This window comes from Tinamus guttatus, unplaced genomic scaffold, assembly GCF_059628265.1.
Source record: "Tinamus guttatus ecotype Peru unplaced genomic scaffold, ASM5962826v1 Tinamus_guttatus_pri_ptg000601l, whole genome shotgun sequence".
In the NCBI taxonomy this organism is placed as follows: domain Eukaryota; kingdom Metazoa; phylum Chordata; class Aves; order Tinamiformes; family Tinamidae; genus Tinamus; species Tinamus guttatus.
The window spans coordinates 3801560-3873648 of NW_028289135.1; the positions used below are offsets into that span (position 1 = coordinate 3801560).

The window sequence follows — 72089 nt, forward strand, 5'->3', positions numbered from 1 at the left end:
AAATAAAGAAAGAGGCACTTGGGCACCTGGGACAAGCAGTAATCTCTGAGACTGACTGTCCATTCAGGAGAGGAGACTTGGTGGACTTAACTTTAGCTTTTCTGGTTTATTAAAATAATAATAATTAAAAAGCATGTTCGCTTTGCTTTACCTCATTTCCCCTTCATTGTCTTGCACAAATCAGCTGCAGCTTTATCCAGCCAAGTGTGAATTAGCTCACAGTTAGCCAGAAGCACTGGGAAAAAAATAAAAATAAAAAATAAAATAAAACTTGCTGTGGCCAGCAACTTTAAAAATACTCGGTACCTTCTACATTACGAAGGTTATTTCTCCAGTAACTCCCACTTTACCCCTCTTTATCCTCTCCTAAATAAATAAAAAACATAGCTATTAACAGTTATTTCAGGGAAGGTAGTATAGTCCTTTCTAGACCAATAATGGATGTCATGTTACTTGCCTATGAAAAATTAATAATGAATCTCCTGAAACCAAAAGAAAACTCATTAGTGCAGCAAAAGCAATATTCAAATGTTCATTCAACAAACTAAAAATTAATTCATACTTTGGGATAGATTCCCACATCACTGTTTTCTTCAGTGCTATTCTAAAATAGCAGAATGCTATGTCTTTGTTATTCTAAAAGCAAATTAATGTGCATTTTATCTTAAAGCCATTGTAGTAACATTCCTGTTCTGTAATCAGGTCATCTTTCAAAGCATATTTTTAGGAAATCTATATCCTGATGTATAATTGCTGGTGGCTTTTTTTAGATACCTACAGATTTTAGAAGATTGATATGGGGGCAACATTTATATGCTAGAGTAATCTTATTCACTGGCAGCCTGGTGCAGTTTCTGGAGGGGAAGAAGCCGGACGTGGCTGAATAGGGAACTATCTCTGAGACTCTGGAAAAAAAAAAGAAAAAAGAGAGTTTACCACCCCTGGAAGAAGGCGCAGGCAACTCGGGAAGAGTACAAGGAAGTCACTAGGGTATGCAGGGAGGAAATTAGAAAGGCAAAAGCTTGGATGGAATTCAATCTGGCCTCCGCTGTAAAAGACAAGAAAAAATGTTTCTACAGATACATTAACAAGAATAGGAGGGCCAAGGAGAATCTTCATCTTTTATTGGAAGTGAGGGGAAATATTGTCACCAAGGATGAGGATAAGGCTGAGGTACTTAGTGCCTTCTTTGCCTCAGTCTTTAACATCCAGATCAATGCCCCTCAAGGCACTTGTCTCCCTGAGCAGGAAGATATACAGTGCAGAATAAATCCCCCATAATCCAGGAGGAAACAGCCAGTGACCTGCTACTCCACTTGGACATTCACAAGTCACACTTCACAACTCGAGGGTTCTGAAGGAGCTGCTGGAAGTACTTGCCAAGCTGCCCTCCACATCTATCAGTGGTCCTGGCCAACAGGGGAGGTCCCAGACAACTGGAGACTTGCCAGCCCATCTACAAGAAAGATTGGATAGAAGATCCGGAGAACCACAGGCCTGTGAGCCTGACCTCCATATTGGGGAAAGTTAGAGAGCAGATCATCTTGAGGGTGATCACACAGCATGTACCCAACAACCAGGCGATCAGACCCAGCCAACATGTGTTCATGAAAGGCAGATCCTGCCTCACCAACCTGATCTCCTTCTATGAGCAGGTGACTGACCCAGTGGATGAGGGAAAGGCTGTGGATGTGGCCTACTTTGGCTTCAGTAAGGCCTTAGACACCATCTCCCACTGCTGTCTCTTGGAGAAGCTGGCAGCTCATGGCTTAGGCAGATGTACTCTTCACTGGGTGAAGAACTGTCTGGATGCCCAGGCCCGGAGAGTGGTGGTAAATGGAGTTAAATACATTCTAACTGATCACGAGCAGTGTTCCCCATGGGTCAGTGGTAGGGCCCATCCTCTTTAATATCTTTATCAATAATCTGGATGAGGGGATTGAGTGAATCCGCAACAAATTTGCAGGTGACACCAAGATGGGAGGAAGAGTTGATCTGCTTGAGGGTAGCAAGGCTCTGCAGAGGGATCTGGACAGACTGGATCGATGGGCTGAGACCAACTGTATGAGGGTCAACAAGGCTAAGTGCCAGGTCCTGCACTTTGGTCACAACTACTCCATGCAGCACTACAGGCTTGGGGCAGAGTGGCTGGAGAGACACATGGCAGAAAAGGATCTGGGAGTGTTGATTGACAGCCAACTGAACATGAGCCAGCAGCGTGCCCAGGTGGCCAAGAAGGCCAAGGGCCGCCTGGCTTGTGTCAGGAACAGTGTAGCCAGCAGGACCAGGGAAGTGACCGTCCTGTACTTGGCGCTGGTGAGGCCGCACCTCAAATACTGTGTTCAGTTCTGGAGCCCTCACTACAAGACAGACCTGGAAGTGCTGGAGCATGTCCAAAGAAGGGCAGCGAAGCTGGCGAAGGGACTGGAGCACAGACCTTGTGAGGAGCGGCTGAGGGAGCTTGGGTTGTTTAGTCTGGAGAAGAGGAAGCTCAGGGGAGAGCTTATTGCTCTCTACAGCTACCTGAAAGGAGGTTGTAGTGAGGCAGGGGTCGATCCCTTCCCCAAAATATCTACAAATAGGACAAGAGGAAATGGCCTCGAGTTGCACCAGGGGAGGTTCGGGTTAGACAATAGGAAGAATTTCTACACAATGAGCGTGGTGAAGCATTGGTACAGGCTGCCCAGGGAAATGGCGGAGTCACCATCCCTGACAGTGGCAGTGTTTAAGAAACGTGTAGATGAGGCACTTGGGGACATGATTTAATAGGTAGGGTGTCAAAGGGTTTACGGTTGGACTCAATGATCTTAAAGGTCTTTTCCAACCATTGCGTTTCTATGATTCTAATACAAAAGCTACCTCTTGCAGGTAGCAGAAAACTCCTGAAGTTTCCTAACCGTGGGGCTACTGATGAATGCTGCATAAATGCATGAAGAAATATGTTGGTTTCACTCTTTCATCCACTTTTCCTTTATGTGTTAATTGAACCCATGCAAATTGGATTTGTAACACAGCCGTGTTTTACATTCACAGTGCATGAGTGTAAGTGATCGCTAAGGTAGGATAGTAACAAGAAACAGATATGGACTGATACTAATTTAGGAATGCCTCCCTTCCTTTATGCTAACCTGGGTACCAGAAGAAAAAAAATATATAAATCCATGCTCCCTTTCTTGTCCCTGGCACAAGGAAATGACTTCCAGTGTGTTCCTGCAATGCTGCATTATGAAGGTGGTGATCTACTCCCCACATCTCTGCATATGCTATTTTACTTTGTTTTATGCATCACTGATGCGTTGCACAGCACACGAACAAATGAAAGCCAAAGGATAGAAGGAAAAATGCCTTTGTCCAGGTGTGCTTGTTCTCCAGCAGGCTGCAATTGCTTTGACACTGGTCAGTGCTAAATGTATCTGCATCTTACCGGCATCTGTGTGAATCCTGGTTGTTTTCTTCATGTATGTGTGGAAAGACATTGCTTTTCATGCAGAAGTGTGTCCTCTGCAGGCATGTTCATCTTGCAAAGTGCAGAAGGCTGTGGTTTTGTGCCGATATTACAGCAGATGCAGGGGGAATCATGTTGTCAGCAACTACTTATAAAGCAGCAGAACTGCTCTGTGCAGCACCTCCCGAGTGTCAGGCTCTGAGAAAGCCGTTTCTAACAAAACAGAAGCAAGCAGCAATATTTATTTTGATCACTCTATGCTGTTGTAATTACAGATGATTATATAATTTGAGCAAAGAGCATCTTTTTATTAAAAAAAATAGCTGCAACTATTCACCAAGTACACATGAAGGAGTAAAAATGGTTACATGGAGCACAGAGCCTTGGAACATCTGGCCTTTGGGTCCTATTTGGTGTTCCGTGCTCCTAGGTAGTGTTATCATCATTGGGAACGTCAGTGTGCTGAGAGGAAGGCTTTCCTTGTTGCGCCTAGTACAGAATAACACAAAGAGAAAAAATAACATCTGTGTCTCTGTTCTGACTTAATAGCTGCACATGTGTTGGTAGTTCAAAATTCAAGCTTTAACAAATTGTCTTTACACTATTTCTCCAATAATTCCATTACTCATTAATTAGACCTTGCTTTAAAATATAATTAAAATTTTGGGGACCTGTATGAATCAAAAAATAAAACAGTTTTCGCTTTTTGTTTACATTATTTTTAACAAGTATTACAGGATAACTTAGTCACTGAATATGACAGTTGCTTTGGTTGCTTTGATTGCACGAACCTGCTGCTTATGCTCGGGATGTAAAAGCTGTGGCAGAGCATTTATCTGCAGCAAACTTTGGCTGACAATTTACCTTCTTGCTTTGCAGATCCCCCCGGATCTACTCCATTTCCTCCTGCTCATCGTGCAATTAAAAAGTGAAATGGGAATGTGATAGTTCATCCCAACAGTGAGGCCTCTGCGGACGAGCACTTCATTTCTCTCATATCTGCTGTAATAGCAGGTCTCCGCATCTATTCCCCTGGTGCCATGACACACAGCGCGGGTGCGAAAGTCATTACCCTTCTCAGGGAATAGCTATGTGACGAGCAGTTGACAAAGGATTGAAAAGACAAAAAAAAGCTGTTACTTTTGAAACAAGAAAAAAGAAATGGGAAAGTAAATTTGGAAGCTGCAGCAGTTTTCTCAAGGACAGCTGTAAACAGCACTTATTGCATACAAATAGAAACCAGAAATGATGACAAGAAAGCAACAAATAAACAAGTCAACAACAATGCCAACAAAAAGCATTTCACTGCCAAGAAAATGCTTTATTTCTCATTAGCATAATTATTGCTTAGAGTTTCAACTGCAAATGCCATAAACAATTAAAAAGTTATGTCATGTTAAAATATTTCCCTTGTTCTGGCTAGGACAGAGGCTTAGGGAGAGCAGAGTGCAAATGCCATCTCGTCTGTGTTCAATAGAGCTATCCATCTCCCTCATTTGAGGAATTACTGTCTTGCATTTACAGACCAGTGGCAGCTCCAGACCTGATAGAAACCAACACGAACCCCCTGAAGTAGAGAGCTGGACCACGTTAGCACAGCAGCAGAAGCATGCAGATTTTAAGCCATCAGCTGCCAATGGAGCCAAGGATTCTCTCTCTTCAAAGGGAATTTCATACTAGATCTTTTCACTCTCAGGGTGGAAGTTGAGAAAGGCATAGAGCTAAGTCACAGCCAAGCAAAAATCCTTAGAATTATTCTTTATGGATATTGGCTTCACATTTTCTTTCCCCAAAACTTAAAGCATTCATGCACCCAACCTAGGGACTTGTTCAACTGAAAAGTTGAAGTCTGGTGCCAGGCAGGCAGGAAGCGAGAAAGAGAAAGTGGGATTTCGTCAAGTCAGAGAGAAGATTTCTGCATTTCCCAGTCTCTAATAGATGCAGTCCTCTAGTAGATGCTGTTTTCAAGTGTGTATAAACTTATCACACAGACCTCAGAAAGTAACTTTGGATCTATGCAGACAAAAATCTACACGATAATGTTATTACTTTGCCTAGCTACCATTTATTTAAGTAGAAATATTAAGTACTAGCATTTTGAAAAATAGACAATGTTTTTCTCAAGTGCTTCACTGAACAGTGTTTTTATGTCTAAATACTGCTCTTTTGGCTTAAGAATAGTTCACATCTTTTCCATCTTAAGCTTAAGAGGGCTTTGCTGGGAGCTTCCCTGGGCATACTGGCCTAAAGTTGAGAGAGTCATGTATAATGAATCCCCCTTTTGAAAAGTCCCATCAATTATAAACAAGGTATGATGGAGGAAAGCACTCTAGCATTTGCTCACTACGTGAAAGGCCTTTCTGAGTCAAATTCTTCCATGTTTCATTCAGGGGTCTGCTGGGGCATTACCTCTGAAAATCAATTCTTATGCATGGCAAATGCTTTCAGTTTAACGAGCTGTCTGCTGTGTCTCCAAATTGCTGCAAGGCTCCTTTGACTTTTTTTGAGTCTGTTGGTAGCTCTTGGCTATAATTAGCAGAGCCCTTTATGCAACTTTGATGTCCCTGAGAGAAATCAATGCTGCAGTGTTGTTTTACTTTCTTATACCTCGATTCTGTAAATTGAGATGCAAATACAGCCAGGAACTGCAGACTTTGGACCATATTTTGTAGTGCTTCACTGATGTATTGCAGTGTGTCAGATGTCTTACAAGATGGCGAGGAATAAAGATGTGTATTTGTATGATTGCCTGGGGACACTTCAAGGTTGGAAGGGGTTGGACAGCTGCTTATCAGGTGTGACACATCATTCATCCGATTGGTTGGACCAGTCTTCAAGAAGTCCCTTATTTTGCAGTGACTCTGTCCATGCAGGAAGGTCATGTTACTTTTGAATAGCTTGGTAAAACGGAAAACCAAGAAAGCCTAGATGGGCTCCTGTGTGAGTTCTTTCATACCAAATAAAATGTATGGCGCTCCCAATTCCTTCAGTAAAAGCACTTACAGAAACTTCTTCCTCTACAGAGTCTCCCAGACTCATAAATTTCATAGGACCATAACATCTCTGAGACTCAACAGACCTGACTGAAATTGGTAGTTTGGTGCAATAGTTATTAAAAAAGAGCTGGCACACATGCATAGAGCAGGACCACAGAAAGTGACTGTCTGAGCCTCGTTACACCACAAAATGAGGTTGAAATGAAACGTTGATGCAGCAGCCTTGATTTCTGCAAATTGCCAATTTAACCAATGACATCTCTGGAGGGAAACATCAAGACATAGGTAAGTTTTTGACTATGTTGACGATGGACTGGATTTTTTAGTTCATTGAAGACATTGAATCCATTTTATGATGTTCAGGCAATGCAAAGCCACCAGAAGCCCTCTTAATTTTTCCCATTTCCTTTGTGTCACTGGATTGAGACAAAGTTACCTGAGTGTACTAGGGTATCTGACCCCTTTTTGCGGGAATCATTGGTAAAACAACTGTATTTCTTACCCTCTACACTAAAAAATTGTAGCGTACAGTAAGCACTTATTAAACAGGATTAAAATAAGGCATGAATTAACTGTATGAACTTCACGTGGAAGTTTGTTTACTTATGCTCCAATACTGCCTAAACTTGAAAGCAGAATGAATGTGACAGAAAATAAATCTTTTGCGAGAGTTCAGTGCTGATGATTTCTGCTTACACATAGGTCACAGGAATCGCACTGAGACCAGGTCAAGGCTGTGCAGAAATGAGAGGAGCTAATTGGACACAGTGCAGATCCACCTAAAGAAATACAATGTCTTAGACCAAACCTGACCAAGAGATTCTGGTGTGTCTTTATGCTGCTGTCCTTTTTTCTTCAAACTGGTGCAGCATTTGTTTTATTGGTGTGCGTATGTACGATTTCATGTAAATTGATCCACAGGATGTCTGAACTAGAATGAGTGGATAACTAGCTGCTGTGGTTCGTGGCAGAATTACATGGAAATATTTTGTCTGCCTACCTTTCATTTGCCTGTAGTAGGTCTTCCCTTCTGATTAAATGCTAAAATGCTTTCTGTAAAATATCAGCTGGAATATACACAGGAGTTCAAGACTGCAAGTAGGCCAAGGGAAAAAAAGGATCTGCTGTTGGAGCTGCTGGAGATTTGTCTGGAGAAGCTGAAGCTGTTAAAACTGCCACTTAGGTTTCTCCTGCCTTCATTTGCACACATGCGTCAAGACGAATCCACCAGGAGAAGCCACTGGGACTTGATATCCCTAACCTGATTTGATGGCTAAGATGGAGGCAAGTGGGAGCAGGCCCTGAAAGCACAAGCTGAGAAAGATTATTTGCCCATTCAGTGGCTGGGTGCCTTCTGTTGCCCTGCCTTACCCACTGATGGCTTCTGCCAGCTGCTCTCATTGGGATGATGCTTCACATCTGTATGCCTATTTCTGGCCTGAACTGGGGGCCTACGATCTTTACCCTTTTCTGCTTCAAAATACTGAAGGAAACTTGTTGCCTGCATGCCAGCCACCTCTCTGCCCTTTCCTGTGGTGTTTCTGTGGAGGTGACAAGGAGTTCACAGCAGCTGCAGAAAATAAATTTCTGTTTGCTTTTAATTAGCAGTCTATAGGAAAACCTGTATGCGAAAGATTTTTTCCCTTGTTTTCAACTCCCTGGTGCCACCCACTGATAAGGAATCATACACTAATGCAAGATTGTATCCAATGCAGGTAGCATTTTAGTATTTCATGCTCTCTTTGTCAGGGCTCTCTTCTCTCATCAGGCCAATACATGAGGGGTTTCTTTCCATTCCTACTGGAAGGCTCCCTCTAGACCAGGTTGTGCACAGTCACCCAGCACTGGTTTCAGAGCCCATCCAGCACATGGAAATGATTGCAGATGCATAAATCTTCAGGGATGAGGGAAGAAAGCAGAACTGATAGCAGTGGAAGAGTGAACCATTGATCTCCAGATATCTCAACATCTTGCCTCTCACTTGCTCTTTCAGGAGATTGATCCTTGAGATTCTGAGGTACACCAGTGTTAGAATTCATTACTCCTCCCCGTTAACAAAACCGACGCCTGGCAGGATCATTCCTGATTAAAGGACAGAGGCACAAAGATGAAATCAAGGGGGAATCACTTTTGATTTCCTAGTCTTCAGATGCATGAAAGATGTTTTCTTAGCTCTGGAGCCAGAAGAGCCATGCTTGTACTGACACGTGTTATGTTTGCTTCATGGAGCCGCTGAAGAAAAGAGGCTTCAGTCCCTTTGAAGTTTACCCTTATGAGTTCAGTGCTGGTACAAGCAACTGGAGTGGCAGCTTTGAAGATGCCTCATTTCTGTCTCAGAGCTTCCTTCGTTTTTCTCCTCTTGGAAGTTGGTGGAGTTAAGGGAATACAAACCCAGTGTGAACAGGCTCTAATGTCCTGGTAGGCAGAACACTGTAATAACCCAAACGGAAAAATAACTTCAGCAGCAGCAGATTTCCTCACATTCCTATAGAAAACACATATTTACCCCTGGCCTCTCCACAGAGTGATACAATGTGAAATGAAGGGAGACTTTTACATCAGCTGCATCAGGGCACTAGTTCAGATGCTTAGGTGAATGGGTTGGTCACACTAAAAGACTCCTATTTCTTCATTTATACTGCCACTTTCTAGTCCCTCACTGTGACTATAGAGAGAACTGGGTCTTGTAACTTTGCACTACTATTAGGTGCGTAAAGTCAAGTATTGCCAACACCCAGCAACCCCCCGTCAAGTTCATTGACAGACGCCCCAATTCCTCTAGCTCCTCTGAGATACATATTACTGGAGCCATTACTTCATATATGTGACATTCTCCAATTATTCTTTCACTGTTCTTAATCAGCAATTAATTTTACAGCATCATTCTGACTGCCTGATTAGTCTTTTTTTTTCTTTATTTAATACTCTATAGACAGATTAAAAAAAAAAAAAAGCCGTCCTCTCCCAGCCATTTTGAGTCATCATTAATTTCATCCGTTTCTCCTTTTTAATTGTTCTGTTATCTCTCTAGCTCCATCCCCACTCAATATATTAGAAAGAAACCTCCAACTGTCTGGCTTCTCCAAGCCCCTTTGGCTAACGATAACTCATTTTGGGTTTTTAATTGCATTTTTAATTAAGGCTGCTTCAACCCTGTTGGCTCAGGGCTTTTCCCCATGCGCAGTATTTTCTGGTGTGCAATGCAGTGCAAGCTAGCCAGCAGGGACAGCCTTTGCACAGAGGCTGTAGAAGCCGAGTGGAGCTCATACCACTTTCTACTGCAAGAAACCAGAGAGGGAATAAGGAGTAGTTAGTTAATTTCTAGGCTATTTTCCCCATTTGGGGGTTTAACTTCGTCACTGGTGTCTCAGTTCCCTACCTGTAAAATGTCCTCTCTCTTCTGTTGCTCACTGAGCAATTTAGTGAAGATACCCCTGTCTCCTTGCACCTCAGTTTGCCCCTCCATCACTCAGAGGGTTTTTGTGAGATGCCTTCCCGCTCTGGCAGCTGCAATTCTTACATCTGTGGGATGCCAGGACAGCTTCCTGCTCTTCCTGACCCAGTGCTAACATAAAGTCCAGCTCTGTGGTAACAGAAGTTGTGGTTAAGGGTTCCTAAATGGATGCTCCTTGCAGTCATTGAAGACACCATTACTTCATTTCCAAGAGCACAGAGATTTTAGCCTTAACACCGTAGCTGTGTTCTAACTCGAGTACTTACATTTTACATCTCAAAATGGTTTTCGGTTATTTCTATTAGCAACTACAGTTTCACTTCTTGCCTATTGGGTTGCTCATTTGCTGGATAGAGTGTCATACAGAATGGAGCTTTGAGCATAGTTGTGTTTTGGGAAATATTTTGAGAATAAATGCAGGTGAATAGAGTTCACATCTAAAAGAATTTCTTACTAGTAATATATATATTGCCCCAGCTCTTCTGAGAACTACTGGTGTTTATAAAATGGTCTGAGTGTCTCTGAGGAAACATGAACTATAAGATCATTCACCACTTTTACAAAGTGGTGAATAAAACATCACAAATAAACCTGATGTGCCATAATTACTCTGGCTGCAGATTCAATAGACTTCATAATGCATTAGCAAAACATAGCCAGCCATACAATTGCAGAGTAATTAGTTCAATAAAAACCAGATAGTCTTCTTGTAAAACAAGCTGAACTACTTTGTTTCAGCTGCTTCAAGAAAATCATGAAGAAATTCATCACATAAGCTCCTCACCAGCAGCTAAAGGCTTCTAATAAGGACTGAGAAGGCAGTTTATTCAAGCACATGGGTCCTGGTATTGGATCATCGTTTTGATAATAAACCCATTGGGCAGGCTCTGATGAGCAAATCTTCACAAGGACTGAGTCACAGAATCACAGAGTCCACCACCAGCACTCCAGTAACATCCTATTGATGAGAAAAGGAACAGCGACATAGTAATATGTAATAATAAAATAATAATTCAAGGAATAGTTCACAAGTAACTTTCCATTAATGATTAGCATTTCACAGTTGTTTTCCAGTGAAAGTATATCTGCCCTGATGTAGAACCCAGCAAGAGTTATTCCTGAATCTGAGTCTGGCTTTCAGAAGATGCTTATTCAACATTAGCAATTAGAAATGTCCAAAAATACAAACTCTTCAGTTGCTGTTGTTATTCTCAGGAGCCATTCATTTTCATGGGCATTCCCATGACTAAAAGGGATTTTTCTCAAACCAAGAAGTAATGATAGTCTAACATTATTTAAATAATTCTGATCAATATCTGTTCTTTTTCCTTTCCTCTACCGCATACATGATCAGATAGAAAGAGTTTCAAAGACCAGACAGCCTGACTTCTTCCAGGTAGCAAAATACCAGGAGTAATTAGAAAATGTAAGTGGAGCTTATCCATTGATCACGGCCAGTTTTTCTCAGATGGTACAGACAGAAGATAATTTATCTTACCTTAGTCATCCGAGCACTGTAGAAACCTAGTCTGCTTATGTACCTACACAAACAGATGAGCTCAAGACTATCAGCAAGCGACCTTAGTTCCTCACTGAGAATCCTTACTTGAGTACAACCCTTAAGCTGTCTCTGAATAGAGACTAAATATAGCTCTGTGATAAACTCGAGGAGATTCAGCAAGTATAAAGCAAAAGATGTTCACAGCGTTTTGGCTCATCAGCATTGATACTGCAGAGCAGAAACCTATGGGTAGAGTTGGTTTCATGGTAGGGATTTTACACATTTATAAGAGTGCACTGGCAGGGCTTACCAGATCAGGCATATTGCCCTGGAAAAAAATCACTATATTGTTTCCACGCTCAAGTTTAGCCCCTGCATACCTGCTTCTTGTCAAGATTCACGAATCAGGCATTACTTCACAATGCTGTCCAAGGCACCAAATCCAGGTGGTATATTGAGAGCTTTAGTGAAGAGTAGTTTTGCCTTTTGAATTGCTGTGACAGATAAATGACAGCATTGTTTAAATTCTGGCTGCCATACTTTTGGAACAACCAGGTGACAGCCCAGTTTTAAGAGATTTCTTCTTAGAATGAAGCAGCTTTTAGAAGCCTTTAATATATAGTGTTAATGATTCATTAATTTCCTTGCCAATACTTGTGTTTCACAGCACACTTGCTAATATGTGCATGTTAAAATTTTTCAGCTGTCAGCTTTCTACTTTTCCTTCCTTGGTAGTGAGAGCTTTTCTTTCTAACTGACTTTTTTGTTTTGTTTTGTTTTGTTTCTTCTGCATTACCTTTTTCTTGGAACGACTATTTTAAAATAGCTCTTCAATATAACATGTTTATTAGAAAATGATAACTCTTGCAGGCTTTGGATCATTCTATTTGTTGAGTCCTCCATTTGCTTCAAAGTTTATGTGCTACAGATAGACTGTGACTCAAGACCCTTTCCTTTGTTTTATTTGGGCAATATGCATATAGCTTAGCATTAGGCTGTAGGTAAAAATGGAAATTGGTCCTATGTATTTGTGTCTGAGTTTTCTTCTGCAGGGCTGGATTGAAAGAGGAATCACCAAAGTCAGTGGAAGCCTCATCTTTGGTTTCAGTGAGGCTGTTTCCAGAAGTTCCTTGCAAACCTGTGTTGGCTGCTGCTTATCCTTTGCATTTTCTTCGTTCATCTATTTTTAAATAACCAGACAAGCACACTATTATACTTCAATTTGTTCTTCAATATTGATTTTTTAGACTGACATATGATTTACTCACATGGCTATTTGCAGTGACAGATCTTTGGAGGCAGGAATTCTTGATAAAAGTGATGGCATTGTTTTATCCAGCCACATAGTCTGGAAGTCAGGAGGGCCAGGCAGCCCAGGTCACCTAAGCTGCTTGCTCTGGAAGTGGTGGATCTGTATACATGACAGGTTACAGAATAGATTTCAGCTTCACTATACATGTCCTAATCAGACTTGAAATACTTGAGTTCATTGCTGTATGGTACAAAGTGGGCTAAAGTGGGAGATGCTGTCCTACTTCACTAACATCACAAATGACAACAGCTGCTTCTCTTTTTAAGTGGGTATTTGAAAACTGCAATTTAATTAATTATGTTTTCTAATACAGTAAGGGTTGGGGGGGGGGGCGGATCTGAGAAGTGATTTTTCGCATCTTATTCCTAGCAAAAGTCAAAGGACCTGAAGGGTCACCTACTATTTCGTTTAGTTTAAACATAAATCCAGCGTAGGTGACACCTAAGAACAACAGAAAACCTGCTAGAAATACAGAGGGAAGTGCGGCAGAATTAGCCCTCTCTTCTCAAGGACAGTACCAGAGCAGGATGTATCTGCCTTTAAAATGCATAAGAGGTCTTGGAGATTTAACTTAGACCTCAGAGCAGTGGATACTCTGTCGCTGCAGTAGTTACCCGGGGAGGTAAGCGGCCCACTTTGGTCCTGTTTAATCCTTGCTGGCTAACCTTTGACCTGGCGCACCTCGGCTCCCCATTCCTGCTGTTCCCCGTTGCTGCCCAGGGACTTGCCAGGGATGACATCTGAGCTGCCTGGATGTTCGAGGTGGGTGGGAAGAAAAGGGGTGAAGGGCTGGCAGATGCAGTCTAGCGCCGTTGTTGCTACCACGTGCCGTAGCTGGGAGCACCCTCTTGCCTGGGACCTTCTGGGGGAGCTGCGGTGGCCTGGGGGACACGATGGTGCCCTTATGTCCCCCCTTTCCTCAGAAGTGCATCCTGTTCTTCAGACGCTGCATGCTGCAAGCCGACCAGAGGGGACTAAAGCACTGCAAAGCCGTAACAGCTGGATGAAATATCAATATGGAGTCAATAGTTCTTTAGCTGTCACTTTCTACTGTAGTCACCTCATTTTTCAAGAAACAAACATCAGTTCTGAAACAGCCATTAAAAACGGACCAGTAAAACCCTATCTGTTTGAGAGAGGTTTTTACTGTGGTATTACAGATAATGAAAAGCAACAACATCTGGACAGGTAGTATAAACATGTTGAAACTCTGATGTTGTTTAAATGAAGTAAATAATCTTTGTTGTATGGAAGCATCACTTAAAATATGAAATACGGGCATTTCAGTTACAACAAAACTGTGCCATATTAGCTACACGTGAATCATTTTCCTCCCCAATTTACAGCACACAACTGTACATAGAGAAAAGCAAATGATACAGATTACGCTAGTCTGCTGCTGCTGCATCATCTATTAGATTGTCTTCTCTTATAGCTAAATATTAAGGCATATTCTTTTGATAGCAAGTCTGGAAGTCATAATTTTATAAGATGAGGGCTGTACTCTGCAACTATACGTTTCATAAGGACTATAGTTTGCAGAAGTGCTAAAATGCACAGAAAGGCAAAACATTTTAATCTAATTATAGACTGATTTTCAAACTTCAGCAGACAATGTGACTTCCTCTGTAGCTTAGTGAAGCTCTATTTATTTTCCTGGATCTTTAACTTTCATGACCAAAATATTTCAATATAAAAACATGAGCTGAAAAATCATTTATATTACAATATCAGCAGGAGACATATATTTTAGGGAGTTCATTTGAGGGACTGGAGGGGAGACCTTTTTCTACTGCAAAGCATAGTGTCATTTATCAGTAATCTAAGAAATAAAAGAAGTACCTTGGGAGAGAAGTCACGAAAGTATACGGCACAGTTATATGTAAAATGCTGGTGATATATATTTTTCATTAATATTTAATGCTTTAGGATAGGTACATCCAGCTTTCCCTTCAATCTGAATTTCCCAGAAGACAGGCAGGATTTATATGGTCCTGTCGTAATAGTACATATTGTTCTCCTGAAATAATGCCTGTCTATCTATCATACAATATGAACAGAAAAGTTGAAGCAGACAGTAGCCTGTGGCTACAAATTTCAGAGTGCCTGCCTTTAAACGTCTATATTGGTATTTAGGAAATCAGCCACATGCCACTCGGCTTTCCTGAGGTGCTCTGCTATTACCCATCCTTCTGAATGACTCTCCTTTGGGTCTGTTGTTCCCTTTGTCCATGGAAACAGTTCTACAGATGGAGGTCTGCACCAGGGAGGGACCAGGGGAGGTCCCACAGATCCTGTCTTGCCAGGTAGGAGAAGGAGACTTGCCGGTAGCGGGGATGTCACCCACGGTGGATCACACGTCGCACCACGGCCTGGGACCCGCTGTTGGGCACTGCGCACATGTGCTGGCATGCGGGCTCCAGAAAGGAAGAGCGAGCCTGTGGGAGGCATGAAAAGCTGAAGAGTGTAGTCCAGACAGGGAGCAAATTCAGTCCTCACTGGGGGACTTTGCTGTGACTTCTTGCCAAAGGCCATCTGGGGAACTGGGCATCCCCTTCAGCAGAGCTTGCATGTGTTTTGTACCCAGACCAGTCAGCGGGCAGCAAACGCTTCATTGCTCCTGCAAGGAGGACTGGCCTAAGTAATCCTGAGTTTCCATGACTCCTTCTTCCAGGTGTAAAATGAGTAAAGGAGAAGTTCATCCATCAGAGCTGTTCAGAGAAGAAAAGCACCAAAACTTTCTTTGGTTTTAGCATTCAAAAGCATTGAGCTGCTCAGAAATCGTGGCATGATAATATATGCTTTAGATACATTTAATGCCTAAATAGATTGGATAATATTCTAAGGATATAATATTTTATATCATAAAATATTTTATATGATAAAATACTGAAGAGAAAATTCTTTGCAATCCTGGACATAATTGATTTTTTTTCTAATAGGAAAAACCAACATAATCATCATCATAAACATAATCACCCTTACTTTCTATTTACTATTGTTATTGTCAAAGGGCTTCTTCCACGGGTGTTAAAATAGTCTAGGCAACTCCACAATGTCCTTCCACTTTTTTTTTTTGGTGGAGATTTGTCTTAATTGGCGTTCTGACAGGCAAAACTCATCCCCTAGCTGCTGGAGGTATGTTCTTGTTTTCTTTGTGTGATAAGACTGAGAGTCCTTTGAGGACTGAGGGGCCTGCTCAGTACTAACCTTTAATTGTATAATTTTATACTGGTGCTATATTCTTGTTCTCCAGAGCCTTGGTGCTTAACTAAAATGTACTTACTCTATTTGTAGCCATGCTTAACTGCAGAGGCATATCATATATTTTAATACTGTAATTCATGAATATTATATTGTTTAATGAGTGTTATGACTCCATGTGCTTACATAAGAATTTGTGCTTGTGATTTCCCTTCCTAATTTGGTAACCGCATCATCCAGGACTTACTTTTACCACTATCAGCTTAAAATCTCTGATTTATTTTTAACAGGTGGAGGCAAGTGCTTTGATTCCGATGCTTCCTTGCTAAGAGATTTTTTCTGGTGCTTATATACCTTGTTGTCTGCAAAATTATTTTTGCGCTGTTAGAAAATCAGTGAATTCAGTGAGAAATATCCTTTGCTTGTTACTACTGCAGGATTATACTGCGTACCAGAACCATGTTGTACTTAATTCCCATTTGATACTGACTTTTTTTTTTCATGTGTGAGCAATTTTACTTCTTCACTTCACTGAACAACTGCAGCCTTTAGCTGTTAAATACTGAGGCAAAACTGTTTCAATTTTCAGCTGTCAAAATTTAAGCCAGACACCAGATGAGAGTGCTCCAAAACCACACATACAAGTGTTTCAACACATGTTATCTGAACTGCACAGACTTTCTCATTGCCTCAGGTAGAAACATGCCTGGGTTACAGCTGGATGTGCATTTGCAAACCTTACAGGTCCCATTATTGTATGAAATATACAGATCTGAACTACACCATCTATCTTCTCAGGTGCTGACTGCCTGCTCCTGCCCATTCCCATTTGTGGAAAATTAGATCCAAATACAAACTTGAAAAAAGCTGAAACTGGCCAGAAGAAAGAAGAGCAACAGGATTACCACATTATCAGAGTTTTCAACTTTGATTTTAGCCCCTTTATTTTCAGAGAATTTCAAAATTGAGTGGTTTTTTTTTTCACCCACCTAAAAAGTCAGGAACTGCCCAATATTAACGTTTTTCTCACAGCAAAAGAGTGCAGGTACAAACAGACAGATCTTGTGATCTTTCCTATATTATTTTCTACAATTCCAGTCTCATTTGTCCCCTTCAAGGTTCCCTGTACAGATTTTCTCTAAGTGTAAACCAGCATTACTCCTGAGGGACCAAAGATCTCTGACAACTGATAGCAGCTGGTTATCTTCTCCCTGTAATAAGCCAAGTTTTCTTGGTTTCCACTGTGGTAACTCAGAGACTGAATAGGGAGCTTGACTGATCATTTTTCTATTACTTACCAGCCTTTTATGGATTTGTTGAATACCACACAAAGGGTTATACGAATGAATGATTTGCTTCAAGGTTGTTTCAGGGAAGGACTTTTAACAACAAAATTGGCTAACACATTCCCCTTTCCTCTTTGTGGTTGCTTGCTCCTACCCACGCATTGCAGAAGGCCGTGGTGATATTAACGCAGCTCTCTGTGGGCTTGCATAGCCACAGAAGATATCTTGTTGACACATCTGAGCGGTGGTGTAGGAGCAGCAAAGGAGCAGCTTGGGAGCTTGAGGGCTGGAGCTCCCTGAGGTCCTCCCCAGTGTTCCCCATAACGTGGAGCTGCTACCTGCGATGCAATGGTAGCTGCACTTAGCCCACTGCACAGGGAAAGCAAGGAAAGAATTTGCTTCTGAATTAAAATTCACTGGATGGAGTGTGTAGAAGAGAGCTTTACCTAGGAACAAGAACAGGCACAGGCATTATTAGTTTAAACAAAGAAGTGGGGGAGGTAGAGAAAATTACAGTGCAGCACAACATCGAAATACAGAGTTTGCAGTGTTCAACAGGTTGTAAATACTAGTTCCCAACCTCATCTTTTGAATGTATTTTGTGTGTCCTAAAAATCAGGTGTGAGAGATCACAGGAGAAATGGTGAATCTATGAGAAATGGGAAGTGGGTTTTTCAGTCTTTATACTAAGGCTTCATACATTCTTGATATTTAGCAAGATTAAAACTTGTTGAGAGGACAGTAGGTTGAATTCTAGAAAAGAGATTTCAAGATGAAGGAAAGATCTTCTTCCAGCACATGCTGTAACTCTTTCCCATATATATGCTCCATGAACTAGATGGAGTAGGATACCAGACTGACTAGATCCCTGACTAGATCACGTCACTGATATTTCTTTTTTCTGTGTCAACAGTAAAAAGAGACAGATATATTTTGTTTGTTTATTTGTTTTAAATCACTTAATGCATTTCTGAAAATACAGGGAAATACATTTATAGTTAGTTTTTTCCCAGTGATTTTTCTGGATAGTCTTACACTTCAAGTCACTTATTTTAGCAGACTGTAGGCCAGACAGTTGTTATGCTTCTTTCTCAGCACACATGCCCTTGTGAATATCTGATAAATGCTACAAGATGAAAGTGCATTCCAGAACAGTGCATTCTGTTCTACTTAAACAGAAGTAGATTAGTTTAATAGCACAGAAACTCCTAATATTGAAGTTATCTTACTTCACACAACTCCATTGTTGTCTGATATTTTTTTTATCCAAGTGTATTTCTTTTTTATCAGGGGAGAGAGTAGAATCCAGCCTTGGTCAAACTGTAATTTTCTTAAATCTTAAAATATCCCGTATGATGTAGCATTTGCAATGACATCTTGAGCTGAGTGACAAATTTGTCCTTTTGTACTTCTGATAGGTTTGTTAGGTTGATTGAGAGTCAGTGGGTGAAAATAGGACTCAAATTCAGTTTTGATTGATGAGCCAGATGACACAATTGAGAATAAGTAGGACACTGCAGCTTGTGTTCCCTCTAAGTGGATAAAAATAAAGGACTAAATTTTCAAAAGATTCAGGTCACTGAAGTAGGCTTTGGTGTTTATTATAGCAGGTGCATGTGGCAATAGTACCCACGGGCCGTTCCAGGCATTGGTTCAGCAAGGCAATGAGTTGCCTTTATTAAAATTTAACTCCGCTGAGTCAGAACGGTTGCCTGGAAAATGAATCTGCCCAGATGACTTGGCTAGGTGGAAGCGCCGTAGGTTGAATCCCTTTGTTGGTGCTTTCTCATGTGTGAGCAGTAACACTTGCTCACTTCACGAAGCCCACGATTTCCAGCACAGCGCATTGCTTATCATGCTGCTCTCATGTTAAATGTTCTCAGAGCCGTAAGGAGTGAGTGACCACAGGGAGCAGTGAGTGTGCTCAGCAGGCACCAGGAGCACACCCACCATATGCCCACTGCACCAGGGCCCCCTGTGTCGGATGTTCAGGGTGTGTCTGGGCAGCGAGTGGCATCTGGGTTCTCCATCCTACTCAGACCAATCCCACTAGCAAATTGTTGGGGCTTTCAGCAGCCAGTAGAGATTTACATATACATTAAACTCCTTTGAGTTGTGGGATCCATGTGACACCAGGGAGAGCCCACATCAGACACAATGGTTGCTTCGGTGTGTATAGCTGTATAGCTGAGAATCTGGGTTAGAGAATGTTTTATGCATTAGAGGATGCCAACTTCTTGTAAAATGGATTTTGTTTTAGGATTTAAACTCTCTAGGAGACTCTAAAACCTGTCTCTGAAAAGCCAGTTGTTAAAACATCCTACCATCAGTTATGGCTGCAGTGGGAGAGAGAAAGCATTTACACGAGCTGAATCCCTATTCTTTCCAGGGTCCCTTACCCATCGGGCTGCGTATGGGCAGGATCTGGAAGGTGCCTAAGGACTTGTGTGGGCCCCATGCCCTAGGAGCACCACATGGCTCTCCGACAGGCAGCCACATCCTGCAGTGACTGTAGTTATCACAAGACCTCCTACAGACCAGGGTGTTTGCAGACAATGACAGTTCACTGCCACTAATGACAGTAGTTTCAGAAACTTCTCCTGCTGCTTCAGTATAACTGCCCAAAGCAGAGAGCGTTACAGGGAGGTGTCTGAGTTACCCTTGCGAAGGGCATGAACTAGCCACCTAAAAGGCACGGCGGCGTCCAACCGCCCCAGGATTCAGTCTGAGCTAATTAAGTAGGTCAGGGAGGCCTGGAGCGCGGCGCTGTGTGCACATACTGGGGGCCAGGAGAACAGGGCCAAGCAGAGCTGAACGGAAAGCCATCGTGGCAAGTTAGCGTGACCTTTCCGAGAACAGGAGAGAGGACGTGTGACCTAGTGCAGGCTTCGCTGCTGCCGTCTCCAGGCCTACTCCTAAGTACCGCATCGTGGCACAAATCCAACCCAGCCAGCTGTGTCACGTTGTTTATATGAGTTTACAAACTCTAAGGCAATGCAGACTGAATTAAAACAGGCAAGAAGACTTGCTAATACTCCCCAACTATGGTATTAAATCCATAAATCCATGCCTGCTGAAGACCTGGAGATTGGAACTAGACTTAACCATGATGGAAATTAGGCCTAAATACTGAACAAAGTAATTACAGACAGGCCAATTAATGCAAAACCCTTTCTGGGGCTGGGTCTTTCAAAAATAACAGGGAAAGCTGGTGGGCTTTGCAATTAGCACCATTTCCTGGGAGCCCAAGGAGCCAGCACATCTTCAAGACATTAACGAGTCCAAGCCAGAAGGTGATTAAGACTGGACTCCAAGAGCTGTTTCAGGCCACCTCAGCTGTTGCAGTCTTTTACTTTCCCCCATAACCTCTTTAATACCACACCATCAAGAAGGGGAAAATGGTATTAAAAATTCTACAGTGCAGAAGGAAGAGAAATAGGAAATGTTAAAATAAACTCTTATTTTCAGTATAACGTATAAAGTACCTTAACGAGTCTTCTTCTCAGCATCTTGAACAGGAGGTTAAAAGACTGTCTCTGCTGGCGATGTGCCACAGGACCAAGGAGGACAAGGTCACTTGATTTAAAACACTGTTTTGAATTTAATGTAATACTCTGGTAAGGTCATGTTGTCATCCTGAATTTTCTGAGCCATTACATTCTGTTGGCATTAACACAACCCTACAAATCATGGCTAGTTATCTTTCTACCAAGATATGGCATAATTTAAAACTTCAATAAAATACTAAAAGTTCAAGGAAGCACGCTGTATCTATTTATATGTAAATTTATGTATGTAAATATAACTATGTATTTATACGTGTACATATATACAGCCCTCATCTGCACCCACACCTCCTAGAGTGACCAATTTCCTCTTTACATAACCCCGTAGAGTAAACCTGACTGTATGTTTTCCATGACAACATGGTTATCTTATTAAGAACTGATAACTATCAGTTATACTACAAGGATGCTAAGGTCACAGGTTAAATATGAATCCCTACTGCAGCTCTAAAGGAAATTACATTTGCGTTGAACATGGCATGACTCACTCTAGAAAGAGTTTGTGCCTGACCATGCATTTAAACTTTCTCAATTCCAAGGAACACTGCACGATTACATAATCCTTTCCCTAAATATAGCCTCCTAACCATACACTGTCAGTGTCACAGGTCAGTGGTCTTAACCTTTGTGGACATCGTTACAGCGTCAAGTTAATGACATAAAATGATATTTCGAGGAAGCCACTAAATCTGAAGCCTTTTCTACTCCCTCTCTAGTAGAAGGCAACCAGGCAGCATATTGGTGCAGCCACAGGCTCTGCTGATTCTTTTTCTTCCACAGAGATAATTCGACTGTCACCAGTTTGCTTGGCGATAAATTTTAAAAGACCTAAATATATCTGTACTCTCCTACCACATCTCTGTCCTCCCTGGCACATTAAGATGGGAATTAATCCTCTCTTCAGAGACAACTTGTTTTTTTCTATGAAGTCAGACTATGTTGTTTCAATTTCAGAACTGAAAAGTTCTTCAGCAAAGTTATTTACACTTTTGGAGAGGAAGGGAAATTTCTCCTAAGACTGACGTCAAGATGGAGGGTTTTGTGTGGAAGTTTGTGAAACTGATTTCCTTGCAAAAGAAAAAAAAATAACTTTTTGACAACTTTAAGCTCTGTGCATTTGAATAACTTTTAATTATTTGACTTAGCTGATGAAAATATTTTATAGTGCTGGTGTTAGTGCCAAGCATGGGTATTTCCCTTTCCCCACCCTCATCCCTCTCATGGGCTAGGGATCAGTGGTTACAGTAGCAGAGCTCCAGCTTCAATTTGCCTCTTTCTCTGATTCAGCAGAGGCCCCTCACTGGGCACTGTACCATTTTAGTGAGCTGTTCTTGCTTTCCACAGAATTTAGTATTATTGTTTAATATCATTCCACTGGCTGGAACAAAGACTAGGGTGCAGCGACCCCACTCTCCAGCCAATGTCTGCCACTATTCTTCCCTCTCCCTCCAGCCCACCACTATCTCTAGGTCTCCTGTTGCTCAGAGCACTAGATGTTTTCATTGCAAATGCTCTTTTTTCCAGTTAACCAAAAAATCTGAGAAAAATAAGTTGTAATTAAGACAAAACATCTTTATTTCAATTTTGCCACTCACCTAACAAAAAAAAAAAAAAATCAGTGACTTGTGCTGCTCTGAGAGTGCCTCACATTTCATACATACGAGAGGATTTTCAAAGGCAAGACAAGCAGTCTGTGGACGACACTAGAGAAGCAGCTCGCCTGATAATGTGATGGGGAGAGTTGCTATATCTCCCTGAGTGGTAGAGTGAGAACAGATTGCTTGCTTTTTCTGTAGTTTTCTAGCACCAAGAAGACACAAACACGGTTGCTGTCAGAGTTGTTGTCAAAGAGCCTAGATATCACTAAGTTGAGCTAAGGAATCAGTGATGTGATGATGTGGTTTGTTTTATTAACTGGGTTATTGATTTACCAGGAGGGATAATTGGTGCAGGAGGAAACTTCTGCTGAAGAAAGACTGTTCTGTAATAGCTTGCTCCAGAACTTCCTTCATCTCTGCTGAAGCGTGTTGTAACTGTCTGTTATACCGTCCATGATGCGGAATTCTGTACACTGAGCTGATCCTTGGCGAGCAAAATGATGTGAAAATGAACATAACGTACTCAGGGATTAAAAGATATTCTTGCATTCAGATATAATATTATCATGGTGAATATGATCCTTTAAACGCAGAAAACAACATTTTTTTCACTTTTCTGCCTGCCTATTCATCTGAATGAAATCTGTAATTAAATTATCGAATACATAACAGATTTAAATCATTTAAGACTTCAAAAATGCTGGCCAAAATTCAGAATGGGCAGACATTGTGGAAGCGAGAATGTGAAGGCCTCTATGACACAGCTCCTCTCCTGTTGCTCCCCTGGTCCACTCTGCTGAAAGCCTTTGGTGCCTTGGGCGCAGGGCAGCCCCTGTTCAGTGGAGACCACCTTCTGCCTCTAGCTGGCAAGCCTGCAAGCGTCACAGCGTGAGCGGCTTACAAAAACAGAGAATCACTGACTCATGAAAATGGAAAACTGAAGGAAGCCAGTAAAGAAAAGGTTGTTCAACTACCCAGCCACCACTTTGCTATCACCTCTCAAAATAGGTGTGTTCTTAGGCAAACACTTCTTAACATTTAAGCAAATATTTGGCTTGAAGGCTGGGAAAATACTGTTTTACAGTGAATACAAGCCTGCTCCTCCTCACACGTACAACTGTACCTACCAGGTGTTGCTGTAAATTAGCTCATATTGTGAAACCTGCTGTATCTCTGGCACAACAAGTGCACTTAATCAAAATGGAGCCCAGTATATTGCACATATTGCCTTAAATTGCTTTTCTAAAATAGATGAAGATACACAGTCAGCTGGAATTTGAGGGGGCAAGCGATTAAGTAATTGTCTGGAATTAGCCAAGAAAATGGTCAATGAGGTCCCTTGACCTCCTTTTCTGTAACAATGCTTAAGTGCCTGTTGTCTTAGTGGGATGCAGTAAAGCTTTTGTTTGGAACACTCCCTTCGATATCTCATCTGCATTACATTCTTTCAGACTGTATTCATTATTGTCATTGCTAGTGATTTAGATCGCCTTGTTCCTATGTATAACTGTGCTGAAGTTATGTGAAGAGGTGCTGAAGTTATGTTCTAATGACCAGACATCTCTCCCGTTGCTGGATCTTGTGTCCATAAATTCATAAAATGAATTTCTAGATATATAGCATAGATTTTATTCAGTTGCTCATTTATACCCTCTGCCTCTTAATTTAACTCCACCTTATCTCTGTTTGGTTTATACATATGATTTGTACATATGAAAACGCACCATGGAAAGGTTTACCTTACAACAGTTCAGGAGTTCAGCCATAAGGAAAAAGCATTTCCTTCTGCTGAGACAGCCAAATGCCCAGAGAGCCCCTTCCTTGGCTGTGTGATTGAACATGCATTCAAAAGCACCAGCAGCCACATCTACAGGAACTACACTGCAGGCACGGTGGATGTGCATTCGACATGCCTGTGCATGGCCTCCCACATATGTACCTATCAGGCCACCCAAGTGCATCATACGACAGATCGCTCAAGCAGCTGCTCTTTGCATGCACGAGTGCGTGTATATTTTGATCATGCAACAAGAAAGGGGGATTTCAGCCTTCAGATCAACTCAGCTATCAGAGAGAAGTGGCAAATGGTTTGGAGACTAGATGAACTACTCTGCCAGGCCAGATTCAGCCCACAGACTCATTTTTGCAGCTTCTGCAAACAAAGGGAACATTGTTACATCATTTTCAATTTCTATCATGAAAAATAGTTTCGCCCCTCAGATTGCAGCATTTCTTTTCCAAATTAGTCCTCACAGCTTGGAGACGTGCCTCACAATTTAAGCTAAATTGCTGGATTTGATTTCTTCTGTCCAATCTCACTTGCTTAAACTCCGTTTGTAACCTACAAAATACCACTTCCTCTCTGCGATGCTACAAGCTGCCAGCAGCTGAGATGCGAAAGGGAAGTGGCAGGTTCCAGCATTTCCTCTGTCTCCCCCTAAAAGCTAGTTTTACTCATCTCAAGGGACACTTCACAACTTTTTTCCCTGTTTTTTTACTTTTTTTTTTCTCTCTCTGTGGTGGGGAACTGTATCTGTTTGGAGTTTGAAGCAGATAAAGAAGAAGCACTTGAGGTGAAACTTAGAAATGTCACTCTTGGACCATTCAAGAGCACTTACACTCATGGTGGACACTGCTCTGAAAACAAGTTTGAGATTTTCTATTGTTAACAAATAATTATCTCCAGGGGCGGCACACAGAATCGTAGAATGGTTGATGTTGGAAGGGGCACCTGCAGGCTGCCTGGTTAAAATTTCACCCCCAAAGAGGCCCTATTTGCATAGTACATCCCAATGGCTTGAGGAAGGACATGAATGCCTGCTGCAGAGATTGCTTCCTGAATCCATTTTACTGGAGGAACTGAAAATGAATCTCCTGCTACATATGTACCATGCGCTTAACACTGCGTTAGGAATTACTGACAAGTGCCTTGAACTTCAAAAAAAATGATGAAAGGATAAAAAAGGGAGAAAGGAAGGGAGAAAGAAAGAAAGAGAGAGAGAAGTCTTTAGCTGTTGGCTTTCTTATCAGTGACGGGGGCGCACAGAAGGCAGGAAATCTCGAAGATTCGTGTGAAAAGGCGAAGGGACCTTACTTACATGCCCCGCCGGACACCATGTCCGCGCTACCCCGCCGCTGCCAGTGCGACGTTTTGCTGTTGGCCGCGGTGAGTTTTAGACTCAGCCCTCCCATCCCCACGCCGGGAGGCTGAAGCAGCGGCGGGGCAGACGCGCCGCGCGAACGCCCCGCCGCTCGGGGGGCCCACGCGCGCACCGCGCCGCGCGGCGGGGCGGGGCGGGGCCGTTGGTGGCGGTTGGCGGCCGTTGGCGCCCGCGCGCGCGCGCTCCTGGCGGCGGCGGCCACCTGCGCCGCGCGGCCACGTGAGCGCCACATCAGCGCGGCCCGGCGCGCTCAAAGCGAGCAGGAAGGGCGGCGCGGCCCGGTCCGGCGCGCTCCGCTCCGCTCCCCCGGCCCTGCAGCGTCGCGGGGCCGCAGCCGGCCCCGGGGCGCTGCGCCGGCCTTAGCTGGAGAAGATGCTGCAGTCGCTGGCGGGCAGCTCCTGCGTGCGGCTGGTGGAGCAGCACCGCTCCGCCTGGTGCTTCGGGCTGCTGGTGCTCGGCTACCTGCTCTACCTGGTGTTCGGCGCCGTGGTGTTCTCCTCGGTGGAGCTGCCCTACGAGGACCTGCTGCGGCAGGAGCTGGGCAAGCTGAAGCAGCGCTTCCTGGAGGAGCACGCGTGCCTCTCGGAGCAGCAGCTCGAGCAGTTCCTGCTGCGGGTGCTGGAGGCCAGCAACTACGGCGTCTCGGTGCTCAGCAACGCCTCGGGCAACTGGAACTGGGATTTCACCTCCTCGCTCTTCTTCGCCAGCACCGTGCTCTCCACCACGGGTAAGGGCGCCCGGAGGCCTCCGCCGCGCGGCGGGCTGGGGGCCGGGGAGCCCTCGCGGAGGCGCCGGGGCTGCTGGGGCTCCCGCGCGGCTGCGGAGGCGGCCGCGGGCGGCGCGTAGAGGGGTCTGCCGGTTCCGGCCGCTGCCAAAACCCCGGGCTGCCTGTCCGGGATGCGTAAGTGCCCTCCTTTCCTTGCGCGAAAGGAGGCCGTCGGTTCAAGTCCACGGGTTTGCGTCTCTGGTGGGGGTTCCGCGTCGTTCCGGAGCGCCTCAAGGCGAAGGGAGGGAAGGAGGGAGCCGCCGGGCGAGGCTGTGCCGCAGGGCCGTGGCCTGGCAGCCCCCGGGCGGGCAGGCACCGCGCCGGCCGCCCCGCCGGCACCTTGTGGGGGCGCCTGGTGCCGAGCAGGGGCGCGGCGCGAGCGGCCGCGGCGGAGCTGGAAGCCCCGGGTGCGGCGGGAGCCCCGTGTGGCACGTGCGTGTCACGGCTCCCTTCTTCCCCTCCCTCAAAGAAAGTAAACTCATGTTTCTGAACACGCGCCTAAGTGAGCTAGGTGCCTGTCTGCTGTACTTTAAGTGCTTTCGGGAGTCCTCGCTTAGGATTTTTGGTCTGTTTCTTTATCTTTTTTTTTTCTTTCTTTTTTTTTTTTCTTTTTTTCCCCCTCCTTAGTTAGACTGGAGAAAAAAAAGTAACCTGAAATAGCAAAGAATAATTAAGTTAAATTTTTGTATAATTTTTACAGATGGATTCTATTTCAAGTTGAATATTTGCATGTGAAATACTAACAGTTATATATATAGCTGCTATTTAGAAGCCATAAATATATATAGCTATATATATATATATATAGCTATATTTATAGCTTCTAAATAGCAGCTTTCATTAGTATTTTGGAAGGCTTAAAGAAACATTTCTTGGACATAATTTCTATATGCTCCTTCTTATGTAACAGTTATGCTTCCTGTAGAGTTGTAATGGCTTGCTCCCTTGTAAAGGCTGAGCACAGAAACGTGTGCTGAGAAGCTGGTCTTGTGGCAGTTCAGATGACTTAATCAATCGACTCACTGAAATAAAACTTTTTTTTTTTAATCACAGAGTAGTTGAGGTTGGGAGGGGCTGTTTGTGCAGGGAGACTGGACCAGGTGATCTAGAGTCAAGTCAGAGCAGGTCACCCAGCACCGTGGTCGGATGGCTTTTGAATATCTCTGAGGATAGAGACTGCATTCTCTTTGGGTGACCTGTCCCAGTGCTCAGTCACTCTCAGAGCTTCATTGTTTTTATCTAGTAAGGAAAGCACTTAAAAAAGCCTTAAAACTAGACCTCAGGCTTTGCCCTGCAGGTAATTTGAGCCTTTACTTCTATAAGAATTTTAAAAAAGCATTGCACTTTTAAATTCTCTGCCCCCCGTCCCGTCCCCAAGCGAACACTGTGAGATGTATCAGCTGATTTTATATATTTTATATATTTTATATATATATTATTTATATTTATATTATTATTTATATTATTATATTATTATATTTATATTTATATATATATTATATATTTATATATATTTATATATTTATATTTATATTATTATATTATTTATATTATATATATATTATTTATATATTTTATATATATATATATATATAAATAACATTTGGTGGTGTGTTTACAAATGACGTCTGCTTCTTTTAAGGGGTTTTTGAAGAGTAAGATGGGGGCAAAGAGTGGTTTGTTTTGTTTGTTTGTTCCCCTTTTTGGTCCTTGTAACTGTAATTAGACAGCAAGATGTGAAAGTGACACACTTATGGCACCTGCAGTTAAATGATTCCAGTGAATGAAGTTTTAAAGCTATAATCAATGTATAGCAGTAACAGTGGTAAGTATGAACATATAATAGTATTTTTTTTCTTTAGTAAAACCATAACATTCTTTAAACTTAAAACACTGAATTGTATAGATCTCATACTACTATGTTTTTGTTTCTAATCGAATAGATTTTCTAACACCTGTTTTTGCATTCTTTTTTTAATATTATAATCTGTACTTTAAAGGAAATGAAAGGCCCGGCTTTTATACTAACTGTATAAGAACAGGTGTATGTAACTTTTCATTTTTTTATTGGAAAAACCTAATCCACAAATACTGCAATATACTTTTAAATCTGACAAGTTCCACTTTAGAGATGAGTAAACCCCCCAAAAGTTCGTCAGGACACTGGTCCCAATTTGTCAGTCAGTATTTGGACTGAGTTAGTAATACTAAACAACTGCCTTTTAAGATGCAGTAATTGGATTCAGTAGTACAGCTGAGGCACAGACACTGCTTTCTCCTTGCACATACACTCTAGGGCAAGGCATAACCTAATTTGAGGCTAGAGACTTCACAAGGGAACTACTGAAAACACAAGCCACTGTTATCCAAGTTGAAAGTCTTTTAAAAAAACACTTTGGACGCATGCACTTTGAAAACTGAGTATCTGAAATGTGTGGTTTTCATTCCTCTGACTATCAAACCAAAGTTTAGATAAGACATAAAATGGTACTTCCTTCTATATCTAACAGTCTGTTGAGCTAGGCCACTCTTAAAATAAGAAATGGATGGATTTTTGTTATGGAATTGGCTTTGAACTTTACCTAGGAACATTGTTGTACTTCTTGCATTGCTCCTTGTTTTATATAAGAGGAACTCTTATAATTCCACAGATCTAGATGCGGACCAACTTACTATGTCCATCATTTGCCTAGATTCTTCCAAGAGCATACAGTTTTCAGAGATGGATTTCCCACTCCCCTTTCTGTCCCCCACTTGCTCTGCCCTTGTGCAAGAAACTTTAAGTCAGTTCAAATTGTCATTAAAATAAGACAGGTGAGAAACAGGACTAGCCTAATCCTGTGGACATTCAAATATTTATGAACAGCTCAATGTGAAGTATTGTATCATTACAAATAGTACAGCTGAAGTGCTTTCTATTTTTTGCAAATACTGTGAGGATAAATACAGAGAAGGGCAACGCTGGTATTGAAGACTAGCTGAAGGTTGCATCTTCATTCAGGGACATAGTCTGAAATTGCAAGGAGCATGAGGATGCTCCTTCTGTTTATCTGACAAAATTTACCAATCATCACTTCCACGAACGTGCCTCCTGTATGGAGGCGAAGGCTAACTTCACAGCCTTTTAGTCTTCCATAGAAAGCATGTAGGGAAAGCTTTGAAATTTTAGAATCTTCAACTCCCCTTCTTGTTTCTGCAGACTTTATTCTGGCTCTTATTAATTAGAGAAAAATATTGATAAAGCTGATTGGAGATTCTGAAAAATATGTACAAATGAGAGAGGTCTGCAAAACACGCACAGTATGGCAAACTGATACTTGAAAGCAATTCAGATGGGCTGCACACTGTGACTGTCACAGGACTGTCACAAGCTGCCTGAAGGATGGACAGAGTAATGATAAATGGTGGTAAAATGGGCTGGATGAGGCTCCAGCAGAATAATTACAGCGGTAACTGACAGAAATTTCATCTTCTAACAGTTTTATTCTGCCCTGTAAAGCTGCAGCAGTCTTGCGGAAGCCTGTAAGAGCAGTGTGCAAAGGGAAAACGAATTGATTAAGTGTTGACAATATAAACACAAGTAATATACAACTGTATGTGTTTAAACGACATCTGTACTTGGAAACTCCTCATAATTATGGCCGTATGTACATACATATTCATAGTTTGTTTCAGTGCTGGGTGTCATGAACAATCTTACTGAAGCTTTTGCTTCTGGTTGGCTTTATCATGGGTCCATCTGCGCAAATATGTGTATATTTTAAGAATTAAAAATACTTTTTCATACAGAATCAGTCAGTGCCTAGGTAGTATATTTTCATTGTTCTTAGTGTGGTTGATCTCTAACATCTTACTGCATGTTAGTGCAATATGGGAATACTGTAAGAAGAATGGAGTAAAAGAGGAAAATTATTATTAGTTGTGTTGGAAGATACAAAGAATAATGTGTCTTATACAAAAGGAAAACAGAAAACCGAAGGAAGGAAAATGCCATGAACTTATGGCCTGTGTTTTGAGATATGTTTTTGGAAAGTCTTCTCAGTCCAAAGGCATTTTGCAGCAGTCGGAAGAAAGGAGGATAGGTTTGTTCTGGCAGTCCAGCTCTGATTGATTGGGGTTTTTTCCCACATCATGGAGATAAGTTTCACTTATTGGTTAGACAACAGGGGCAGCTGAGAGAGGCTGCTTTAGGTCTTCCTGTACTGTGGCTGAGCTGCCAAGATACATGTTGCAAAGTCAGCTGCCAGGGCAAGGCACAGGGAACATGGAAAGAAGTTTCATCTTATGTAATGGCAGTGAGTGTTTTTGGATTAAGATCAGACCAGACTTTTTCTGAGCTAGAGGAGTCAAGACAGTAAGAGGAGGGAGGAGCAAGACCAGTTGCATTCCAAAACATCTGAATCTGGGAAGGTGGTTAGTGTGTTGCCTGCATCTTCTCCAGAGCTTACCCTGCGCTACTTCCAGTGTTCACAATGAATGTGTGTGTTAGGCTGCATTGAAAGAGATGGCACCCAGATCAGTGGCAAACTAAACTCATATTTCTATGTGCTGCATTTTGAACAGAGTAAAGATGGTATGTGTAACAGCTGTAGCTAAACACTCATAGTGGCTACTTACCTTGAAATTGCTTGGCTGGAGAGCAATGAAGATACAATATAGTTTGGGGGGGAGAGTTTTGCATTCAAGTTACGTAGCTTATTTGAGGCTTACTGGCAAGTGGCATGAATAATCTTGATTATGTTTAATATTAATGCAAATATTTGATCCTCAAGGCCATTTTCTTTTCAGTTTGACACTTGTAAAAATTCTTACTAATGATTTGTAAGAGAAACTGAACTCTGCATCTATTTATGAAAGATACTTGTGAGACTGCTGGAGTCAGTGGATACACTGTAAAGGAAGGGTTAGAAATTCAGGGAGAAACGACCTGTCAGTTTGTGTGGTTCCTCCTCACATTCATTCATCAAGCAGTGATCCTTTTTCCTCTTGTGCCCCTTCAGAGAGGAACAGACCCAGCACATGATGGCTTTATAACATCTCTTGTAAGAGTCAGACCACTGGGTCCTTCCTATGTCATGGAAGAGGGATAATTTAGCTCGATCAGAGGATAGTTCAGAGGCTTTAGAAGAAATGTGAACTTCTATTTGTTATATACTCAAGTTTATTGTAGAATAAATCATTTATTTTATAGCCTACAGAATGTGGTTAATATCCCTGAGGATGCCTGTACTAGTTCATTAATACACTGGAAAAAAATGTTCTTCCTAATTCAAAATTCGTGTCAAATGTATGCCTGGAAATTTGTCATAAGTTAGTTGTCTGTTCTTTAAAAAATACAAACTTTATGATGGTTTAAGCTCACATTAGTCTCAATAATCACTTCTGATTCCAGCACAAAACAGAAGCTTCTCCGCTCCTCTAGACAGCTTGTAAATCACTTCAATAATAACTGTGATAAATTGTAGTTGTTCACCGAGTGATCTGGACTTTGGGACTGAATTTTGCTTCTCTTAAGTAAGTTTGTTCCTAAGCAACAGCATCTACAGAACGATGTTACTTGCTGGATATGATCTAAGAGACAAAGCTGGATTGTGTTGTAATGCGTGGTGGTAGAAAACCACCACCAGGGAATGAGGAAGTGGATTGAAAAAGGTCCCAGAGGAGAAGGTTTACCTTCAATACGCTGATTGTTTGGATGTTGAATTATGATGTGAAAAACCACATTCTTTCATTTCCCTGGCTTAGTGAGACTTGAATTCCCGTCCCATGGGATGACCCAGGCATTCTGGGGTAGAGTAGTCAAAGCTGTTCCTAGATTGAGGTTGTCCCCTTTTGGATAATGAGACTTTTGCTGGAGTTGGGCCTTGAACCGAGCGTCCTGCATTTTAGATTAAGCAGTGTAAATGTGAAGTGAAAGAGTCATTCTGTCAGCCTGTGTGTCTGCTTTCCTCTTGGGGAATATTTCAGGATTTTATACAACACGGTACAGCTCCAGACTTGTGTGCTGTCAAACTCTAGCCTGGCCCCAGGGTTAAGAGGCTGTTTTCTGGGATGCAAGAGACTTGAGATGAGTTGTTCAGTGCTTTTCTCAAGATATAGATTTGAGCTGAGGTTTTCTGCCCATCTTTAGGAAGAAGAGGCAAAAAGACTACTGTAATATAGCTTGGAAAAACTATAGGAAGAGATGGGATGGTGCATATAAAATAATACTGAGAAGGTAAATTGAGTGCTCCTGGTCTCTGTCTTACACCCTGAAAACATAGGAATGTTCAATGAAATCAAAAGACAGCAAGCTTTAAACCAGAAAAGGACAAATTTACCAAGTTTTGAAAAAACTCAGCTTTTCTGAATTTGTTGGGGGGAGGTTGAAAGCAGCTGGCCCCTGAATATATCTAAAATATTTGTATTTTTCAAAATTAATGATAGCAAGCACTTTGGAAGGATATTAGTCCTCATGCTTTAGAGTGCAGGCTGCACTTCAGTTACCAGAGATGACAGCTACATGCAGTAGAATGGTCACATTACCGTTTGTGTGCCTGGTACAAAGCCCTCACTGTCTTGCCTATCCTGGCAGCCTTTAGCAGACAGAAAATCCAGGTCTAGCCTGTCTTTAGTTACAGGTAGGCTGGCAGCTTCTGGCTTCTCCAGTGGGCACAGTGCTAAGCTGTGCCAAACTCCTGCTTGTGCTTGCTGAAATAATGGGTGGCAAAAGCCCATCTAATCCAGTGATTATGCTCTGTAGGCTGGCGAGCGGTAAAATCCATCTCCTGGCAGAAGCTAGAGCAGCCAGCATGAGTGCATGGGTGTTCAGAGCAGTGCTGGCTACTGGGGGGGGTGCCCTGCATCTCTTTCCAGCTCTCTCCTCACAACTGTGTGGAACTGTGCCGCCTGCCTCGCCACATTCCCAGTGGCAAGGAGCTAGCTCCATAGGGAAGGTCTCCTGGAAAGAAAGGTGTAGTTGTGCTGAAGGAAGGCTTCATATTCAGTGTTCAGATGTCTGTGGCTGGTATGCCACTTGTCTCCAGACCACAGATGCGCACCTGGTGACTCTAACTGGTGCTTCCATGGCACTACTGTGCTCTGTATTCTAAAGTGATTTTTGTGCCATAGCTTAAGCAATTCCAGAAAGGTGTCACTGTCTTTTTGCAATTGGGGGAGTGCAGCACTGGAAGCAACCAGCCTGTCTAGGCAATATCCATCCCCTTGCAGCTGAGGTGAGAGGTTGGGCTGGGCAGCAGGTTTTGCCAGTAGAACGAGCTCACCCTGTTGTCCTCTCAGCATCATCCTGCTTGCGTGCAGAGAAAGCAAGGCCATGCCCTTTGGAAAAAGTTGCATGCTATTTACCAGCAGAAAAGTAAATAGTGAGTTTTCATCTGTTTTTTTGGCAGTCCAGACTGATGATGTGCTAACAACATAGATATGAGATTATCTGCTTGTTGTCCTTTACTACAAACTGAATACTTCTGAAGAATGTGCAACTTTTACACAGAAGCTTTTTAAGCATAACTTAATATCATTGCAGACACAGCTTTTGAGAAGACTGGTAACATGATAATGGGACTTAGTCATTTCTCTGCTCTTCATGTGCATGTCATTCTACACATACTGAATGTAAATCCTGAAGCTAAAATGAAAGGGTTAAAGTGTTCCTGTGAATTTCATCCTATGTGTCAGTGTCTGAGTGCTTGTTTTTGTGCCATTTAATTAAAAAGACTATTTACATTGAATCAGCTAAATAACTTTAAGTGTGTGTGTGTTTTGCTTTTTTTTTTTTTTTTCCTCACAACTACTTCACAAATGGCTTTCAAGGCGGAAATATGGGTTGGTTTCTTGCTTCAACAGATTTAGATATTAAAATGGTATATTTTACTGTTTATTACCATTTTGTAAGTAGATCCAGCTAGTAAGGTAAGTTTCTTCCTTCAGAGTTCTGGCTTTTGGGTCAAATTTAATTGCAGGTGGCACTTGGATTTGGAACTTTTTTCCTTTGCATAGGCTGTGTAATGTTGCTAGTTGTATTATGCAAAAATAGATGTAAATGGAAGCCTTTTCTCAACTTAATTGACAATATTTTTAGTTTGAGGTTAATTATTCTTCATTTGCTGTTTACAATGAAGGTACTGCATATAGTTAAAATGATATAACTGTATGTTGTTTAAATAAGTTATAAATTTGATTCAGCTTAAGTATTTCCTGAAACATTGTTAAACTATTTCAGGCTTTTCATATGAAAACATGCAGTGCTATTAAAAGCATAAGCATAGGGTATGCCTTTAATGCTGTTGGGGGTAAAAATGGTGTGACCTACAGAAAACCAAACAACCATGAAGCTGCCTGGGAATTGTCATAGGTGCATGTCTCTTTCTGTCTCTTATATCCTGATGTGCCTAAAGGTGACACAAGGGTCCCGAAGCCAAGCTAAACACGGACTTGCAGGGTGGAGGCCTCTTGTGTCAAGGGGAAAAAAAAAAAAACAGCCGGTTCAAAGCAGCTGTGAATTTTACTATTGTTTCACTGTTTTCTCTCTTTTTGTTATACATCAAAGCTCATATTTATTACAAAAAAATTAAATCTGAGAAGACTTACTAGCAAGAAGAAGGAAATGCACTGCTAAAGACCTCAAATGATGGTAGCATTGGTTGGATTGGAGATTAAGCATTTTGTTACTTCAGAATCACCAAGTGCAAAAGCAAGGCAAAGGGTCTAATTTCTTCTCCTTCCCCATATACTGAGATTATACAACTTCTACCAAAGCCACCTTTAATAATGAAGAAAAGTGTGTTTGAGAAATAACAATGTGTTCAGGGACCTGGAAAAAAAGCAAAGGAGCTTGGATATTTAACTACTGGGAAACTTCATTGTATAGTCGTACTTGGTAAAGGTAAAATCCCTGAAAATGTTGTCATATTTAAGATTAGCATGGGAAGGCTATGAAAGCTCAATGCTGTGTATTATTTAAGCAGCCATTTGCCCAACTGAATGATATTCAAAAATGGCATAGACCTTTCTCTTCGAAGTCTATGGCCTGAAGGAAATGAGAAAACCCTAACGCAAACCTGAAAACTTCCATCTGTTGTAGAGTTATGGAAGCTGTAGACTGTATGATTTACTAATGGACAAATAAATTTCAACCACTTTCCAGCATGCCTTGTTACTTATTTTCATGTTAGTATTTTAACTTTTAACTGAAATACTGACTCAGCTGTAAACCAGAAATAACTAAGAATCAAGGCATCATTGTGTTACTGCTTGGAAGTCCCAGCTACTGTAAATTGTAGGAAAGATCAGCAGAAGCCAATACAGTGCAGAAAATAATCTAGAAAGGCTAGCACTTGGCACATCCGCCACAGAGGTTCTCTTATGTGGGAGTAGGTGCATGTTTAATCCACCCACATACATTTACACACCCACTGAGCAGTCCAGATCCTCGCTTTTGTTTCAGGCCCACTATTGCAATGCCAGCTGGGCAAGCAAAGAACTGAATGAGAGGAGGTGTTGCGTTCTGTGAGTCAATGATGACTGTTGACAGGGAAAGAGTAGGAATGAGAGGGCATGCTCCTGCCTTACTTCATTACTGGAGTTCTGCACAGTTTCATTCTGCCCATCTGTAGTGCAAAAAAAGAAGACTTATTTTGGTCTAGTCCTGTAGGTACAGCTATTTATACTATCAAAACTATTTGAATGTTCAGGTCATGCTTTGGGAAGGTCATATTTTGCTGACGGAATTGTGTATGCTGCTTGCAGGAAAATGCCATTTGTGCTAAAATTTATAATTAGAAATAAATGTTGACAAAAGCAAAAGGTGCAAATTTTCTCGGTATCTGAAACAGAAGTCCAGGATGTAGATTCTGGCTTTATATTAAGTCATGTCCTTAAATGTCACAAGGGAGATGGCAATACTCTCTCACATTCCTGAGCCATCTTTCATCAGTAGATGCCAACGTGTGTGCATAGCAGGAACTGGTTTACTCATTAGAGCTCTGCTGTTATGTCCCACACCTTGTGAGACAGAGGGATATTTCTATGTATATTTTGCGAATGGCTGAAGTAAGGCAAAGAGAAAACCATTTATGAAAGGTCCTCTAATAGTCACTAGTATAGCTGAGAATAGAGACTGTGACTTGCCTCTTGCAATTCTCTGCTCCCACTGCTAGGCCACATTCTCAAACATTAAACTGATCTTTTCCAGCCCACAAATGCATTTCCAGAAGCTTTTGTTTTTGTGGTTCTACCTTCTTTAGTAGTATTTATTTCTGCTCTGTAGTATTTTAGGAAGTTATTGCTACATGAATGAGGATTACAGAAGTCACATCGAGGTCTGTAATAACACTTCTATACCTTTCCTTCAGAGGAGACTGCAGAAATAATGCCACACCCATGCAGGGAATTGTTCTACTCAAAAAAATAAGCTGCATATCAGCTTTGCTCTGCTGCTATGTGCTGGTTGCCTCCTCTTATACAGCATTTTTTTCAAGGTGACATTAAACAAGATGGGCCAAGCCTGCCTAATCTCCCTGCCCCTGGAAGTGTCTTGGACCCCTGTGGTCCTGTCTCCTCCTCTGGGCTCTGTCTGTCACTGAGCAGGCCCCAATAGTAAGACAGATCAGCCTGAAAGAAAAGTATTCACTTTATTTTCGCCAGATTAGTTTGCTCTGAGTTCCTGCAGTCTGATAAGCTACAACCTACCAAAGAAGCAGACCTAGGGAAAGGAAGGGGTATTTTTTTCAGCAGGGTCTCTTAGATTAGATTGGTTGTCTCATGTAGCTACTGGAGGAATTCATTGAAAGAAGCAAAAAGGCATAGGCCAAGTTAACAGCAGATGTAAGAAGCTGGTGACCTAAGAACATGTTTTCTGTAGTGGTGATGTATCTGACAACTGCTGGCTGCCCCTTGTAAAGGAGCGTTGTTTCAAAGTAAAATGGGAGCTGAAGTGTTCTCTTTGCTAATGCAGGTTCCAGCACCAAAATATTTTTACGTCCTGCACTGTTCCTTAGGTACACACATCTCGAGGCTCACTTTATATTTTTTCCCCTTTGATAACTGGAGCTATCTGATATCTTGCCTTGCCTTTGAAAGCAGTAAGGAAATAATGCAGTAATACCACTGTGCTTAGTCACTGTAACCTGTTTGCAAATTCTTGACCTTTACGGCTATAGAAAACTTGACGTGTTCCTGGGGTCAGGCTCCTGGAAAGAAAAGCTGTGTTAACTAGCAGTTTGCAAATTGCAGACCCAGGCTCTTCAGTGGTAAGTCTGTATTGTGGAATTAGCCTTCAGTTGACAACCTGCCACATATTGAAGTCTGAGAGATGCCACTTGCATCACAGTTTCCTTTGAGAGTCCCAGGTTGCACTGGTCTGGCCTTTTCCATTTTGGACAGGGTTTGCAGGCGTAAGTGCTGACAGGAAGGTGCTGAATAAGAGAAACCTTAGTGTGACTCGGTTCTTGGCTGGTTACTGAGCAGTTTCTGATGCTTGTGCTACCTCAAGGCGTAAGAAGTAGCGTTGTCACTCTTTGGCCCAAGGGGTCCAGCATTCTGATCGGGCAGAAGGAGCATTTTTAAGTTGTCCTGTTGTTTAGTGTTGTCTGCATTCACTGCGTGCAGAACTGTCTTCCTCCCTCTGTAGGAGGTCAGACTGATGTACTCGCACTAGGAAAATCGTACTGTAGGAAGCAGAAGTGATAGGAGAATTTCTGAGAGCATCAAAGAGGCACTTTTCTGTGACAAATGATGTCTGTTTAAAAAAATGCCACTAATCTAAACAGATAATAAAATATTTGAAAATGGTTAAGTATTTATATTGCTCTGATCTTTATATTGTTATGAAGTATCTGGTGCCTGTAGTTTGCTTTTTTTATAATACTGTAACACAGTTTATTTCTAAATAATTTATTCTAGAAGTAGTGCATGCAAACACGATGATTTTTTTTCTTTGTTTTCCTTTAATTTGCTGGTAGGAAATACAGTTGTGATTATGCTAAGCCATCCTCATTTCCATGTGACTAATCAGGCTTGCAGGTCTCAGAATTTTTATTTGCTGAATGGAATGTCCTAAACATGCGAATGATTAACGGGACTAGTGTGTCTATAAAATGTGCTTATGTTTCAGTGAGCTAGCTCTGAAAGCATTAGAAGTATTAACCCATTGTACCTCACAGTGTTTTGTTAGGAACATGAAACTGAGTACCTTCAGCTGGCCTGTATTCATGAGGTAGAGAGCCATATTTTAAATAAGCCAGATAACTCATCTGCAAATGTATTTCACTTGAGCTTTCATGCAAACGCTGTATTTTAACTTCAGAAGTGGGAAGACTGTTTTTTCTTTTTTCTGTTTTTTTTTTTTTAAGTTAAGATTTGATTTTTCCATATGGATTCTACCTCTGTAGAAATGGAGAATTATGTGTTTTAGTTCTGTGCATTCTGTTCTGTTACTTGATCTTCTGATTTTCGGTGGTCTGTGTTAAGTTGATTTACTCTTATTTTGCTCTATGTGCTGTTAAATTCTCCATACTTTCAGAAATAGCTATTAAAACACAAAGTAGAAATAGTTCTTTTTAACGTAGATGAATTATCATGTCAATTCCTTTGGATAAGGAATAATTAAATATCTTAAAAATACAGGTAAAGCCTATGTGACTTCCTCCATCAAACAAGGAAGCTGGTGCAAGTAATTTCCCTGAGTTCCATATGTCAAATCAATAATGAGATTAGGTGAATAAATTCCTCTCTCCCTGCTGTATTCAGTAGATAATACTTTTTCATGTGAGGCTGTATTTAAATGCAAAAATGCTGCTTGCAGTTTTGATTTTAACTCCACAGCCTGGAATTGCTTAATTTTTTAATGTTGTGTGGTAATTCTTTACTGCCCACAATACCAGTTTCATTCACTGTTTTCATGCTTGGTTCTTCTTGATGGTACAATAAAGCAATTCTTGTTTCAGAAGCGGAGGTGGGAAGCATACTAATCTGCAGCTGGTTGTTTTCCTATTCCCAGATGGTAGGAAGAGTAACAACTGCAGCTCATCTCAGTGCAAGAAATGCTAACTTAGCAAAGCTACACAGGTACTCCTCACTAATTAGATACCTAATTCAAGTACTGCCAAACATGCCACTGAGATGAATTCAAGGCTTTTGGCACATCCAAGACACATTTGGGGTGGTTACAAGTGCCCCTTATAAATTTGTCAACCTCTTGCCAGTAACTGCTCCTGACTTTGGTTCTTCTCAGGCTGAGGGTGATACTGCACAGGTGCTGGGCTCTGCAGTGACAGCTGCTGCATCCCTATAGGACCCTGGGTGTGAGCAAGATCTTTCAAATGGTGGGAGGCACTTGACAGTTTCTTTGATTGTGTTAATGCGGGTGACTGATGGCTTTAAAAATCTAGGGAATCCTGCTGCACATGTGCTACTGCGCATAACAGTGAAAGCTCCCTGACCAAAAAATCAACACAAAACCTTGTTTCCTAGCATTTCAGCTGACTGTAAGCAAAGCTTCCTTGCAAAAATCCATTTATACTTCTCTTCCAACAAATTTTAGTTTCAGAGACTTAGTTTTTTCTACCAAGAAACATTCATAATAAAATAATCTGTTGGTAGGAACCCCACTTTGATGCAGATTTTTAGACCACCTGTTGCATAGTGGGCAGGTAAACCAATAAAAGAAAAATTGGAGTTTATAGCTACATCCCGCCAGCCTCGACGATAACAGGTTCTAAATGCTTAGAACTAGTTTATACCAAACAACTGATGCCTCCCCAAATCAATTCCAAGACAGGAAAACGTCAAGCCCGCTGATGGCATCTGCTGGAGCTTACAGCTGAATGGTCTCCTCACAGTATTCTCTTATGTAGTTTTTGAGCTAGTTCTGGAGAGATCTACAAGTCACCCATGAAAACTCAGAGCAACGGGACACTGCATATCTCCTTGGTGAAATCTCAGAGAAGCCCTTAGGAAGTCCAACCTTGCTTTTGACCTGCTGGTTGGCTTGTGTTCCACAGGTTTGTGTGGTTTTCCTTTTTCTGCTTGTGTTTGTTTTTTTCCTCTGTTTTTTTTTTTTTTTTCCTCCTCCCCTCTCTCCATTGAAAAATGAATCTGAGATTGGATGGAAGTAAGTGTTACTGCAAAATACATGTTTCCTTGCTGTAGGCTAAATATTTGCTAGAGGCAGATTGAAAGATGCAATGTTATTTTGAATAAGTGTTTCTACAAATGTGCTCTTACTGAGAGGTCTTGGTGGTGGTGGTGGGGCAGGATGGGTCTGGTCAGCAGGCGGATCCAGTTTGATTACAGCTTAACCCTTGCAGAGTCTTAAGCACAGAATATGACTAAGAGGAACTGAATTCTAGTTCAAAAAAGTAGTTAGGAAAAAAAAAAAGCCCAGGAATGCATGTGTATCTTTTGACTGTTACCTGTGATTGAATGAAAGAATGTCTTGCCACAAAGGGGTAATAGAGCTGTCTGCTGAATACGCTCCTGTATTTAGTCTTTGTTCCTGCCTGGAGCACTGTGTGAAGCCGTGTATGCTCAAGGCATGGCTTCTTTAGTGATATGTCGCTTCAAAAAACGTGATTGAAGTTGGCAGAACTCTGTGGGAACACAGGTCCAGCCTACGCTTACCTCATGTGAGGACCAAGGTTTAGCTTGTCCTAGCAGAAAGGGGTTTGACAATGGCAATTTCTTACAAACTGCTTAGCTTGCAGCCAGGGTTTGGAAAGTCCAGTGTCCTGCTCAGCCAGGCTAAGAGGGAAGCTTTGCCAGCCAGGAGCCTGAAGAACCCAGACTTCTTTTGTGCAGTGGGTGCTTTCTAAAGGCAAGTTTAATGGCCCTGGAACACATGCCTGGTTCCAACACCTTTGTCTCACAGCAGTTCCCTTTTGATGATGGCTGGAGAGAATTGTGTGTTTTCACGTAGACGGTGCAGGGAGGGTGTAACACTTCCTTAGGGTTGCCCGTGTGTGAGTGCGAGCCTCCCTCACTCACTCTGCAGCCAGGAGGATTGGCAAGAGCCAGTATGGGGCTAGAGCATGGAAGAGTGCTATGCTTTACCATTTGAAGTTATTATCTTTTGAGTAGTATTTCTGACTGATAGTTTTAATGAGAGGGTATGTTACTGAGCTTAAAGATCATCCCAGACATGGGAGGGATATATTAATTTCTGTGTTTAATCTTAGGGCTGTGCCTTGTTGCCATACTGCGGATTGCATCTGTTGTTCATGCCGGTTCGGCACAATGCAGCCTTTTACTGTGTAGTATCTATATCGAGTTCTCCCTCATTATCCCCACCTCCTATGGATCTTAACCATTTGTATGTGAATGAGTTCAACGTGGCCTTTACTGCTAAATAGTTGTAGTGTTTTTCACTTCATCCTGTGCCACATGCTCTAGGTGACCCTATGTGTGCAGGGCGGTTGGACTAGATGACCTCTAGAGGTCCCTTCCAACCTTAACCATTTTGTGATTCTGTGATTATATACTGATCACATGACTAAACCAGCAGTAAATGTCTATCCTAATATTCATTATGCCCATCAGATTGTCATCCTTAATACATGTTATCCTTAATATATGTCCTGTCTTATACATGGTGTGATGAGTGAACTTTACAACCAAAGGGATATGGAGTATTTGGTTTAGAAATAAGTATTATTAGCATTTGTTTGGTTTGACCCAGAGTTATGGCTGATTTTCCTTCAGTTTATGCCATGTCCTGATATGTTCATTAATGACCTGTGTTTCAGGTAGCCACACAAACTGTTAACACTGTCATCTTATATCTCTTACCAGTGTGTTTATGACATGATAGCAATTCTCGAACTATTGACAGGTGAAAGGCTACTATAGCAAATCAAGACTGCAACTAAGAAGAGAAAACACATCCCAAATGGGGAATCATTCTTTTGAGATGTTCTGTCATGGGCCTACTGAACACATGCGCAGGACTGACTCTGGAGAGTCGCTGCTGACTTCAGATGTCTTCTGAATTTGAACTTAAGTCTGCAGATTTCTTTGCCCTTGGTGGGCAAATCTGCAGTTGGGCTTTGGTTCAAATCAGGATTATGCTATTGAAACAAATTGCCAGGTTGTTCATACTTCCCCACATTTCAGTTTACACTGCGGAGCAGTCCTGGAGCAGACACAGCAGCGTCCTTTTGGATTGAATAGCAAGGTGCATTCAGTCTTTGGGAACAGATTAGAGCAGACTGGAAGTAAACCCTTGCTAACCTACGTAGAAGATTGGCTTTAGGTCCATGCTGCCAGTTGTTTCAGTCTGCAGAACTACTGTTATTTACCTGTTTTTTCTTTTATTGATGGAAATGACAACAGGATACATGTACTGTTCTGTAACCAGATTTTTTTGAAAGCTTTTTTTTTTTTTTTTTCAAAAAATGTATTTTTATATTAGGCTTTGTAGATCGTGAGTGCAGGTAGCTCATAGGTGGAGCAAGGAAAACTATTTTTCATTAGCTTTGAGGAATCTGATTTTTTTTTTCCCTAGTTTGAAAAGACATCACTATGTTGTCATTTCTGCACAAGCGAAAAGGTTTGTAATAATTCATATGAAAGTATGTCAGAATTTTCAGCAAGAAATAAATAAAAGGTTTTGTGCTTTATTGCCATTTGCCATGAATACTTAAAATGACAACAGTTTTTCCTGCTGCATAACTGGATCAGCAGCAAACTATAAAGGTATGCCCAGGCTACAACTTAACAACCATCTCCTATATATCAGCTTATATAATAAGGTGTTACACAACCTTAATGCAATAGAGATCTTTCTTTTTTCTAGTACAGGTGTTTCCCCCACGTTGGCAGATAGCATGGAACAGAGACAAAAAACATCTTAGCAGACTTTGCAGCCAGCAGTAGAGAGAGAATTTTCTTTGAGGATCATAGAAAAGGGTTAAGAGTAAATAAGAATAATGCAAAGAGTTCCCTGCCCTCATTTTGAAATTATGAAATGTTCTTTGTAATCTGGAAGTTGCTAGGTCTGTGAAGCTGCACATGGTGACAGTGTGTATCACTTTAGAAACCTCTGATTGGATTTCATAATATCAAAAGAAGATGCAAGAGAGTTCTCATTATAGGGGGATGGCACTTATTTTTTCTATAATTAAAGGAAAAGTAGATACCTAATGTATCCTTTGTTCTGATCTCTATTGCTAAATTCACCTGAAAAGACCTAATGCACTTCAGACTTTCCTTGCATAATTTGTGGCTGAGAAAGAATATATGGAAAAAAAATGTGAAGAAGCTCAGTGTTGCTGCATAAACTGGCGGCAGAGAAGCAGGTTGCCTTGTGCTGCGGTTATGGCCCTGAGTGAGTAATGGCTTCACAAAACGTACAGGAGGAAACTGAGGAGGGAGGTGTCTGTGCAGAAACAGGAGAGCACAAAACCACTGACTGCCGAAGGCGTGCAGGGAGAAGGGTGAGCTGTGATCCCGGGGACCAGAGGTCTCAGGGCTCCAAGGTCCCATTCCTGTGAGAGGGATGGGGGACAGCCGAAGCCCCAAGAGAGGCACGAGAGGAAGAGCCCATGCTGCCACCTGTGATTGTGCCAGCTAGGTTTCATGGCCCAAGACAGGCTCTTGGGGGAGGCTTATGCAGGGCTGAGGCCCCAAGGGCTCTTTGCCTCTTGCTTGCCTCTCTTGACCTCCAAACCCTTCACAACAACCACCTGCCTTCAAGGCAGCCTCTGATGGACTCCTGTGTAGGAATCCAGGCTGGGTAACAAAGCCCTGGACTCACAACACACAATTGCAGCACCTCTGTCCTTTGCTACTACTTGCTTTATTTAGGGTTAAAAAAGGAGCTGTAAGAAGGCTGTTGTTTCTTAAGAGAAAGGTAAGTTACCTAATAAACTGCAGGAGGGACTGACTGTGAGGAGACACAAAGTAACAACAATGCAGAACTACTTAGTTGTTGCTTTTGACCCATCGGAGAAGGACAAGAGGAGGAAAAAAAGTAGTACCAACTCGTGCAAGGAAATGCAGTATAGAAGACTAGTGTGAAATGGTTAAAAATAAAAGTTCTGGCCTTCTCATAGACTATTATGAGCTGCCTAATGACTCTGGAAAATGACCAAAATGTGGTGTTATATCAAAAAATGCAGGGAGAAAATCTGTTTTACCTGGAATACAATGACCTGTTTTGGGTATTTCTCCACACAAATTGATGTAGCAGGAACAGTCAGATACAGGGAAGATAGAAGAAGAAAATAACTCTAAGATGAATCTCATGAGAGGGATACCAAAGACTGAAAAGTATAGAAAAATTATGACCAAGAATTTTTGTAAGATATAGGAAGAGACTTACTTGAAAGACTGCAAATGGAAACGTACTTTATTGAACGCATAATTGACCTGTATAGCTCTCTGCCTTAAGATCAAGGCATGAAGATTTGTGTTTTAAGTGATTTAAAATAAGCAGTTCGGTAGGATGGGGACATTTAAAATTCCATGAGAAAAGATAAAGGTTACATATTTTTATTTGAACATGTAACAGTAGAAGTCTTCCAAGTTGTAAGTTGGGGAGTAAATGATTTTACTACAACAACAAAAAAGCCCATTTATAAATGAATTGAAACCCAACTGTCCATATATTTTGGAGTTTTCCTCTTTATATGAACCATCAAGTGCTGGTTTGCCTCAGGAGGCTGAGCTAAATGGAGTGTTGATCTTATTTAACATGACAACTCCTGCTGGTCTTCGCATATTTCGTTCTGTGATATTTCTTGAAAGAAGGGCTTTTGTTTTTTTTAGATACTGCCAATGTGTGAATGGGCAGTAGAAAGGGTTATATATCTAAGTGTGAAATTCCATTTTGTCTATGGTGTCATTTTGCTTCTGAGTTTGTGCAGGCTATATAAATGTTCATTTTTTAAACATCAGCGATTTCAAAGGAGCAGTTATTACCTGGTGTTCGGCTCCTAAATATCAAAATACAGTAGTCTCTAAATCACATCTATCTTTATAATCAGTAACTAAGTTATCAGATATGCAACATGGGCCTATCCAAGTCTATCTCACAAGTCTATCCATTTCTACTCCTTGATTTGAACAAAGTCAAATAAAATGACGTTGTTTTAATAAAGGTACTATAAATAGTCCCCTTTTTGTGAGCATTCTTTTCTCATAATAAAGAGAATCTTAGTGCTGCAATTTTAGTGCTTTTGAGCATGACTGTTTCAGCTGAGCAAGGCCAATGAGTGCCCTGTTTAATATTTAGTGGAATGAGCACGGGCAGGGCGCTTTGTGGACAGGTCCTGGAGAGCCTCTGCCTTGAAGAGGTTACAACATGAGGAAGAGATGGAGACGTACAAATTAGAGGCAGGAGGCACTAGGGAGAAAGTGGCTGTGCACTGACACAGAGCATCTCCTGCCTTGGTTCTCCAGTGTCCTCTGCTCTGCTCTAGTGTATGGCTGTGCTGTTCTTTTCTAATGACTTTTGTACAGTTGAGGGCTAAGATGTATAAACTTTTTTTAAGGAGAAGTCTCATAAGCAATTCCTTGCTAGGAAAAAAATATGGGTCTGTTTCCTTACTGCTTGCCATGGTCTCATAAATTGTGACTTTCTGCTCAAGCTTGTCAAGAGAATTGTTCCCAAGCAGTGGCTTGGATCCGGAATAACAAACAAATACTGGCCACTTTGTCACTGCTTTTAGAAGATGGCATCCCCTTACTGCTGCTGCTTGAGCTGAGCATGTGTTTTCTCCTCAGTGTGCGAAGAGGAACACTCTGTCTTATCGTATTTCCTGTTAGCTGCTGAGGAACAGATAGACAGTCCCTGCAGCCAGCCTTCATGTGTTGTGGCAACCTCACGGGAACAACAGAGCAGATGGTAGAGGGTGGCGTTTGCTTCAGGCACCTCAGCTACTTCTGTCAGTTGGGCTTAGCCCAGGTAAGTGGCAGACTGGGCTGAGCATTCAGCCTAGCCCAGCCTAGCTGCGCGTTTCCCTGTAGCGCAGGCTTTCTGATCCTATACTTGTCTGTGATTGTGGGTGCACTCTGGGCCATTCCTGGAGGAACATTGCGGCTGTCCTGCAGGAAGGGTTATGAGAAAGGTGTTAGAGAAGTATCAGCACTGCAGCCCATGCTCACTAAGAAATGAGCCGATAACTGCCCAAGATAGAGCGGAGCTTGAACTTTACTCGTTATCAGCCTGCTCTGGTTTTATTTGATTGGTTATTTTTGCATATGTGGTATGGATATTTGGGTTCAAAATACTGAAAGTTCAGTTTAATTGTGCAGCTTAAGCATACAGTAATTTTAGGAAAATTAGCTTTCAGGAGAGTTTAAGGCTACACGCTCTATTTCTGCTTATCACGTTAGTTATCATTTGCTACCGAGCTTCATCAGGCTTCATCTTAAACATGGCTGTATTCCCCCATTACTGAAGCTGGATGACAGTTCCAAAACTCTACACTCTGAAGCTTAGAAACATTTTTTGAACTTTTAGAACAAATTTATTCATGGCTATGTCAAAGTTCTTTGTTTTTCTGGCAGTTCTATTGTTTGTCTAAAACATTTCTTCCATGGTGCTTTAACAGGAGATGCTATATCACCTTTGAGTCCTTATTCAGCTGTGCCAAGGAAGCCAGTTATTTTTACCTTCCTCTTCCAGAACAGTCTTTGATCCCTTGATACTTTCAGTAACTTCTCTTTTCTTGTTGCAAAGTGAATATTCTTAAGCTTGGATATGCAAAATGAGATTGATTATTCCACATGGGAATTGATCTCTGTCTTTTCAACCACTCTACCTCTAGTTCTGCCTTACTGAAGGCACCTTGTTACGGTGTGGTATTGCAGTTGCGTTTGCATGCATGTGTCACATGAGTCAGTGATAGGCAACTTACGGTCAGCTCAAAAGCACAGATCTTCTCTTTTGAATCTACAGCTGGGCAGCTAAGTATCCAGCATGGGTCCTTATACAGGCAAAAGATAGAAAACAGAGTAGGGGGAAATGGACGTTCTTGAAATAGAGAAAAGTCATAAGTGGTGTTCCTCAGGGGCCTGCGTTGGGAGCTGTGCTATTCAACACATTCATAAATCAGTTGGAAAAAGGGATGAACAGTGACATAGCAAAGTTTAAAGACCCTAAATTTTATTTCAGGTAGCAAGGATGATGGAAGGATTGCAATCGGACTAGATAATAAAGTGGCACTTTAAAATGAATGCAGGTAGAAGTGATGCACAGTTTAAGTAATCCTGATTTCACATATGAAGTGATGGGGTCTGTACTGATGGATGACTCTCAAGAGCAAGATCCTGGTTTTCTGGTAGTCAGTTGCGAGAAATGTTAGGTGTTATTAGGCATGGACAGGAGAACAAAATCAGAAATAGTCTTTGCTAGAGTATAAATTTATGAATCTGTAATATTAAATTCAAATGTATGTGAAAATTTCTGTTGGGTTAGTTGGTATTGGGAAACTACTGCTCATAGGTCTATTCTTGTAAGACTTTGTATGTTGGAATGATAAGACATTTAGCGTGTCCTTCATTATGTAGAAATGTCTCTGTGTATCTAAAGGAAAAAGATCATTTGCTTTGTTTAGTCTTCTTAACTTGAAAGGTCAGTATTTCTAATAAAGTCATTAATTTAGAAGGGAAATCTTTTGTGCTCATGTAAAACCTGAAAGGACCTTCTGAGCTTCACAGGGGAGCAGGCAGAGGGTCCCAGGAAGTGCTCAGGAGCTGCCTGGTCCTGTGCCAAGCTGGGCAGCCTGGCGTGGGTCAGAGAGGAGAACATTTCCTGGTCTGTGCTGCATTTACTGTTCTTTTCTGTGCCTGTGATTCCCTCTATGTTGGGCATAGGTTGCTTGGAAGCGTAGCTGCTTTCTCTGTATACAAGTGTAATTGCACATGTTTGTGAAATTGAGATTGCTGGTCATGATCAGCCTATACATCAGTACATGTCTATGCTCTAAATGGATTATATTGAAAATTTTAATATGAAAATATTAATATTTCTAATACATAAATGACTGGACAAAGTCCAGTTGCAACATATGAAGATTTTTGCTCCAGAAATATTTGGTCTGCTTTTAAGTATCTTCAGTGGATTATCATCTAAACACCTTGTAGAGGTATGGAAATGTGTAGTGTGAAATACCCATTGTAATACTTCTTTGCAATTTAAATTATCATAAATAGTTTTTAGGGTATCTTACTACAAACTACATCTACATCTTCTCTGAAGTAGATATTGTCCAAATGGACAGGGTTGGAAGAAGTTCTATGCCTTGGCAAAACTAAACAAAAAGGATGACAGAAAAGCCTGGCATAGAACAAACATTTCCTGGCCTGCTCCTGACCAGGCACTACTTCCTTCTCCAAAATAAGATTTAATAACATTATATTCACAATTTTGAAATATAAAAATTTTTCTGGAGTTGTACTTGTTAATCACCAACAATTCATCTGTATGCCTGGTTACAAAAGACCTCCTTTGAATAGCACTTGTCAAGAATAGTAGAGTTACAATTCAGCAGTAGTGGAGCAGTTCTTTGTCTCACAAAACACAACCAGGATTGAACTGGTAAGTGCGGTCCCAGCTTTGGCACACACCTACTCCGGTTTCATTCTCAGCCTTCTTCTATGCCTTTCCTCTGTTTCGTTGCAGGTTACGGACACACAGTGCCTTTATCTGACGGAGGGAAGGCCTTCTGCATCATCTACTCGGTCATCGGGATCCCTTTCACGCTGCTCTTCCTGACGGCCGTGGTGCAGCGCATCATCGTGTACGTCACCAGGCGGCCTGTGCTGTATTTCCATGTTCGCTGGGGCTTCTCCAAGCAGCTCGTTGCTATTATCCATGCCGTGGTCCTTGGGTTCATCACTGTCTCCTGCTTTTTCTTCATCCCAGCAGCAATATTTTCTGTTCTGGAAGATGACTGGAATTTTTTGGAATCTTTTTATTTTTGTTTTATTTCCTTGAGCACCATTGGCCTTGGAGACTATGTGCCAGGAGAAGGCTACAATCAGAAGTTCCGAGAGCTGTATAAAATTGGAATTACATGTAAGTGTCTAACATTCCTGTATGCTACCAAAGTTTTTCGAGCTTTCTCCATTCCATCAATTCAGTGATTTTGCTAGTTGCCGGCCTGCAAACTGGGCATTGTAACCAACTGTGCAAAGAGGAAAGTTTTAAATAAAGTCAATTTTCTTAGTTAAGAAAGAACAAGCTGAGAATAGAATTCCTTTGTGCTAAATCACAGCTGGCAGCTCTCATTAATAATAAAAAGATCAACAGTATTATTGTCATTGTTATGAAAATGCTCAGGATCGTGTCAGGACTAAGATTTCACAGTGCATTTCAGAGTCATAAAATGGTCTTTGTGGCTTAAGGTTATCTCATGAAGGTGAGAGGACAGGTGGCCAGCGATGAATCCAGGAGCTAAGGAAAACGAGGCAGAAGAACAAAGTTTCTTGCTAACAGAAGGTAGCTGAGGCTGGCAGTGGAACATACCAGCTGTCAAAAAGGGAAAATGGTAAAAAGGCAAGGCTATGAACATGGCCATTAAATTTAAACAATAAAACTGTCTAACTGTGCTTGACATAGAAGAGAGGCACAGTGATCAGTGATTTGATCCAAAATAGAGCTAAGAAAGCTGCCTGTTGGCAGTCTGGATAAACGTTCTGAGGGCAATATTCTCTAGACACAGTGAAACTTTCTCTGTTAGGGCTTCAGTCTGCACAGTCCTGGATCTTCAAAAGTACTTGCTACAAGACCCAAATAAACCCTTCCCGACAGGGCTATTTCTTAGGCTAGTATACTGTGCTCCTGTCCAGCAATCTTAATTTAGACAAAACGTCCATTAATTGCAGTTCATGTTTTGAATTTGCCTGCCTTGAAATGATGACTTCAACTAGTCAGGGCAGCACTTCAGCGGCTTGCCAGGCCCATCCGCACTGCAGGAGACTTTTCCCCTTTCCCAAGCTTGTTTTTCTCATTATCAGTAGCTTTTCATTATTACTCAGCTGATCTGCAGAGTTAACTCGGGGATGCTGAATAATGAAGTGACTAGCACCAGAGCCATGCGTAATGAAGGCGATTAAATATTCTAGCTGCTCTGAAAAATCAGAAGCAAAAGAAAGCATTATGGATCAAATCCTTCTCACTTCCTTTTTTTTTCTTTTTTCTTTTTTTTTCCCTTTTAACTGCTAAGTCAACTATTCCATTTTTGGACAAAGCCAGGCTTTTAGCTCTACTTCAAGATTTGGAATACTTAAGAAATAAAATCTAGAAGAAAAAGGCATTTTTTACTGAGCATATTCCAAAAGTGTTGAAGTTAAATATTTTAAAATCATAACTTGTGGGTTATTCTTCTTTTATAAGAACAGTTCAAGGGATGAAACAGTCTGTCTGTATGTATACAATCAGTACTGTATATATGCAGTGTTTTGCTCTTTTTGAATTGTATTTTCTCCAAGAAAACTTCTGGCCAAGAATTTCACCAAGGTTTGTGTCTGAGAATGTTTAATGAATGCTATAGACTTTTCAAGAATTAATGAAAAAATACAAGCCTCCTACTAAATCAAGTTGTGATCAGCTGGACTGAGTTTCAGAAATAACTACAAAATTGTTAGTGCAGATTTATAGATGCCTTTTAATTAGCATAGCTTTATCATTTGCTCCCCAGGCTAATTCATCGCTCCTATTTGATTTCATGAGGTATAAAACAGTTAATAAATTTTTGCTGTAGTGTTGATTTAGACCAGTATCCAATCTTGCAATATTGAATTGATGGTGCTCCTGGAAAACAGAGGAGTGTTATTGTCAGTAAAGTACCTATGATCTGTAACTACATGTAATATATTTATGCTTTTTGGTAACAAAGCGTTGCCCATATGTAGATTATAATGATTAATCTGTGTTGATCTTTCAGTACATTTAATGATCAGTCTTTGGAAGAACATGTACTTATTATCCATTCCATTTCATGCTATTTATCATGCATTTCATGTGATTTATTATGCACTCAACTTTACTTGATTTCCTCAGTGGAATGCTAAAATATTAAGGTAGGCTTGTTGTTAACTTACAAGGATCAGTTGCAAGGAGCTAGTCGTAACACAGACATTAAGAAATGCTCATTTCAACACTGTCCTTGAAATTGCTGGAGAGGAAACAGAAGAACATAGTGAAGCAAAGCTAGGTTTCCAGAAGTGACATTCCATGAGACCTAACTAATATCTTTCAAAGTCAGAATCAGTATGCCCCTAAAGTCATCACTAATGCTATTAAAATAACACTAGCAGGACTGGATAGTACTTGTACTGTTAGTAAAATTTTGCAAGTGGTCTTCAAGGTTTCGTCAGATGTAGAAACTTTGTCAGGTTTTTAGAAACATCACCAGTAATTTTACATTAATTTTAAATTTTGTTTTTAGTGCTTTTTTGTACATGTTTCTACATTCTTTATTTTCCCACTTATTTCAGTGTCAATTTTATTTCTATAATTTTAAAGGAAAATACTCCAAAAATATTCAAAAATAAGTGATCTGTCTTGCTAAACTGATACAAACAACAAATAACTACATTTAGTTGCCATGTTTTTACTTCTGTTTCAAACATGAAGTAATAATTAAAGAGCACATGATCACGAAGTTCATAAACACATGATTGTGAGATAGGAGATAAAATTCTAGTACTATGGTTGAATGAATGCCATTACATATTTTTCTCACATACAGTACTAAACTCACTTTTTTATTACTATCATTTTTTAATTTCTGGGATCTTGCTGTAGAGTGAAAAAGGCAGGAAAAGATTTGACAGTCCAAAGTGGGTAAAAAATTCTGAAAATGTGTCATGAAGATCAAGATACTGTTCAGAAAAGATAAGCATGAGAAAAGCTACATGTTTTAAATTGTTTCATCCCTGTTTTGCTAACAATTAAAGCACTGCTTTTCATTTCTAGGTTATCTGTTGCTGGGGCTTATCGCAATGTTGGTGGTTCTCGAGACTTTCTGTGAACTCCATGAGCTCAAAAAGTTTAGGAAATTGTTTTATGTGAAGAAGGACAAGGAAGAGGACCAAGTGCACATAATGGAACATGACCAGCTCTCCTTCTCTTCCATCTCAGACCAGGCGACCTCCATGAAGGAGGATCAGAAGGCAAACGAGCCTTTTGTGACTTCTCAGTCCCCAACCTCCAATGACAGCTCAATAAACAATTAATACAGGGGCATCTAATCTATTGTTTTGGTGCATATATGCTACTTACCATAAGAAATAGAATGCCTCTTTTACACAACTATAAAAGCTGGAAGACTGTGCTATTTTAACAAGGATTCATCACTTCCAACATAGGAAGGACTCTTAGGAGAACTGTGGGAGCCACCCTGGGAGAATAGGGAGAAACAGTGTAGGATGTGGCTGGGAACTTAGGCCATTTTGCATGAGGAGTTAATTGTACTGCTTTCAAAAGTGCCAGAGAGAAGGGCTTGCACCAGCGACCTTGTACAATGTATTTAGGTAGCTGGGCTTCACTGACATCTAATTTATTTGGTTGTGTGCCCTGTCTTGGAACTGGCTAAAATGGTGAGAGGTGCTTCTGTCTCTGAAGTAGTCACGCATTTAATCCAAACACAACCACTATCCTCATCTGGCAAACGTGTCCAGAGCAATATCTGCCACTCTGCTGGAGGGAAGTGTCTAGATCATCCCTCTGCTACCCAATGACATCCAAGCGCAAACAGTGGTAATTAAAAAGCAAGGCCCAGTTTCCTCCTCTGCTCAGGGCATTTGCATTCCCATTTTATGCTTCCTTTAAAGATCCCCTGATCACAAGAATAAAGCTGGCCTAAAGAGAGTTTGCCTCGGGTCTTCTTGCTGCTGCTCTTCTGCTTTGGGTGAAACACTTCCATAAACCCAAAAGTAGTAGGACTAGCTTGAAGTCCTGCATGAGACAGGGTTTTAGGGAAGGGAGAGAGCTGCACTTCAGTCCTCTCCTCTGCAAAAGATAAGAGTATTTTACTTAAATAAGTGGAACAGTATGAGCAAGAAGACTGAATTTCAGTACATGCTGTACTCAGCATAGTCACCTCCTTAAGGCATTCTCCTGGGAGGGGGATGAAATCCATTGCGCAGAGGAAGGACTCAGCTCTATTTCTTCCACAGTGCGACCCACTGTGTGTTCTCTACCAAGCTGTTAGATAAATGGAGAAACAGAAATCCTGTCAACTTCATTCACATAGGTAGCCCTTTGACTTCTTTTGCTTTTCTGACAAGTGCTCAGTGCGCCTTGTTTGGAGGAGAATAGAATGTTTTGGGCAAAACAAGCAATTTTTCAGTTTTTCATATGGCAAGAAAAAAGGAAAAATGTCACATTTGGTTCAGATGGAACCGAATTTTTTTCCCCTTGGGAAAAGTCACTAAGAAGCCAAGACCCCACTCAACTTCTGGAGATGGAATCTCTTTGGCTGTAATAGAGAAGCATTTTAGTCCAGGTACCAGTCACTGTGCTGAATGCAGGGATATCAGCCTGAATTTCAGTGAGCAGGAAGTGAGACTAAGTAGTCATAGTACTCTCTTCTGGCCTTAAGAATTTACAAAATGGGTATTTTGCTAATTGCTTTGCAATGGGCGAAGGATCTGGAGCACAAATAGCCATATTAGGGCAGCCTCCCACATACGAACAGTGTAGAGGAGAGCCTTTTCCTGCAGTGCGAGCATGCCAGATTGCCTGTAGTTTGGCTTTTAGTGTTTAGAGCTGATCATCGATAGTCTAATGTAAAAGCAAAACAAAGAAATGCAATGCATCTAGATTTAGCTCACATGGGAAAAATACCTGAAAATAAATTACCCAAAATATACTGTATTTGAGCTTAATTATAGCTAGCATTGAACAGACTTTATATCTTTACACACACACACAAAAAAAAACTTTAGGATTAAATCAGCTAAAAGTCTTCAATTAAAATTTATATTTGTAAGAACCAGAGCTAAAGGTTTTGGTTATTTTGGATGTTTTAGATTAAGTGAAAGCATACTGTGTTTGCATGTTCCCAGGAAAGTGGCTATTTTTATACTGCTTAAGTTAAGACAGTTCTATTTATAATGAATGTTAGCCAATATATATGTACATATTACATAAGTATATTTATATACTGTACATATACCATAACTCAGAGTTTAACTGACTTAGGAATGACATTTTAGATAATATTTTTTTTTCCTAGTCTTCTCTTTGTATGAGGAATAACTGAAAACTATGTCATTAAAGTGACTGACATAAGATTAAAAGTACTGTACTACAAGAAACATTTATACTGTTTTTTTTTTTTTCAGGGGAGTTTTATTGATTGTTTCCAATACTTAAGAATTCTAGACTTAATTTCAGTGTAGCATTAAGCTCTAAAGAAATGGCTATGCACAGATGCTAAATGATATTCCAAGGTAATTTTGCAGTGTGTGTACAGTTGCGAAATATAGACACTTGAAATGAAAGCACAGAATTCAAAGCAGAAGTGGTAAACTAAATCTACTGTGATGTAGGTGAATATTTGTTATTTTAAACTTAAATTTAAAAAAAAAACAGCTTTTCGCTGCCTGCACTGTGAAGTGGGGAGAATTTTCTTTAGCATTATGTGTTTATGCATACTGTGCAAAATCATGTTTGCATTTGGCAAGATTATGCATCCTTTAGTTACTCTTCCTCAACTGAAGGAGGGACCATTGATGCTGGAGTGTGTTACCCAACCTTGGTATTGATTGTAGCTTAGCAATGTATTGATTATTTCTGTAGAAAAAGCATTCTAAAGTGTGTGCATTTTTGTTTCAGATGCTGACTGATTATAGCAAATAAAATAATAGTGGCATAGCATTTATCTTGTCTTTATAAAATAACTATTCCTGTATTTGAGGAAATTAATGAAAAACTGTCATTGTTAGTTATCAGCAGCACTGATGAAGATGATAAGCTCCATATGCTACCAGTTTTCTGCCTTCATGTGAAACAGCAATCGTACCAACACATAAGATCAGAATGGTTAAAGACAAGAATCCAGATTAGAAGAAGAAAGATTGTTGTGCAGCAATTTGTATAAAAGGGGTATCTATCCTGGAGGCAAACTGTGAAGCTGGTGCATGCAGACTGACATGGAGAACATGAGTAATTAAAAAAAAAACAAAAGTGCCAAAAAATGTTGCAAGAGGAAGCCAGAGACAGAGCAAGGGACCTCTATATGGAAGAAAATTGTCTAGGTCCTATCCTCACCTAACTACCCACCTATTTTCATTTGGCCGGGGCTCATATCCCATTGGTTTTATTGCTATCCTAGGGATGACATTTTCCATCTACTCTTTATCTTTCAATCATTAAAAATAGCTAAATTTTGTTACTGTCTCCAGGGAAAGAACTGGTAGGCTATTCAGTCATGTTTGGGGAAAGAAAATTAATAAACCTACTAGAGATTTTTGTTCTGGAGATGAGCCATAATCAAGAGCATGTCCTGGTGGCCAAGGTCTTCCCGAGGGTCCCCCGTGGCCCCTTGGCGGTCCCTGTGCAGGGGATCACGAGTCTGGCTGGAGGCTGAAAGGCGGGAGCGTCACCAGGCCCTTCCCATGGGGCAGGTTTGGGGTGTTTTGCCGTGGCCGGTGGGTCAGCACTGACGCTCCAAGCGCTGTGTGCCAAGGAACAGGCTCTTGAAAAGGCCCTTCCTTGGGTGCTGCTGTCTACTGTGTCGGTAGGAGCAACTGCAAAACCCTTTTAATCGATGCTAAATCTTGCAACTCCACATTACCACTAGCTTTGCAAATGCTAGCTGAGGACGTACTGAGCTGAACCCTAAGTGTGCAGGATTTCCAGTTGCTGGAAACGTTACTATCCTACTGCCACCCACCTGCCATTTGTCCTAGGTCCTCCTTTCCACTGAAGCCGAATTAAGTTACTAACCGTGGAAGCAGTCGTGTTCTAGATATGTGCTAGTTCAAAAGTGCGGGGCTTCTATTCTCTGTAAAGTGTTCCATTAGTAATGGTCACTATTGCAGAATGTATTTAAAAGCACCTATGTTGCCAAGAGCTTTTGCTTTCATGTGGCTTTTTTTTTTTCCAAAAAAAAATTTGTTTTGGAAATCATCCCGACAGGCTGTGCAAATCTGCATGCTTACCAGTGCATATTAAGTGTTTGATATGTGTCGTTTTTTTAATGCACTAATTGTTAGTCTCCTTACTTCCTAAGCTATCGTTTTACTTGCTTTTGACCATGGATTTCTTGGCCCTGCTATTTTGAAAAGCCATCAAGTTGCCACTGATTATGAGTGCTGTGATGCAGAGTTACATTTCTGGTCATGGTGCCACTGTGTCATTCTCTGACCAAAACTACTTATCATGTGGATGTTTGGGCCAAATGACACATTCGGATAATGAGGAGAAGGCTGACAGCCCGTCCTTGTGAGTGGCATAGTGCTAAGCTTGTCACGAAGGAAAGCATAAATCAGAACGGCTGAATGTCAGAATAAAATCATCGTGACAGCCTGTTATGTGACTATGTGGTTTTCACCATACTTCATTCCTTGTCACCGTGAGTAAGCAAAAAAAAAAAATTCTGGAAGAAGGAAAGGGGAAGGATATTGACAACATTACTCTGAAACTAAATTCAATAGAATTAGGCTGTATAATAATTTGTCTATAATCTGCAGCTCTCTGCTACTGCAGTTGCATTGCATCAGACCTGCAGGAGGAGTTGCAGCCAGTATCACCCGAGCCTTTCCCGCAGAGAGCGTCTTTCCGCTCGCTGATCCACCTTCCTGGATTGCAGGCTGGCTGGAAAGAGCGAGGTGAGCCCTACTGCAGCTACGTCTGTGCCTCACTAATGGAGAAACCCACTCTCCTAGAGCTCAAGGCTCCCCAGACCCATTTTGTGCTTATCACAGAGGCCACAGAGTCTCGTTAAAGCATGCAGAACTGGGGTCTGAGACTCTCTCCCTCTCTCAAGGCCTATTTTTTTGACTTTGGTCATGGCTCAATATTCACTGCCCATCTCTAAGCACCAGCAACTGGGTGGGCTGCTTGGGACAGTGGTGGGATGAGATTAGACGAATGGAAAGGACTCATATACTATGTGCCTTAAGGAGTGTTGATGGGAATATCACTGGTTTTATTTATTACCAGTTTAGTAAAGGGCTTGAGGAATAACCTCACACAATGCTGTGTTACAGCAACCTCTGACCTAGGGGCAGGAGAGCTCGCCCAACAGCAGGGCCTGGCTGGGGCCTTGTTTGCCGCTGAGGCGCTCCTACAGGTCCAGGCACTTGTGGTTCCAGCTGCTGATCGCACGATGAGCTCGGTTGCCCCCCACGCTCTGGGCCCGCGCCTCACGCAGGCGGGCGGTCAGCGCGCGAGCAGGAGGCCGCCCCGCCAGCGCCAGGGGAAAGTGCATAGAGGCACTGGCCGCCCTGGGCCTCCCAGAAGAGCCGGTGCTCCTATGGGCACCGGTGAGAGCAGCCTGGCGGCCTGCTGCGTCCTGGGGAAGCCCCGTCCCTGCGGTCGCTGTGTGAGTGTGTGTTAACCCCAGGCACAGCCACGCTAGGCATGAGAGTTCATTTCTAAAACCCCTTCCAAAGGCTGTCACATAAGGACCAGGTGATTCACTTGGCTGCTCTTTCTGTACGTCAGCCAAAGTTCGTGCTGCTTGTAACGTAATGACTATAAAACTAATAGCTCATCTAGAAGAATGAAATTATTTTATTTTTCTTTCTCAAACACATTGTGGTTGTGCTTCCTGCCATTATCCAGATTTCTAATTTTATTCTGGCCTGCAATGCTATTCTAGAGCTGCAAAGCTTTTATCTCTGCCATGCATTGTCAAAGATTAATTAAGATGCTTGCATAGGCAGAAGGCAGTAAACCGTAGTATCAGTTTAAATGGGAATTAGCAAATGCTCATTCTACATTCCAGGCCTGGTTTCCTTGACTGCAGGCAAAGATCTATTAAATTTGTTTTGCAATTGGCAGCTGTAATTTGAGGCATTCTTTCTGAATGGAGATTGATAAATATTGACGTCCAGTAATAAAGTACAGTATCACCTTTGGGCTTAATTCCCCAGAATGGTTAGTTAGCTGCTTTTGCAGATTAATCCTATTTGCACAGAGTAATAAACCCTTGAGTTGAAATCGGTTATGCAAAAATTAAAATCCACACTCCATTTAACTCAGATTCCTATTGCATGTTCTGAGAAAAGGAAAACAAAACAATGGCAGAGGCGGGAGCCCCTCGTAGTCACGGGGCAAGCAGGGCCACAGAGGACAACCGGCTCTGACCACGGCCTCTCCTCCATGGGCTGGTCCGTCCCCAGGAGAAACAGGAACACAGGACAGCAGGAGGCAAGAGATATGACAGCACCCGGGGAGGGGAGGGAACAGAAGGTGAACAGCAAAAACAAGCGGTGGCCAAGGGACAGGGTGGGATCGAGAAGGGCCAGGGGCATCCAGCCTGTCCTGCCCTCAGGTGAAGGGCATGAGCTGACTGCATCATGAAGAACCCAAATGGAATAACATCAGTTTCAGGATATCTTTTGCTTTCTGAAGTGATGTAAATTATATCTTCCTGACTGAGCTGTGGAGGACTTCGAAATTTTCTATGAAGAAATGCAGAAAAGTGGGAACAAATGAACCCGCAAGAAAAAAAAAAAAAAAAAAAAAGGAGGTGTTTTGAGCAAAGGTAACCTGTAAAGGTAGAAAAGGCTCTTGTGATGCTCTGCCTCCGCTCTTTTGCATGACCCAAAACACATAAGTGGTGGCTGAATTAGGGCAGGTCAGATTTCACAAGTCTGACAGAGACTGCCCCAGCCATCATCCTCTGTCCCAGAAGTTAATTCCCTTCCCTGTTAAAAACTTCCTCTTTCCTTGCTCTGGCTGCACAATTTCTAATGAATTATTCTGAGAGCAGCTTTTCTGTAGGGTTTTGTAATGATGTCTGCAAGGTGAAGAAACATGTTATATTAGCTGTCAGCTTGCCCTAGAAGATGAGCATCTCTCCATCTTCTCTCTAATAAGCAAAGCAGCCTGACCTCCTCTGAGCTCTGAATGTGGACGTGTCTTTAAAAAATCAGCTCACCCCTGGTTCAGTTTTTCATCATCCATTTTTTAATGCAGACACTAAAACTAGATGCCATAACCTCATCTCTTGCGGTACCAAGATCTCTGCTGTGCCATGGAGCAGTGTGAGGAGGCAGCATTTCACACCATCCCCTCCACAAGTGCTGCGAGTCTCTGTGGACACCCCCAGGTTTCCCTGTCATTTATATTTCAGGACAAGTGAGCATGAACCAGGCCAGGCCCTCACGGGGCCTCACACCCATTTTCCCTGGTCTCCAGAAAATGCACTGGGGAATATATTAAACTAGACTTAACTGAAGTAAGTTCTCCACATTGTAGTACTTAGCTCAACGAAACCTTCATTTTTATTTCATGCACCTGAAGCAGCTGACACGACCATCCAGGCGTTGCTGGCCACATAGCGGGGTGGAGGCAGAGGGGACAGCAGGATGGGACAGGACTCCTGCATCACCCGTGTGGGACCTGGCGCTCCCACGCTGTGACAGCTCTCAGGGTGAGAAAGGCTATCAAAAATCAAAGAAAATGCAGGCTGACCTGCTGAAAGAGAGATTTACTTGTTTCCTTCAAGCAATCTCAGAGCAATAACTTCAGACAAGGGGGCTAATTCATCATTCCTCCTGCGCTCGCAAGGAGCATGTGCCTCAGGCATGAACAAGATGCTTAGCACACATTTGAGAGTAAGAATACTCCCTTGGTACAGAAGGGCTTCTGAGCGAATTGCCTTCCAGGGAGGGCATTACAGAGCGAGCGGAGATGTATTTTTATTAACTTCAGGGTAGGCTGAAAAAATTACCCTCCTCTTCTTTCAGCGTAGCTGCTCTAAGGCACTGCCTTTTCCCTGTGACACGGAGCTCCCCAGCGAGGAGCGTTGGGGACCCTCGAGCAGTGACTCTGATCCCAGCAGTGGCATCTGGCTTTGATTAAAACACAACTGAGGCTGCAATTCTTTGTGGTTTCAGGACGGGAAACCTTACCAAAGGATAGCGAGGTGGGTAAGGCAGCATCCTGAGTGAGGCACTCAGGGCTTAACATCCAGACTGTCCAGAAACCTAAAAGTCTAAGTATCTGCAAAGGTTTTGCTTTGTTTTGTTTTGTTTCGAAAGTGCAAATATTCCTATTTCTTTTTTTTTTCCCACCAAGGAAGGCTAATAAGGTTTAAATCTTTCATTTTGTTGTGTATACTGCACTGAAACAAAAGCTAATCTCAAAACATCAATAGTTTTTCCAATGGTTTTAGGTGGCCAGTCCTATCCTGTAGTCCTGAATGCCCTTAAATGGGAGCTTGGTAGCTAAACAGAGTAATTTATTGATCTGTAAGGCAGACAGGAGTCTGAATGCTTGGACAAAAATAGATTCATTGGCCAAACACTCAGGAATTTCTTTCCAAGTTGCAAAAAAGTGAGCCTGTGGGAAACTCCCAGAAGCAATAACAGAAGGAAGAAAGAAAATAAGAACAACTCCCATCCTCACCACCCCCCATTCAGTGAGACTTCAGGAAAATGATTTCTCTGTACACCATGAAACAAGAGGATTCACATACACTAATATGGCCAACATAGGGCAAGAACCGACATTCTCAACCACAGCAATCTGTGCCCTTTTTTTTTTTTTTTTAAAAAAAATCCTTTCTATCTCTGGACACTGCAGTCCAGCGGCTACCATTCTCCTCAAATACAATCTAAGCTCATTTTTATATGATATTTGAAGCATTGCATCAAAAAATATGATTACACTTCAAATAGTGTAGTGTTGGCATCTCCATGAGGAATTCCCTGAGGCCGCATGATCAGTTTGATATTTCAGTAACATCTAGCATTTTGAGAGGTATGAGGTGTAAAATTAGTAGGTAAGCGATATCTTGAATAGCATATGGAATTGCTGCTCCAATTTCAGCCAGTAATTTCGTATCTCTGTCAAAATGACTGAAGTTTGTCTCAACTGAACTGATTTTACAAATTCTGCTACTGATCGATCGTGGCTCTGTTGTATTCTAGCAATGCAGATGGATTCTGTTCTCTTCATATTTGTGTTACTTTACCAGAGATCAAATTATGGGCACATGCAGTTTGTCCTAGAAGCAGAAGTGTTTGTGAGACCTGGGAATTTTCCCTAGATCCTGAGAACTCAAGTTCAGCACCTTCACTGCAACACCTTCCTCATCTCTGGAGGTGGTACGACTATGAGAAAGCAAGAAGAGGCATTGAGCTGGGCTATAAATTTCTGTTCCTCCTGCTTACATTCAATTCATATTCTGTCCCATACACAGCAGCTAGATTACACTTTCCCATGGGAGCTTTTGCAATTTTAACATAAATTTCACTGATTTTGCATTCAAGCTTTAATGTGCAGAAGTCATTACATTAACAGCATTTTTTTCCATTTGATATTGTTTAATCTAAACTCCAGCAAAATGGTTTACATGAAAATATTGTGAAAGGTTGGGAGGTGTGGGTAAATATTTACAATATAGAGAGACAAATGCAAAACAAATAGGTTTTATGATAGCTGTAGATATGTATTAAGGCTGCAGCAGAGGGGCCTATGTTTTTAATGAGCTTAAGCCTCACCCAGCTATCAGCCCTCTGAGAGATGCTGCTGTCAAATGATTCAGTCCAAATATAGACTCTATTTAATGGCTGGGCATACTGGCTCTGAAGGAGGTTTTGGATAACCAGTACTCTGGCTGAGGAAAAAAGATTTCATGCATATTTACACAGTAGATTAGCAGCTAAGTAATATTCCTGAGTAAAATGCACATTTTATGTAACAGTTCTTTCGGTTATGTTTACATAGATTGTTACCTCTTGGAGTGTCTACATGCAATGTTTTCTATCTGATATTACACATAATGCTTAGTTCTTCTCTTTTAATGAAACAAGAAGCCCTGGATGAGCGTGCAGCTTGAAGATGGCTGCAAATATCTCTGTACGGGGAGGTTTGTGTGGATGAACTTTCCCTCTGAAATCAGAGAGTTTCTTGGGTCACGTTCATCACCGTGCGTAAAGGTTTGCAGGACTGTGCTCAGCCATCAGTTTCAAGGACCTCTCGCATGCAGACAGCAATGGCCTTCATCATATTCTTTTGGTTGGACTCATGCTCTGCCATCTGCCAAAATAAAACCAAGGTTCTGCCCCCTATCACACCTAATGTGACTTAAAATTTATTGAAAAAAGAGCAAATAGAAAGGTCACGTAGTCTCAGTCATTCTGGGCCAGTTGGGTGCTGAAGGCAAGCAGAGAGGTCAGGTACCTGAAAGTGTTTTCCATGCTGTGGGGCACTTACACCCCGACCCAGCTGAGCGCCTGTTGGTGCCCACAAGCAATTCTGATGCTCTGGAGAAGGACAAAAACCCAAATTGAACCCAAATTGAAATGAACACCTATGCTAAGAAGGACAGGTTACCTAGTCTACCCTCATGATACAGAAGGAAATGTCTCCTGTCTCTGTGTGACCCTTGTAATCCTTTTTCCCACTTGCGCATTTGCAATAATCTTAGTGAAAGCCGGCTGATGAGAACAGCACACAGACATCTACATGTGGTTGTTTCAGTGCCTGGGATAGTGCAGGGGCCTCCTCTGTCCTCCACTCTGGAAAGCTTCTCACCCAGTCCCTCCTGGAACTGCTGTCCTGGCTATCACGGCTCTTGGACATCAATGACCAAGAGTCAGCGTGAGGCTTTGCAGCACTCTCGAAACACCCTCCTCTGTGGGCACAAAGCAATGATGTCTCAGCACACACGACAGGCCTCATGCTCTGACACCAGGTGGGTTATGTTACACTTTTTTCCATCTGATTTCATCCTCTTACTAGCCTCAGGACTGTCTGGATCTTCCTAGGAAATTATCCAGCCACCCGTTATGACCACACGCCTTATCTTGCGTCAGAGTTGCCGAGGCAAGTGCGCTAATTCATGATTCAAGTTATCTCTACCTGCTGGTAACAGCTCTATCAATTAATTTTCTTATATTGTCCTTTTCACCTTATTCTCTTTACAATTCCTTCTGCACAAATTATTCCTTGTGAGTCACTGCACTAAATGCTTCTGTATAGTTTCGGCAAACCAACCTACTCTGTTGATTGGAGTAACCTTTTTCCTAGCGCTTTCTATCTGTAGGAATTTGAACATAATAATCTGTGATTTCTATGATCATATTTTCTATTTCCTCTTCAGTGGAAATGATATTCTATGTCATCTTACCCTGCTCATTGATAAAGCTGGAACAAAGATGAAAAATACAAAGATGGAAAATACTTACTGTGCGTGCTTGAATGAAAAAGTCACCTGAGGGATATAGAAATAGTGGTTTCACATAATATAAAGTGCAAGATTTGACATGTTTTAACCTATTGGTTATTTCCTCCTATTTCCTTCCTTTTCTCCTGTTAAGAGCTGGTTACTTCCTACATATAGTCCACAGTAGACAGTGTGTCCCTCCCCCTAGGCAAACTGTGCACCTTATTTGCCTGACATCGTTCAATGGAACCAACATCCTTTGCACAGGTAAATGAGGGAGTTTGAGAGTTAAGGCAAAAGAGACGGGCAGAGGTGTAGGCAAGAGAGAAAAAACATGATTTTAGATAAGACCTGAAAAGCCTGAAAGACCTGGGGCAAAACGGAGAGACAAGGAACCATGCTAGATCCCTAATTTGCCTTGCAGACCCAAGGAAGCTACCCCCAGCTCCGGCTTAAGCTGGAGTAGGCTGGTGACAGGATCAGCCTTCGGTGTAGTTACAGGAACAGCTAACAGCAAATGCTCCTGACTTGCAGCTCCTCTGTGCTGGATGGCACCAGGCAGGCACATCCGCCTTATCCAGGTTGGCAAAGGAAAACGTTTTCAGCCGGTTTGTTTGGCTTCGCTGTGAAGGAAGGCACAAAGAGGTTTAGAAGGGATGTTTAGGAAGCGGCTGCCTCCAGGTGGGGCGAGGCCCTTCCGAAGGCAGCGGCCTGGCCTGTTGCGCTGCGACAACTGCGGGCGCTCCGCTTGGCAGGGCAAGCCGCAGACGGCCCGGAAATCAGACCTCCTTCTGCCCCAGCCCCTACAACATCCATCAATAAAATTGTCTACGTCAGTTTTCTCTGAAAGGTCAAACTTAGCTGGCTAACAGCTAAGGACAAGTAATCTTTTTTGCCTTGTAATTTAGTGGTGCCTTTTGCTGGCTTTTCAGGCCTGCCAGTTCTCCACACCATTTATTCAGCACAGAAGAAGCTGGCATCCTCATGCTCATGCTTCTTTAATCATTTCCTGGACGGGGCAGGGTTTGCTTGGTGTGTTTGTTTGCTTGTGTGTTTGCTTGTTTAATCACCGCCTGCTCGGCTGTGCCGAGCGCTTTCTCACTCCCTTGCGCTCTGTTCCCGTGCCTGCTGTTATTCTTGGCATCCGAATCAATGTTAACCAGTATCTAATCAGCCTGTGTTTTACCGACCAACATTTGTTCCCCTGTCAGCTTTCATTTTGGTCTCTGCTCTGATGCCAGCGGTGGTGGTGGTGCTCTCCAGGATCCCGCTTTGACGGCTTCGCTCCGCACCACACACCGTGGCTCCGTCCACCTCCAATCATCTCCACATTTGCTCCAGCGCTGCCTGTTGCCCCATGTCTCGTGCTTGTTTCTTACTAGTCTCTATACTTTGGCTGCTTTACATGTCCTAGCTTTCACCCCTGTATTGGCAGGTTTATATGGTCATAATTGTGCGCACTATTCATTTTTATCCTCAAATTATTAAATATCAGATAAACACCTCCTGGCAATATATATGCTAAGAGGCAGGTTTGGCAGTTTGGGCATAGAGCTACTTTTTGACATTCTACTTTTGATAGTCAAAATACTAAAAATCTATTTCACTCTGCTCCCTGTTTTCCAAATCTGAATTTTATTGATCACTAAAAACATGTGCTGTCCTGAACAAATGGAAAGGTAGCTATGGAGGCATTGATCTACATGTTGCCTCTACTAGTCTTCTCCATGACAGGACTATATCTTATTAGATAGAACTTTAATTTTTGCAAGTAAGAGACAACAGTTAAAATAATATTAAAGAAAAGCGGTTTTCCAAGTGTCCTGATTCCCTCTTTCCCACTCAAAACTCTACCAGTCACATTTTTAGATCATCTGCCTACTTTCTGAAGAAGCACCTATGTGCCAAATTCACCTTTGAAAATAGCCCTCAAGCTCCGTAGCAAGATCCGCAAGGTCCATAAGTTTTCTCATGCCCAATGCTGCAGTTGCAAGGAGTGAACTGGTTGCCAATCTGGCATGAGGCACAGACTCCTGGTAAGCCATAATGCAGGGACCCACCTTGTCACCTTAAGTAAAAAATTCTGGAAATATAAGGATGCTGGGATACCAAGGAGCTAGGAAGGCTTGCATGGACCTCTCACTAACACTTCAATACCTAAAAAAGCTCCTCAGCCCCTTCACGTTGCTTGAAATAAGAGTTATACACTCCCAGGTAGCCTGGAGAACATGGAATTTCATCATTCAGAAGACAAGAGAAAACCTCCTGGAAAGAGCTGGGCAGCCAGGAAGAAGGCTTAGCCCATAGAATGATAAGGCTAAATATATATTTTTTTAAGCTTTCCCTATTTAAGTAACAAAGAGCTAAGCCACTAAAAATCAAAGATGGTCTGTAAAAGTCTTTCACATATTCTTTCCTTTTAATGCTTTGAATAAGGAAGAGATAGAAGAGTTAACCAGGAAGAAAATATTCTAAAAGAGATAAGACACAGTAGCTCATTCTAAAATAATTAAAGACAGCCTGGATTCCAAGATAAAGAAAATGAGGAGGCTGGAGGAAACATGAGCTCAGTGAGAAGCTGTTAGCTCTTTTGTGTGGCCTAACATGTTTCCAAAACTACATCATCTGGTTGGTAAACACCAATGGAGACGAAACCATAGCCACTTTTTTTTTTTTTTTTCAGCAGATGTAGCAGATTACATGTGCTGCACAGCACAGAGTAATCTGCTGATCACCTAAAATAATAATAATTTTTAAAAAGGCATAAGTTCTCTGAGGGTCAGGGACGATGGTGGCTCTTCTTGGTGCTGCTGGGGCAATGGGTGGTGGCAGTCTCGTGGGCAGCCTTGCCTAGGGCAGAGCCTCGGCCCCATCCCTATCGCAGGGAAAGGTGAGACCCTGGAGAGACATCAGAGGGAGGCGCTTGGGGTGGTTATAAAGCAGGTGGTTGGTTTTGTTTTTAGACTCCCACACGGAAGCAGTGCTCTCTGGAGAGCCAGATGGAAAGATTAAATTGTCCCATGTCTAGAGGATGAGTTTCCTATCTGAGGGGAAACAGCCCAAAGTCAGGCAAGGATAATATCCTTGTTAAGGAAATAGCCAAATATATAGTCCTTTGATCTGGCAGGGTTTAAGCCTCATCCATATGCTTATTAGTCTCATCTTATCTGAGCCATATGTCTGCCTGCAGCTGAATATCCCTTAGCACACACCGGTGGAAAAGACTCAAAATGCCTAAAAAAACCTATATCACTGTTTCACGTGCTTCATAAAAGCCCAGCTGTCACCGACATCACTGCCATAAGTCCTCCTAGCCTTACACTTCTCTCACACACTCTTTTCTGCTCCTGGTCTCGCTGCCTCCTTGCCTTACCTCCCCACCAGCAACCTGCTACTGCATCATCACCTTTACAGATGCCCTCAGCTCATTTCCTCCTTCCCTGCTCAGTTCACTAAGTGAACAGTTGCTTTTAAAGCCCTTGGCTTGCCAAGGGGGTCTGCACAGTGAGCCTTTGGCACCTTGGAAAACCGATATGCTGGAGAAACTCTTCAGGCAAAAGAATCACCCAGTTGTGATGCCAAGGGCATGCCAGACTTACTCAGGTCAGAGCTGGATGCTGAGTCAGTTCCAAAAAAAAAAAAAAAAAAGGCAGCCTTTAGCAAAATGAAAGATATCACAAAAATATCAGGTTGTAGGCTGTCAGAGACTGCAAGTCTGATATGATCCTACTATGCCTATTTGGAAGGATTTTTTTTTCATTGGAAACATCTCCCAAAGCCTGGGGAGAGGCTGAGATTAAACACTGTCATGCTACAGTGCCCCTGTAATGTTAGAACCTGGATTTGATCTCCTCATGAGGCCCAGTTTAGTTTAACCTCAGTTTAGGTTAAGTGAAACCACACAGAGCAAATATATTTTGTGCATGCAACAATTAAGATGTGTTTCCTGGTCAATGCTAGCCAGTAAAAGTAGAACACCAGAAAAGATGCTATGTGTTCAGAACCTGGGGGAAGACGGTGATCACTCATCACCTCTGGATGAGCCAAAGGAATGTACAAAAGGGCAGAAATGTCAGGCAAGCTTAGTCCAAGCTGATAAGAAGCTTCAGCTACGCTGTGGGTTTTTGGAGAGGCACGATGTGTCCTGAGACTCTGCTTGTGCGCCCAGCATGGCAGGGACTGCAGATATTAGTGGGGGTGTGAGGGCTGAAGATATGCGAGCTATGGACAGGATTTTCTCCTTGTTTCCTAAATTGAGTGCATTTCTCTTGTACAAAGATCGTGGTATGACACAGTATCCTGGCTATGGGTGTCATCTTAAGCACAAGCACCAAGCGCAGCCTTCGGCGATGCTCCAGGAAGCCCAGCACAGGACATGATGGAAAACCCCTCAGAGCAGCCTTTGGCTTTGCTGGACAGCTGTGATCCAGCTGAACCACAGCCGTCACTCACTGCCACATGCCACATGTGCCACAGGGCACATGCCAGTGTCCCTGCGTTCCCTTGGAGAGCCTTTCGAGAGGCATCCCAGATGGGAGCAGGACTTGGGGACAGAAGTCATGATTGCAGGCCTCCTCCTGCCCAAGGCTTTTCTCTTTGGCACATTTTCCTCAAGGAGGACTCCTCTCCTTGAGGAGAGGCTGTCTCAGGCTCTCAGGCTGTCTCTCAGGCTGTCTCAGTTGAAGGCAGATAAGGCTTGGAGGAAGCAGAGCCACCAGCCACCTGCCCACAAGGCCAGGATGTCCTGGGTGACACCTTGCCCCTAGCATGCCTCATAGAGGATTCAGAGCACTTCACAATTTGTGGCACATTTTTTTAAAAAATTATTTCTTCACTACCAAGCCAAATTTCAGTGAGGGAATTGCCCAAGTGTATTGGTTTCATGTAGAGCTGCAGCTGTTTTGTGTTCAATTGTCAAACATTCACCTGACTGGGTTGGGAAAGGGACCCATTGAGCAGCTGCAGCCTGACGCAGCTTTTGCTTTGGAGATTATCCTTAGCTGGCTGTGAATAACAAATGTCTCAGGACTATTATTTCCATCCACTGTAGTCTCTCTCTCCCAAACTTCCTTCATAGGCGATTTAGCACAGTCATCCAGGCCTCAAGTAGAGCCTGTTCTTCGCCCGGACCTCCAGGCGTTCTCTTTATTGGTAAAATATGATTTATGTTCCAGCTAACTATGGAAACTATTTTGACAAGGACTAATGTGGAGAGAAGCACGTGTTTTGTGGAAGGAATGTGAAAAGAGGTTAAGGGCAGAGGCACAGCACAGACCAGCACAAGCTCCAGCGCATTGAAGGAAGCTAAACACCATTGGCAGACTCTTCAGCCTTCCCTGGGTAGGATATAAATGAATAAAACCAAGGACAGAGCACAGCTAGGACACCAAGGTGTCAATGGAGCACTGACATTGTCCACATGTTACATTCAGTAGAGGACTGCTAAAAAGTCCAAGGTGGCTGAAGAACGCAAACAGGCTTCAGTCAGGAATAGCACAAACCGCTTCTAAACATTGCTTCTTGCACAAAATCTTTAATTTGTTTAACATCGGTTTTCTATTTTAAGGAATCTGAGAATATTTGAAGATTACTGATTGGAATCATCAGTGTTAAAGTGGTGCTGAGTCCACCATTTCTTTCCCCTGGGATATATCCTTATTAGCATTTGAGGAAACCGACCAGGTCCCTCTGACCATGGAAGCAGGCGAAATGCACATGATATGGTGAGAAAATAGAGGTTTATTGCCCTATTCCAGGCTGCATTGATGAGGTCCATGGATGTTTGACTGGTAACCCTCAGAGGTAGAGTCATGAGATGCTTTACCTTGGATTTGCTTTTCACCCCCATTTTTCTCTCCAGATAAACCTCTCTCTGCTAAATCTTTCCATACAGCCCCCAGTTTTGCCAATTTGGCCTTAGGGACATTCAGCAAACCCATATCCTGTGACTGTCTTTTGACATCTTTCTTTCAGATAAAGAGAGTTCCCAGCACTCCCCTAGCACCATCCAAAATGTCTGGCAATTTTTCCAGTTACAGTATTAGCAGGTTAGTCCCTGGCGAGCTCGGCCAGCTACTTGCTCCGGTTCTTCCTCTGCAAAGTCTGGCAGTTTTCCACGCTGCTTTCCCAACAGTTTAGCCTCGGGCTAGGGCTGCCCATCTGTATGCATACCGTAACAAGGTACTTGCTTCTGAAGACTGCCTTTCCTGCTATATTCGGGCTTGCTGCTTTCGAAAGTGCTGCTTTCCTTTCTTTGTCCTACCAAAAAGCAAGGCCGAGCGGGAGGGAAAGAGGCACAGACATTTTGACCTGGCTCCTCTGGCTTTCACGTGTGCGATGCTGGTGTCGCACAAGCCGCTTGGCTGGCACGCACGGCCCACGTGGCTGCAGGGTTTCACTCATTCGTCATTTTGTTGGCTTTAGAATAGTCACCAAGCACTGGTGGGGCCTGCGCACGGCGCCGTGGGGAGCACCACGGGGAAAGGCTGCAATGGGGCTGCCCTGGCCATGGGGCAGCAGGGGAAGCTCACCCGGGCCAGAGAACCTGTGTGGAGCAGACACGGGGAAAAGAAGGGCATGAAAAGGAAGGGCACTGATTTGACCCACTTGTGATTAATATGGAGAGAAAGATGATCATCCTGCACTACATAACTGCTGCTGTTGAAAGTTTCTGGCAGAAAAATCTAGAAATTATCTTGCTTTTTTTTTGCGTTGGGAAGAAGTAATTTTGAGGAGGAAATCTGGCAAAACATACCTTCCAGGTGCAGGTGACAAGGTGCTCTCTGGTAATGAAATACTAACATCAGGCAAAGAGCTGCCTGCAAGCTTTTCCTCCACTCACCCATCTCCTACCTGAATCACTGTTTCGAGCCTCTGCCTGCTCTTAGGAACTGACAGCTGGTGGCCTTATTTTACAATTACATTGCATGACCACTTAGTAAATGTGGCACATTGCAAGCCATAAACAGAACCATAAATAAAGGGCTTTGTGAGCATTCATGGGCCGTAACTAGAGAGAGAACAATGATACACCCAAGGTCACCTTGGTTCTTCCCAGGTAATATATTGCAAAATCTGCCTCCAGTTTCCTTCAGCAGTGCCATTAGCCATCCTAGCTAGCGCGTGCAAAACCTGACGCTGCTCCTTTTGCTGTGCAGACAACTCCTGTAATTTATGCCCCCTATTTTCTGACGTGAGACTTAAAAAAGCGCTGAACTCTCAGACACAGGACTTAAATAGGCAGGAAATGAGCTTCAAGCCCTGAATGCAAGCCTAGGAGACACAGAGCTGGGCTAGGAGGGAGGCAGAGCTCGCAGAGTGGTCCTGCTTGGCTCTCCCAGTGCTCCTGGTTTTCCTACAGTATGTGAACACCTTTGAGTGTCACTGTGAGCCCAGCACTTTAATATATGACAATATGCAACAAGTTTGCATAAAACAAGTGCTCTAAATAGAGGAATCTTAGGTGTTTGGAGCTGATCATGCAATGAATGGATGCTCTGAACTTTAAACCCATTTTTTCCCTCTTGCTTCTCCACCTGTGAAAAAGAAAGATAAAGTGACAGTGCACTGACACCAGAATGATATGACAGTAAATGTCCACCTATTTATTGTGTGTTCAGACGCTGCAGCATGTGTTAGAGAAAAGTGCAGGAGAAGTGGCACTTCTCCCATCAGGGACAAACAGAATGCCATATGGTTGGACAAGACAACGAAGATAAGACAAAGCACAGAATAATCACATTAAGAGGGTTGGCTCTACTTCATTCAGTGTACAAATGGGTTCTGTGGAGGAAAAAAATAAAAAAGCCAAAAAGCAAGAAGGATCCGGTAAGCCAATACATTGTTTGAACAAATGACCTCAGTCGTGGTGTCTCCTAACATCTGAATAGTTCAACTGATATTACAAGAACATTAACGTCATAGGGTGTGTTTTATTATACTCATAATCCAAGAAAAGGGAGGGAGGAAATAGAACCGGCAGCAGCGTGTTCTGTCGCTCTTATGCACAAATGTAAATAGCTGACATGCCTGGAGATGGCCTGTCCTAAATTTACAGTGCTCTGCTTAGGACTGTAGCATGAAAACGTTTCTGCAGTGCAAACACTGTGCAGTAAGCTGCTTATCTAGCAAGGTGGTTAAAAGGAAACCTGTAAATAAAAGTCATACAGCTGAAGCAATAGCTCTACATCATTTTGGAGCCGGCTTTCTGTGTGACTTCAGCATACCATTTGAATGACAGGACTTGACCCACAGTAGTGATGGAAGGGAGGGAAGGAAGAGTTGGATGAGGGTCTGGTTTAATTACACTTATTTATATTTCCCCCTATTTTTCATCAGCCTCCTCTGCATGCTGCTCTTGTGTGTATAGTGTACACAAGTGGCACAAGGAAGCTAAGATTTATAAATCCTATTAGTTCCTGGAAGGAAAAGCTTTTGGGACTGCAGAGTTTCCATTGCAGCTTTCACTCATATGGCTTCATATCTGTCACATAAATTAGTTTCCAA

General features: G+C 42.1%; 1 protein-coding gene across 1 annotated transcript; it reads left to right on the forward strand.

Annotated features, from left to right (window-relative positions):
• Positions 1-25882: 25882 nt before the first annotated feature.
• On the forward strand, positions 25883-52655 carry KCNK1 (potassium two pore domain channel subfamily K member 1). Its single transcript, XM_088534909.1, has 3 exons — positions 25883-26250; positions 48908-49303; positions 52208-52655. Exons 1-3 carry the CDS (start codon positions 25896-25898, stop codon positions 52465-52467), a joined length of 1011 nt encoding a protein of 336 aa, XP_088391035.1. The 5' UTR covers positions 25883-25895; the 3' UTR covers positions 52468-52655.
• The last annotated feature ends 19434 nt before the right edge of the window (positions 52656-72089 follow it).

Coding starts and splice junctions, on each gene's coding strand:
- KCNK1 (XM_088534909.1), top strand. CDS start 25,896: ATGCTGCAGTCGCTGGCGGGCAGCTCCTGCGTGCGGCTGGTGGAGCAG. Junction 26,251..48,907: donor CACCGTGCTCTCCACCACGG/GTAAGGGCGCCC, acceptor GTTTCGTTGCAG/GTTACGGACACACAGTGCCT. Junction 49,304..52,207: donor GTATAAAATTGGAATTACAT/GTAAGTGTCTAA, acceptor TTTCATTTCTAG/GTTATCTGTTGCTGGGGCTT.